A 70948-nucleotide genomic window follows, 5' to 3' on the forward strand; every position below is an offset into this window, starting at 1 on the left:
GGCGAGAAGATCCGAGCCTTCACCAGAGAAGAAGAGGAGTCAGGTTAATACGAGGTCAATTCGCGGGAGGGAATTCGGTCAGGTGGCGACGGGGAAGCCTAATATGGGTGCCGGCAGAGCCCGCCGCAACAACGGCGAGTCATCTGGCCGACGATCGAAGTCGCCGTCAACCAGGGCGGTTGATGCCACCAGTGGTCGGATCCAGGTCAAGCCACCGGCAAAAGCAGCGGAGAATAGTGGGAGTGAGAAAGCTGGGGAGAGAGACGACTGCGTTCCGCCGGCGCCGCCGGAGTCACTCGATAACCCGCTCGTTTCCTTGGAGTGCTTTATTTTTTTGTAGATTTTGAAGGGCACAAAGTTCCATTTTTTATTTGTTTCCACTTTCCAGAAGCAGTTTTGCATTGATCGGAAAGCTTATGAAGGGTTTGTTCAAGTCTTCATGCTGGCATTTGTTCCCTTGTACGTGTGTGTGTTTGAGGCTGATTGCTCATAATTTGCTTCTGTAAATAACCATCTAACTGCACAATTTCCTGAGGACAAGTCATTGTGAGTGAAGTGAATCAGAAAGAAGCTTTCTTTCGAAAGAATTTTTCTGTCTGTTATTCGTGGGGATGGGGAAAAGTGGAAAACACTGGCTGTTTTCCATCTGTCTTTAGCTTTGTGGGGCTAAAAGCATGAGAAAAAGTGCAGTACATGACACAGACAAGGCCAAGACATGACATGGAAGAGAACTTGAAAATATGTTGTTAATGCAGCATAACAGGATAGATTGAGCTGATATGAGATTTTATCCTTCTTTTTCTTTTTTGGTTAAACCTTGAAACTTGTTCTGAGATCCACATTATTTGGCAGCTTCTGTATTACGCAAGTCTAAATTCTTTTCAGATTTTTATTTTGCAATGATCCAAAACGCGTTGATTTTGCTTAAATCAGGAGCATCTACAGACAAAAGTTTTTGACATTGTTCTCTGACAGCATCACTTACTATGCATAAGCTTTATCTCACATGCAGGAGAAGACCCATCTTGAAAAAGATATCAACCACAAACCAAAAGTGAGGCCTCACCAGAAGAAGTGAAACCGGGATGAACGCAGTTTTCCTGGCCATTCTCTATAAACTATGAAGAACTTGATCGTTTTAGGGGTTGCAGGTGGCAATCATACGGGCGCTTCTTGCATTGAACTACAGTATAGAAGTACTAATAATGAATATAATAATTCACGAGTCCGGATTTCTCAGAAGAAGAAAAGTCTAAATAGCATCCTATAGTCCAAGAATCCTTATCAGCAGTTTTGTATTCAAGTACTCTCTGTCCAAATTCCTCACAAGAATTTCCAGTGGAGTCGCATGATCATCAAAATGCTCAAAATCTTCACTATGGAGTGGGAAACGGACCACAATCCCAAGTTCCCCAAGTGATGCCTAACAATTTATGAGCCATGTTGTGTGATTTGTGAGTGTTTTCCTTTCAATTTTTTTTCTCATTTTATATTTTTGCTGTTTTCAAATCTGAACGCCCAAAAAAGAAAGATAAAATTGCTATGAAATCCTAAACTATAAACTTAATTATTAAAAGGTTTCAATGACAACAAAACAATATTTAATAACAAGTTCCAGAATACTAAATCACAAATTATTCACTTGTTGTTGGGAGTTATTAGTAATTGTTTTTTTTTCCTTGAGACCTCATTATAATTCTCTCCAAAAAAATTGGAAAAAATTAGATGCAATGGTCACATTTTATTATCCAAATTTCAATGACAACAACATTTGGGACAGCTTAGGCAAGGTATTCGTTGGGTCAAATGAATGAAGAGAAGTTGAAAAGGCGTGGGCCTTAGGCTGATTCAAAGTCGGCCTAGAAACTAGAGAATATTCTTGGGCCCATTATATTTCCCAGACTAGACAAACCAGAAAAACAGAATGAGCAGAAACTGAAATGGATGCGAATCGGGCCAGGCCAGATCAAAGTTGAAGTTGAACACCGACTCAATGGTCCCTTCGATCTGAATTTTGAATATGAACCTAAATTATATCCCTTACTTAATATTGACTTACTTTTCATCAGCCTAATCTTTCTTAGTGGAATCCCTCCACTGATTGAATAAAAATAAACCAAATTAAGCTACTAAATAAAGCCTTTTAAAATATAATATAAGGGCCAACAAGATAAAATGCAGGTTGGGGAAAAGAAAAAATCCCTTTTTCATGCTTTCTGGGGAATAAAAGCATAATGTTGTGAGGGAAGCCACAGGTGGGCAGAGATTTTTTAGAGGTCCATTTGTGAGGGCGTGAATGTTTTATATCACGTTTTGTGTTCTGCACTAGGAACAATAAATGTAGGGCACATCACAGTATTGAACATCCTTGCAGCATAAGCTGTAAATAACGTATTTCCATTTTTTGATTAAAAAAATTATGGAGCCTCTGAAAATGATGAAGCAAATCCACAATGTAGTGGAGTGCAGAGGACCACGGCCCACTGATTTGGACCTGCATGCTTCCCTGATACATTATTTTTTTAAATTAAAAATATCAGAATTATAAGAAAGGCCAAAAAAAAGAGAGGAGGGAATATTACATCCAAGGACTCCAACATTAAAAAATTTATTCAAAGTACTTTTTTAAAATTTGTTTGTATATGAGACGGAAGGGAATTTGGAATTATATGAGGATGATAAATTATAGATGGGAAAGAACTGGGGAAACCTAAGTCCTTTTATAACCCCTCTTTTTTTTCCCCCCTTCTTAGAATCTCATCTCCACTCTTAAATTAAAAAAGTGCATATTTTACAAAACTATTATTATAAATACATGAAAAATGAGAGAAAGGCAGACATTTATTTTTTAAAATATTACAACTGAATTGCTCGCCTTTTTTGCCCCCGGGGGTGGAGATGTGATGCGAAGGGGGAAGGGGGCCTTCAGGAAGAAGTCGAATAAATGATAATTAAAGGGGTGAAAATCTGGGGAGAGAATCAAGCGGGGTGGCGGGATGAGGAAGGACGAGCACTAAACGACATATGTGTGGTGTAAACGACATGACATCTCTTCAGCCTTTAATTCTATGATTCTATCTTTGGAAACGGTCGGTTCCATCATTGACCCTCCACAGCATGTGACTTTAAAGGCCGCCATCTGTTATGGCTCGTTCTCCTCCCCTCCACCTGTCGGTTTTACTGGCTTTTGCACCTCCCCTTGCATTACATACATTACATGCACATATTTAGGTATTAAATTAAAAACAAAATCAATCTTATCTTTATTAATTTTTTTCTACGTTTATAAATCATTCTTATATATATATTTTTTTTTCAATAAGAATTAAATAAGGTTAGAATTAAAAAATAAATACTCCTCCGGTCCTTAATATAAGACCCATTTCACTAATTTGATTATATTAAACAAGTTAAGTAAATTAGGTAATTATAAGAAATGTGATACGTTTTTCCTAAAATACTACAATCATCTTTCTTAATACCTTCTCTTCCTCTTCTATTTGATTATGGTTGAGAGAGTATCCATATGGGTAATTTAGAGAAAATTGATAAATATGAAAAATGGGCTTTATATTTAGAATCAAAACTAACTCAATAATTAGGTCCTATATTAAGGACATGAGGAGTATTAAATATAAATAAAAGTAATTTTCATTTAGAACTGCACGTGTTTATAAACACTGAAAGGTAAGCATTCATATTGATATCTCGTCATCTTCCAGCCACCACAAATATGATTCACCTTGTGACTTTCAAGCTGCCTGCAGCGATTCGCACCACATATTCCCGCAGCATTCGCTCCACACATTAATATGTATTTGTACATATAACGTACCCCCTCCATATATACTTGTGCTTGATTCATAGTACTGCACATACTTCTTCACATCCTCTATATAAAAACTAAAAAACTATTTTGAAAATATTATTAAAAAATTAGTTATATGTAACAACTCCATCTTGATTTTCTTAAAATATCGTTTTTAATCATGTAAATCGTAATAAAAATTTTGCTTATTATATGCAATCAATTTGGAAGACAAGATGAAATGTTGCCGCTGCCTTAATTATTTTATTATTGATTTAGCTGTCGGCCACCGTGCATAATTAATTAAGAATAGCTTCATCATAAGTGGGATTTTGATTTCTGAAGGAACAATGGAAATTCATTCATGTGCGTTTAGGGGACAAAATAATGGTCGGCATTGGCAATATATGTAGTACAATATATGTGTACGTCGATGCTTTTGAACGCAGATTCTTTGAATTTCCTTAATTACCTTCTCATGGATTATTTATGGGTTAGACTGAATTTTGGCCTTCATCTCGTATTTTTTATATATATATGTTCCACAAACGCAAAAGTTAATGAGAGCAACCGGAGTTGTAGGAATTCATCATGAGAAAAAAGTGAGATTTACAACTTAGAAATCTCTTATATAAAGAGATTTATTAAGTGTCTACAAAAGAAGGTCTTGATATCGATCGTGAGACTTGAACCTATGCATTAATAAAATATTACATAAAAATATGTAATTCATAAAAATATACATTAATTATAGATCATAACTAATGCAATTCTAACACTATCTAATATATTTTTTTATATTCTAACTTTTTCTCGCATGTTAATTTGACTTAGTCCCATGCAATTTTGTTTTTATTCCTTCAATAATATCATATATTAACAATGATTGGGTTTACGCGTATATGAAAGAAGACGACACTTAAAAAGAAATTATAAAATGTTATCTTTTATATGCATCACACATAAAAAGAGATCTAATTTTTTACTAAAATGACAAAATGGTCCTTTATGTACATGGGAAAATTATGGCCTATCTTTGGAGTTTGGATGGAGACATGACCTTGAGCATCATTTCGATGCCTTTAAATTATTTATTTGTTTTAATTTAGTCTTTCGTTTTGTTAGATACTTAGATTTAATAACCTGATTTTATATTAGTTTTGTATTTATATATTATACAAAAAATTAATCATACAATCTATAAGATTTTGACTCAATTAAAATTAGAGATAAAAGCAGTTTAGCCAACCTTCAACTTGCCATAACTTGTTTAATTGTATATCGATAACTCAACCTTAATTATAGGCCTACTTTCGTAAGGTCTTATCATTGAAGGCCTTAGACTTGCTTGGAGCTTCTAAGGTTAGGGTTTTTGAACTTATTTAGAGGCTACCTCCTTAGGCTTTTCGGTCATACCTACCCTATTGCAAGCAGGTTTGAGTCTAAAATAAGACCCTATATTCATAAGCTTAGATAAGACTAAGGCCTAGGTTGACTCGGATTAAATTGATTATTATATCTCTATTACTTCATGCAATTGAATCTATAATATGGATTTGATTAAAATTCAATCTCTGAACTTTACTTCAATGCAATTCAATTGTTATGATTTTAATTATTTAAAATATCAATACCTACATGTCTTAAAATAAAACAATAAGGACTAAAATTACTTTATATTCCATAGGAATCAAGTTTTAAACATTTAAAATTATAAGAATTGAGTTATATTGGATTAAATTTCACGGATTGAGTTTTAATCAAGCCAAAACTATAAGAATTAAATTGCACTAAATTAAAATTTAGGGATTAAATTTCAACCGATCGAGTCAATTTGATTTCTCAAAATAAAATTACAAAATTAGAATAAAAGTGTTATGATTCGGAATACTCTAAAAGACAAAATGATTGATCAGCCAATTTATATGTCTCATGCGTCGGCTAGTTATTTGTGGCAATTCCAGAATCCACGTAATTCACAACTACCATATCCTCTAATTTCAACGCTTGCAATTGATTAATGGACTCTTTAGCCGTGTCCGTTTTGTATTCTTTTGACAATGGAAAAAAATCGCACCATATGTGGGGTTCAATGTTTTAAAATGCAAATTCGGGTTTAGAACAGTACTCTGCAGATTTTTACTTTTATAATTTTTATAAACCTTTAGAACAGTACATGTATTTAATATCGATCTCGACATTATCATGTGATTTCTAATATATAAGTGTGTTTGTGATTTCATGCCAGGTTTTCTTTTGTTGCACTTTGAGTTTCCTATAACGATGTTTGAAAGAAGTTTTAAATTATTAAACTTCAGATAAAAAATTTCTACGAAAATTTGATATTTGCAAGTCCATTACATTGTTATTAAACTTGATTTAATATTTAGTAATTTTAAGTTTTTTTTAAACATATTCTACCTCGAACCAATTTGACACACAAACACTTTTCAAAATAGCTAAAATACTTTATTAAATTCTATAAAGTTTCCAATATTAAGGACCTAGCAAAATTTCTAGAATGCGTCTCATATATTTAATCTTTATTGAAATAACTCAAAGTCACTCAAAACAATTATTCGCGGGTTCTCCCGTTATGAGATTATTCTGCAAACATCACGTCACTCTGTCGACTGTTAAGCAAAACGCTCACCAACCAAGGGTGCACTTGGGGGAGCGATTCATGGGCAGAAGTATTTGTTTTGCAGTAGAATTCCAATTTAAAAAATAAGCCTGTTTGGGAGAGTTTGGACAAGACTGCACTTATGGGTAAAAAAAATGGGGCCAAACACGTCATTCACCTTAAGTTGAGGGTGGTTTTTTCAAGTGACAATTGGGGTTTGGATCATTAGAAATTGTCAAAATAATAATTTTATCTTACTCCTCTGATTATTATCTCATTATTTAATAAAACTCATGTTTATTTTAGTAATTTTACAACTTAAATGTATTTTTATTTAATCATAATCCAAATAATTTTTTAATCAATATGATTTTTACAAACTAACTTTTATAAAATCCAATCCAAATACAATTTATATTACCCAATTTAACTTTTATCCAATCTATTTTTTCAAAAATCAGATTGTAAATAAGTTAATTTTTCTACTACGAATCCAAATGGGCTCTAAACTTAAAGGGCAATTAAGAATACCCTAATAAATTTAGTGCTTCTTTGAAATGGTAACATTATTTAAAAGCATCCTTTTAATTTTGATTTAAAGATGTGAAAGAAATTTTTGTTCCGAATCATGTGAATATTTGCTTTTGGATTATCCAATCATGATCCCAAACAAACACAGATTATATGAGTAATATGAGACCTTCCTTAATCCTCGCCAATTCAAACAAGAACTAGCTTGCTAACGGAACGATCAATTAACATACTTGCAAATTCAAAATACAACCTTAACAAGTGACACCAAATTTAAGCAGTTTCTTCTTATTCCTGCAAACCGTAAGCAGAGCTGCGAACGCTTTTCACGGTGCAAGTGTCAAGAATCTTGAGAAGCACCTGATTATTAGTGCATCTAGGAGTCTTGAACTGGCTCAAAGCAGCCCCATTGGCAACAAAATAATCTAGAATCTTCTTGAATGTTCCCCTTTCCACCAACCGAAGCTCAAGAGGTCCGATGGAATTGGTCTTCCTCGACACAATATACCCATGGTCCGCAAAAGCCCCGTCCATCTCCCTACAACATTGCTCAAGAACCTCGTCCTCAACCTCACCTTTGACTTCCCAGTATATAACGTAGTGTCCTGGTTGGTTTGACACGTCCGCATAGCTCGTGAAGTCCACTAGTTCGGCTTTCTTTTGAGCCGCGCTCAGAAGCTGGGAACCCCTCTCCACCACTAGTTGCAGGTCCTTCTCTGTGTTCTTGTCTATGTTCACTGTTAGAATCAGCTTCCTTCTGCATATGAAGTTCAGCTTCGGAGTTGTATTGTGAAACCCAGCTACTTCCACTACGTCCCCTAATCTGCACCTGTAGAGCCCTGAAAACGAATGAATGGACATTAGTTTTGTTTTGTTTCGATTCAAAGTCTCTCTGTTTATCTTGGTTTTGCGAATTAATGCATGATTAATTATGGGGTCAGGGATGTGAAAATGACAATTCCACAACAAGCCATTGCGATAATGGTCAGAAGAGACAATGAAATGACAACTACGTAACATCGTTAATGGAGGTAGTGAAATGGCACTAGTCACGACACATAAACAACTCGTGTGTTTTCTATGCCCAAATTATCGATGCCCCGACAAAATTTATTTCCAGTTTTTACGTGTCATATTAAGCTTTCTTTAATAACAAGATGGAAGCAAAAAGCCCCACATGGACAAGGAAAGAACAGATTAGATCTGGGCAAGATATTATTTAAATTTTGTCCTGCAAATAGAGCAGTAAAGGCCATCTATTATTTCGTGTTCAAGATGAAGAAGTTAAAAAAATTACCAGTGAAAGTTGTGAGGACTATTTCATACTTCTGTCCTCCTCGAACCTGGGACAATGGAATTGGCTTGCCTTCCACGAAATCATCACTAACGGAATTGCACTCTTGTGATTTCTGGGATCTGTGAAGCGGTATGAATTCAAAATAAGAGAAAGTGGGCACTACAGCAAATGTCACATTCTCAGGAGGCAGACTAGGATCCACATTAACCCCAATCCAGCTCTCTGTAGATCCGTAATCAGCACTCACTAATGGCAACCCGTTCGCATAATGCCTTAGCTTTTTCAAATATGGCTCCATGGATCCTGTCATTATGGAATACACATACTTGGCATTTGGCCACAGCTTAGGAATTAAACCAAACCAATTCACCTTTTCTAGTTCCTGGCATTTAGCTTCAATTTTTGAAGCCAGAGATGGGTTTGGATGGGAGAGAATCTCCAAAACAGAGTTTCTCATTCGGGATAATATGATTCTGGAGCTCAGAGTACCATTTCTGATGTCACAGCATATTTCTCTCCAGAGCTCCTCGAAGTTGCGAAAGGCTTGGACGATGCTGTAGACAAAAGCTGAGGTTATGAACTCTACCTGTTCAGAGTAAAAAAGGCCAAGGAGGAGGTGGCAGTAAGTGACTTGTTTGTAGTCTCCTCCTGAGATTACTTCATAGGGGCTGCAAGTAAATGACTTCGTCTTCTCTTGCTTGATCTTGAACTCTTGGCTTGCGTAATAGTGTGTTGTGGCTGTTCCTGCTGTCAAGCCTCCTTTTGTTTTGAACTGCTTGCTGCTGTATATGAATTCGAGAATCCTTCCTCCTTCTCTTGTGGGATAAACTCTGCAATTATTATTATTATAATCAGCAAAAAGACTGAGAACTTCCAAAAGAAAAACAAATTATAGAAAACAGTCTCCAGGGACTGAGGAAGATTGAGACAAACTTTGATCTGTAAGCTGCTGCTAAAGTGAAAATTTGGAGGGTAGTCTGGGCGCTATGGTGGGTGAAAGGTACGAACTTTTGCCTCCCCTCCGTGGTGCCAGAACTGCAGAACATACAATTCATCAGGGAAAAAAATGGAGTGTCAAAGAAAGATAACAGCTTGATGCTTCAACCCAACAAATTCTCTCAAAGACAAAACGTTGACCGTACAAGCCTCCAAAGGGGCATGTGTGGTCTCTATTTAATATTCTGATTCCTACCAACGTGACCATAAAAAGAAGAAGATCGGAGGAGGAGGAACTGTATACCTCAAGGAAAGGGTGGTCATGGCTTGCTGAGTGAGTAAAGGGGCTGTGTCCCCATCTGCAATCCTCAGGATAAAGGGCTCAAAATCTGCATGTGACGCCAGAGGAACCACTGAGGTGAAAAGCGATTCCAATGCAGAGTCATCCATGTCTTGAATATTATAATCTCCAAGCCATTTCTTGAGGTATTCAACCCCACAGTTCTGCTTCAGAATTTTGGATAACATCTGACTCTGAACAGAACCAGCGTTGTTGGTCACATCTTCAAACCAGCTTAAGATATCACAGTCATGGCCGGTGCCACCATTGCCGTAACTGAGAGTGAGAAGTACCGGTTCCATCAACGATGATGGTTGGTGTTGAGGCATCAAGAAGAAGAAGAAGAACAAGAACAAGAAGAAGAAGAACAAGAAGGAGGCGAGTAGTTCAGAGTAAAATTTATCTGCTCAGGTAAGAGGGGGCCCGTGTACTTTGTAGATGGGAAACAGAGACGAGCAAAGGGAGCCCCACTAATTGAAAGGTCTCTCTCTGGGTATATCCATCCATATACATATATATAATGGAGGGATTTGTCTTGAGTTTGAAAGGCTCAACAATTAAAAATGCTAAATGTTGCAGAAGCGCCATGGAGATGAAGATGGGGAAGATAGTTTATAGACCACAGGAAATGGGGTCACCATTTTTAATGGTGGGAGAGAAATGGACTTCCTTTTCTTGCCAAGATAGATATGGGTTGGGGCTTGGGGGCTACAAACACAAATGTGGCTAAGGACACTTTAACACTTTCCCTCCAATTTATTGCGTGAGCCACCTTTTGAAAATGAGACCCTGCTTTAGTTATACTTATGCCTTAATCACTCTGTGTAGATTAAAACAACCCATGTTCATTTAGTTTAAAAAAATGTTATGGTAATTTAAGCTTTATATTTTTAATATAAATTCAGATGAATATAAAAAATAATTTTAAAAAAAATTACGATCAATTAAAAATGGCAATACTTGAATCAGATTTAACAATACTAAATATTAAATAGTTATATTAAAAATACAAGTTAAAAATAAAACGGTTTTGTAAATCATTACAATTACGAATTATTTTCAATTCTTCAAATATATCTAGTATATCTAATTATCCAAAAGAAAATATAAACAAATAGGAATAATGTTGTTGTGGCCCGATTTCAATTTCATTTTGAAAAATTCTTGGGTGACTAATTAAATCCTCTCAACTCAATAAATGAAATTTTACGTGGCAAGCTATATGTTATTGTTTTAAATAATTATTCTAGAGTAATATTTTTACGATTTTCACATCACTCACCTCTCACAGACTCTCTCCCTTTCCCTTGTTCTTCGTGATTCATACGTTTCTACTATCATAATTCAGATTCTCTCTTCTCATCTTCTTCATTCAGCTTCTTGACAATGCCTTTTAATTTAGAGACTTTTTATTGGTGCTGGGTCTTGCTAATACTGGCCCCGTTACTTAATACTCTTCCCGTCCTAAATATAAGACATATGTTGCTGTGTAAATTGCATTATAAAATGGGTTTTATATTTAGGATTATAAGAGTATAAGAGCTAGTTGACTAATTTGAATAAATCAAAAAAGTTTGTTAAATTAATTATTTGTAATAAATATGTGTTGTTTTTTCTAAATTACTTTTACTAATCATGTGTATTAGTTAGAACTACTATTTGATGGAATTTTAACATGTGTAATTACTATAATAACTACTTTGAAAAAAATAAATAAATATGATAGATAAAATAGATTGGGATTATATATTTAGAGCTAAGTTAAAAGTCAATTTAGCTTTTATCTTAAGGGCCGGAAGTAGTATTTATTTTCATTTGTTATCCTTGCCCTCTCATGACTCAATAATTTTTCTCATTGTTTTTTTTATCCCCAAAGTTATGACTCAGAATATCCTGAAACCATTTGAACTTGAGACTCTCATTGCCTTTTTTTTTTTTTTTTGCCCCCCAACCTGCTTGAAGAAGACAAAAAAATAGTAGGTAAGAGAGACCCATAGAAGAAATTTCGCTTTTGACAGACAAAAGTTTCTAAGCGATTCCTCCTTATTAATAGCAGAAAGACGGTTGTGTCTTGCCGAAACTTCTTTGTCCACACCTTGAAGATGGGGGGTTTTGGGTATGGTAGACAAGCGAGAGAGGGAGAGAGAATTCGAGAGTACCAAACGTGTTGCCTGTTGAATTGGTTCAAGTCCTTCAAACCACACGATTTTTTCTTTTTACTTTCTTCCTCGTTTATCACATATGACACATTAACGTGATTCATGTTTTCATAAGCTATTATTATAAAAAGATCAATTTGACATAAAATTATTTGTATTATATATTGAAAAATCAGTTTTAAGTGATTTATAAATCTGAAGAAAAGTAAAAAATTTTAAAAATTTACTTTAGCTGTTAAATAATTTTTGGGTTGTATCTTAATTTACCGTTTTAACTGTTTTCTCATCCATTCTTTTCTCTGGCGTGTTTAATTTCACATTAAAAATCTACTACCTTTGGTCTTAATTATAAGAGCGAGTTGATTAATTTAAAGAGATTAAGGAAGTAAGTTGAGTTAGTTATTTGTCCTAAATAGGTGTTGTCTTTTTTAAAATATCCTTGCTAATCAAATGTATTAATTAGAACTATCATTGTTAGAAGGGCTACTTTGGAAAAAATATATATAAATATAAGAGACAAAGTAGATTGAGGTCTTATATTTATGACTAAAATAAAAGTCAAACAAAGTCTTATATTAAGGGCTGGAGGTAGTATTGTTTTTGGTGGAAGCAAATACATGGTTGGAGTTTTGAGAGTTTTCCTGGTGAAACCGAATAAGGTGCCATCACTTTGGACAAACAAATATTAAAAGGAAAAGTATTAAGTGTACTACTTTCGATCCTAATTATAAGAATTAGTTGACTAATTTGAGGAAATTAAAAAAATAAGTTAAGTTAGTTATTTATAATAAATAGGTGTTATCTTTTCTAAAATATCATTACTAATTAAGTTTATTAGTTAGAACTACTATTATTAGAGAGACTACCTTGAAAAAAAATATAAATATGAGAGACAAAGTGGATTAAGGTCAATAAAAAATCAAATGAGATCTTATATTAATAACCGGAGGTAGTAGTTTGAATAAAACGAGAAAATAACAATCAGTGATAGCATTGTGAGATATTTATGGATGGAACATGTTTTAGGGCCGATCGTAATGATAATTGATGAAGATCATGATATTCATTCATATAATTAGGATTGTATCGTTTAAATACGATTTCAATTATCTATATGTAAAATTCTTCATTAATACTCCTTCAGTCCTTAATATAAGACCTATTTAATCAATTTGATTAGATTAAAGAAGTTAGATAAGTTAGTTAATTATAAGAAATATGATATGTTTTTCCTGAAACACTATAATCATCTTTTTTAATATCTTATTTCTCTCTTCTACTTGATTATGATTGAGGGACATTTATATGGGTAATTTAGAAAAAATTGATAAATATGAGAAACAGGTATTATATTTAGAATCAAAATCAACTCAACAATTAGGTCCTGTATTAAAGACCGGAGGAGTAATTTTTAGATAAAAATTATTTTTTTTCAAAAGTTAATTAAAAAATTATCTTTATTTGGCATTGTACACACATTAAGATGATTTTTTTTAACAGAACAAAGGTAAAAAAAAAAAAAAAGCTCAGTTTAAACCATTTAAATTAATGACCCATCATGTGCTTAAGATTAAGTACGTCACTCGCCTATCTCATTCAACAATCAGCTGGTGAATATGCTAGCCCCGATTTCATATGAACACATCAAATTTTGAACCGTACTGAATGAGTAGTTTTTTTTTCAAAAATATTTTAAAAAGGATAATTTTCGTTTTATTTTGGCTGGAGAAATAGGAAAATAAAAATTCTCGCACGTGCATTTATGTCGGCCATTTGTGTCGGTCACATGAGAACCAATCAGAAGTTGGATTAGACAAGAACGAAGAGAGGAGTCTCGTCGGCGCAAAATTTCCAACTTGGTCAGGCCGTACGGTCCTTGAGCACAAAAACTGGTGCATAATTGTTTACGTTAAGGCTCTTAAACATTAGAATTTTTGTCTAAGTGTAGACTTCTATTTTTGTCCACTCTTTTATTCTCAGACTATTGGACCCATCTTCATAGATGAGATGTTTGAATGGAAATACCTTTTTTTTTAATAATATTTTTTTAAAATAAAAGACATGATGATAGTTAGGAACGATACAATGTATAAGGAAAGGAAATTTTTTTTTTTTGAAAGGAATTTGAAAGGACAATCAAGGACTGAATATCTTACAATTAATTTAAACACACAAATAAATTATCATCGGTTTAAATTTTGAAATCTCATCCAAACATAACAATACTATTCACAATGTGATAAATGCTTTTATGCAATTTGGTGTGTTTGAGCCTTTGAGGGGGCAAAGAGTCAAATAGACGGTGCTTTTATTCTGCATCACAGTGTGAGCGGGGAATTGGGACAGAAGCTGTTTGGCATTCTTCATGAATTGGACGCCAGAGTAATACATCACGTGCGGCATTACATTGGAGGGAGGTCAAATTATCACTTTGACTTTTTACCCTTCATTTTTTTTAATAAAGTCCATGGTATTACTAATGTGTTAATATTTGATTCCATGCTCATCATCTAATAATGTTCTTATTATTACTCTTGCGTAGAAATGGGTTAATCGGGAGGGCTGAGGGAAAGAAATTAGGGAGATCAGAGGAGTTCAAACATGCCCATCTATTTCTATTTCTTAGGGTGTGTTTGGATGAAACCAAACCGTGGTTTGGAAAAGTGATTCTGGAGAATAGATTCTGGGGAGAATAGATTCTGTGAAGAATAGATTTTGTAAAAAAATGATTCTGAGAAGTGAGAGTGTTTAGATAGTTGTTATCAGAAACACTTTTTATATATACAAATTACTAAAAAAAAGACATAAGTTAATATGATAATTACAGAAAAAATAAATTTTATGATATATTTTAATTTGAAGGAGTAAAATTGTTAATAATATATTTTTTACCAACATAATTAATAATACATAAGATAATATAATTAATGTGTATATATATTTATAAAATATAAGATTAAATATGTTTATCAAAAAATATGTTTATAAAAAAAAACAAGATACATATCATATAGGCTCTCACACTCTCCCTTTTTTCTTCAAAAACAAAAAAATTTTGCTTTTTCCAAAACCATGGTTTTGGTTTTTAGAGGGGGTGTTTGGGTGATTGACACCCCAAACCATGGTTTGGGGTGTCACCCAAACACACTCTTAATAATCCTTTTTCCTCATTTTTCTTGACGATTTTTGTTGGATGAATGTAATTATATTTTTCATTAGTGAATGAGTGGAGGGAAAATGGTGAAAAATCCTTATTTATAAATTTTATTGGTAAAAAAAAATGCCTAACATGTTTTCAAAAACATGATTTTCTCTTCAAAACCATATCCAAACGCACAGTTAGACACAATGGCCAACTACCGATGCTAATCTGATCTTACCTGTGCCCACAGTGCTCTGTAATTAAAAAATTCAGAGGATTCATGAAAAACAGAAAAAGTGAAAAAAGGACATAACCTGGCAAAGGCCCTGTAACGAAAACAAGGACACAGTGACAAAGCTAATATTGGATTGCCCAGTGCTGTGTAGGATAGGAACACGCTCAGCATCTATTCCATAATAAATGCCTGTCACATTCGACGCAGGGAGCTATATGCTCCACTACGTTGCTTCCTGTTCATGCATTCGTCGCCTTTTTTTTCATTTGTTTATTTCCTGAATAAAGTACAACTGAAAGGAGTGCTTTTATTGTTTATCAAATGAAACAGTTAAATGATAGGATGGCGTATGACTTTCTGTTTTGGGTTATAAGTAAATTTGATTTCTCATTTGTCGCCTGTAAACTCCAGACCCTAGAGATGGACTTTGGCAGCTAGGCTCAACCTCTTCCTATATTTCTTTCGGGGTAGCAACAGAGAGCCGGGCCCAAAACAAAACGCATAACAATGGTAGTGTGGGCGAGGCCCTGGTGGAGTTTTCCACAACCACGAGAGAGAGCCACGTCAATGATCACTGGGGCCTTACCCAAGTGGTAAAATCACCTTCTCTGTTGCTGGTAAAACAAACAAAAACAAAAAAATCACCTTCTCTGTTGCTGGTAAAACAAACAAAAAACAAAAATCACCTTCTCTGTTCTCTCCCAAGCTAACCCTATCTGCTCCTTCATCAGTGTCTTCAGAAATTATTGATGAATTCTTTGTTTTTCACTTTTTATATTTAATAGAAGGGGCAAGCTCAAGGCTTGAGATAAGCATTGCAAAAACAGAAAAATTAGGCCATATAAGGCTGCGGATCACATGTTGAATTAATGATATTGTTATTCTACCCTGTTTATACTCTTTAAACCCAGAGCGTTCTCAATTTGTTCAACATAATTTCATCTTTAATCTCTCCAGCAATCTAAGATATACCACTGAATACTTGCACTTCCACGTAAACAACAAAATGTATGTATCAGAGAGTTGGCAGTTGCCTTTAAAACACTATTTTACTCCACAAATTGAACAGTAATAAAAGGCACCAAAACAAGAGCTCTTTACTCAAAAGACATGACAGTCGATGAACCTTCATATTCATACACAACTTAAGCGACATCTAGCCGATGAAATCATCTGTCAACAAGGTTTTGGAACTTGACTCGTTTTTTAACACTACCCATTCGATCATACCCAATACCAATCTTGCTATGCATTAACTTTATGGCCAAATCAGCATTCCCAGCTTTCCTCAAGGCATTAATAAATACAGTACGAATCCTTCCAGGTATTTCCCTACCTCTATCCACAACCCCATCAGCTAATTTGCAGGCTTCCTTCACACGTCCGGATTTGCACAGCACATTGATCATATCTTCATAGGCCGTCTCAGGAATAATCCCCATAGGGGCCAGCTCATCCATGACCTTACATGCTCTTGCTACCTTACCCGAAAGGCAAAGTCCTATTGAGAGCGCCCTAAAGGAGGCTGCATTTGGTGTTATACCTTTGTCAATCATCATGTCCCACAGCCTCAATGCCTCCTCATTCCTATGCTCATTGAAAAGTCCACTGATGAGTATTGTGTATGTGTAAATTGTCTGCTCGCAACCTTCACCTTCCATTCGTTTAAAGAGTTCCAGTGCTTCATCCATTCTCCCACACTTAGACATGGCGTCGATAAGGGCATTATAGCAGTAAGAATCCCGAGAGCATCCCTTCGTGGCCATCTCTTCAAAGAGTTTCTCAGCTTCATCTACTCTGCCTGCCTTTCCTAAACCATCAATCAAACTGGAATAGAATACAGCATTAACTGGAATACCATTACCATTGCAATACCTAAAATAATCTATGGCCTCCTCTAACCTCCCACACTTGCACAATCCATTGACGATGGCTCCAAAAGTAACTTCATCTGGTTTGATCTCATCCAGATTCATCCTCTCAAACAGTTTCATTGCCCCCTCCATGTTTCCACTTTTCGCATAAGAATCAATTAACGCAGTATATATAGCCTTGTTTGCTTTATGACCCCTTCGAAACATAGTCTCAAACACAGCATATCCTTCCACATGTTTACCTTCTCTACAGAGCCCACAGATTACTAAGCTATAAGCATGAGGTGGAATTTCCAATCCCCTTTCTTCTAATTCTTGGTAAAGACTCAAACAAGAATCAAAATTCCCTTCAGAATAACACGCCTGAATCAGAGTCATATATGTAATCTTATCAGGCTCCACATTCCGATTTTCCATGGCTCGAAGCTTCTCCAGTGCTTTCTGTGTTTTACCTGCTTTACAATACCCTTTGATAATAGTGTTGTAAGTTACGATATCAGGTTGGATTTTCCCATCTTCCATTACCTCAAAAACCCGCTCAGCTGATTCTATAAACATGGAATTTACCAACCCGTTCATCAAAAAATTATAGGTATACAAACTCGGCTCTATGCCATTCTCTTTCATTTGACCCCACACCCACAGCAATTCCTCAACCAAACCAACACTACCAAAACTTTTAATCAAGCAATTAGCAGAAGAAGCTGTCATCAAGAAACCCATTTGTTGTAGCTCCGCAAAAACATATCGAAACCTATCCAAGTCGCCGGATGACAACAAAACATCAATTACAGATACATAGCAATCAAGAGTATGGGCGTACTTCTTTTGCTTACCAGCCCAATAGAAGAAACGCAAAGCAACATCAGGGTTTCTATGTAGCTCGATGGACCGCAGAACATGCGCAACGAAATTTGGGGTCAATTTGATGAAAAATTTGCGACAGTAAGCGTCCAAATTAGCTTCCATATTCCAAGAACCATCCAAAAGATTGATGATTTCTTTCACCCAGGGCGAAGGCTTTAACTTTTGAGGATCTGAGACTACGTCAGAGATATCGCTGAAGGGTTCTATCCATTCTGGAGGAGGAAGGGAGCTAGTGAACACAGACCTGTACTTCGCGAAGAAACTTGATGTGTAATCATAATATGACGAATTCGAGGTTGACTCGCCATCTTCACACAGAATTAGAGGTCGACGAGGAACAGGGATCCCTACTACAGGGAGGGGAGTTCGCCGTAGCAGAACAGGGATTCTTCTCATCAGGGTTTTGCCACACTGCAACTGCAACATTAGAGAGCAGAGTGGTCAGGTTTCTTCGGCACTCACTAAGTTCAAATTAACAGAAGAAATAATTACTCTCTAAAGTATATTTTAGTTGGAATGAGCTCTAAATTTCCAGGTTTTATCATTGGATCCCTCGCTTTGCTAGATAAAAAACCAAAGAGCATTATCATAATACCTTTTTAAGCACATATCCAATCCAAATGTCTAGTATCTGTATCGAATGACAGCGACGAAGACTGGAACCGTCACACTCCTCCACTGCGGTCTCGCCGTCTCGGTCGACGGCGATGAAGATGGGAGTCGTCTCACACCCTAGCCTTTCGATCTGACGTCGCACCTCAGCCGCTGCGGTGTCGTTTTTTAAAGTACCCACCATGCTGAGTCACACTATATTGATCGAGGTGTCAGCCATCTCAGAACAGCATTTGCCACCTAAGCAAGAGCTCAATGCAAAAAGTTTACAACTTTATGTCAAGCCTGGCCTGGCTTCGGGTAAAAAAAAAAAAGGGAAAATTACATACAGATCCCACATAAGGTAATTTATTACTCTGAGGTCTCATAAAATGTCAAAATCACTGACAAGTCCCAAGGGACCTCAGAGTAATATTTTTGATTTGTAAAATGACATTACTGCCCCTCATATTCCATATTCACATTTGCCCTGTCATTGCGATTTACAACCTCAGCAGCGACTATTAACAACCCAATGAGAGGGCGTTAACAACCCTAGCAGTATCCGTTAACAACTTACTTTATAGAATCATATAACCTCCACATAAGAGTAAATTATAACCAAATAGTATAATACAACAACTTTAACACTAAAAGGGGAAGCTTTTTGATATCATTAAGAATTTTAACTAGATCCAATAGGATTATAGTAATATTTTAATGCGAAGATCCATTTACAACCTCAATAGCGACTATTAACAACCTAAGCAGTATCTGTTAACAACTTACTTTATAGAATTATATAACCTCCGCATAAGAGTAAATTATAACCAAATAGTATAATACAACAACTTTAACACTAAAATGGGAAGCTTTTTGATATCATTAAGAATTTTAACTAGAGCCAATAGGATTATAGTAATATTTTAATACGAAGATCCATTTACAACCTCAACAACGACTATTAACAACCGAATGAGAAGGCATTAACAACCTAAGCAGTATCCGTTAACAACTTACTTTATAAAATCATATAACTTCCATATAAGCGTAAATTATAACCAAATAGTATAATACAACAACTTTAACACTAAAATGGGAAGCTTTTTGATATCATTAAGAATTTTAACTAAACTCAATAGGATTATAGCAACATTTTAATGCGAAGATCCATTTACAACCTCAATGGTGAGTATTAATAACCCAAAGAGAGCTGTTGACAATCTAGATAGTATCTGTTAACAACTGATTTTATAGGATAATATAACCTCTAACAACTATATAAGATTAACTTTAAGACTATTTAGTTATAATTTAGTTAGTTATAGTTAGAAGTTATATTATCCGATAAAGTTAGTTGTTAACAGACACTGCTGAGGTTGTTAACAGTTCTCCTTAGGTTATTAATACTTACTGTTGAGGTTGTAAATGAATTTTTGCATTAAAATGTTGCTATAATCCTATTGGGTGTAGTTAAAATTCTTAATGGTATAAAAAAGCTTCCCGTTTTAGTGTTAAAGTTGTTGTATTATACTATTTGGTTATAATTTACTCTTATGCGGAGGTTATATAATTCTATAAAATAAGTTGTTAACGGATACTGCTTAGGTTGTTAATGCCTTCTCATTCGGTTGTTAATAGTCGCTGTTGAGGTTGTAAATGGATCTTCGCATTAAAATATTACTATAATCCTATTGGATCTAGTTAAAATTCTTAATGATATCAAAAAGCTTCCCATTTTAGTGTTAAAGTTGTTGTATTATACTATTTGGTTATAATTTACTCTTATGTGGAGGTTATATGATTCTATAAAGTAAGTCGTTAACGGATACTGCTAGGGTTGTTAATAGTCGCTGCTGAGGTTGTAAATCGCAATGACAAGGCAAATGTGAATCTGGAATATGAGGGGCAGTAATGTCATTTTACAAATCAAAGATATTACTCTGAGGTCCCTTGGGACCTGTCAGTGATTTTGACATTTTGTGGGACTTCAGAGTAATAAATTATTTTCTGTGGGACCTATACGTAATTTTCCCAAAAAAAAAGCCTCGTAAGCATAACACCGCCTTGGATACTTGAGATAATAACTTTTAGAAATTAATAAGATACTTATATTGACAACTTTTTCATAAGTAGAAGGGTTAATTAATCTGGAAGTCTTTATAGTTTTAACCAATTTTGAATTAGGTCCTTAAAGTTTTTTTTCTTTTTATCAGGTTCTTATACTTTCATCTATTTTTAATTAGGTCCTCACATTTATTTTTCTTTTTATTAAGTCCTTATAATTTCACTAAAATTTTAATTAGGTCCATCTAGTTTTTATTTTTATTTATTAATTAAATATGAACTTAATTAAATAAATTAGTACTGAAATATAAAATATTAATAATTATATAATAAAAGATAAGTAATATAATTAATTAATTAAGGAAATTTTTTTAAAACAATTAATTTTTTTTGCTAAAAAAATAAAATTATTATAATAATTCATTATTTTTAGAATATTATTGTTTATAAACTAATATTACATAATATATACTATTTTATGTTTATAAAATAGTACTATTAGAATTTATAAAATAAAGAATAAAAAATTCAGGGACTTACTTAAAAATAAGGTGATCTTATAAGGACTTGATAAAAAGAAAAATAAATGCAAGGACCTAATTAAAAACAGGTGAAAGTATAAGGATCTGATAAAAAGAAAAAAAATTATAGGGACCTGATTCAAAATTAGTTGAAACTATAAGGATTTGCAGATTAATTATCCCTAAGTAGAAACTAAAATGCTAATAAGCCTTTCTCGAGGACTCCCTTATTCTCTAGAAAAATAACAGCCCGTACTTTTTCTTTTTCGTGTGCCAACGCTCTGCCATCTCTTCCGAATTTACAAGTTTCCTAGTTGGCTAGTTACGTGTGTGACTGTGTGACGCAGTAATCAACAAGCCACAAGTCCATAATATATATATTTATATATAAAACTAATATTACTGTACCATATATAAATTGTGTTTTTGAGGCACCTGGAGCAACGAGGATCAAGTAAATCACAAATTACGAGAAAAATTGTATGAATGTGAACTACGGTTTCCCACGGGGGACGAAGGACGGTAGGAGAAATAGGCACCAGAAAGCTGCAAGCAATCAAATTTTGACTCGCAATTTATGTTTTCTCTGGAAAGAGGAAACTTTGCGCTATGATCACCCCGCACAACCCCATCATCTGATCCAGTTTCAAGCATGGCTTCCTTCTGTAGCGTTTGCGCCCCAGGAGCTCTCGAGTTTTTGCCAGCTCCCACTCAATTCCCCAGACGAATATCTACCGCGATCAGCTCTTCTCAGTTCTTCCGCCAAATCTCCCTCTCAAAGAAAACCCACCTTCACAGCAGAACGCGAAATTGGGTCGTCGGCTCCGTCACAGAGGATCGGGAGGTAGTATCGGTGGATAATGGGCCAGAGGAAACCGAAAACCGTTTAACTCTAAAAGGGTCTGATGAACCTGAGGGCCTTTCAGCTTCTTCGTCATCGTTTTCATCCAAAATGGAGGCAGGAGGGGGTGGTGGTGGTGACGATTCTGATCGACTTACAAGCCGAGCAATCAATGCGATCATGGTGTTGGGATTTGGGTCATTTGCAGTTACTAAGTTACTAACAATCGACCATGATTACTGGCATGTGAGTATCTTGAATACGAAGTGAAATTTAATTTTTCCTTTTGAAGTGTTAATTTTCTCTTACAGCTAATTAGATAGTAGTTATTTCTGTATACAAAACTTATATGCCAATATAATTTCTATAGATACTGTCCATTGTCGCTTTACTCTGGGTTGGTGATGCACTGACCCGCTTAATAACCTTTATTTATGAACAGCAATGTGCTTCTCTGAAGTGTTGTCGGGATTTCTACCTGTTCTTATAATCGAGTATAGGCATAGAGACAGAGATTAGAACATTTTATTCAAGAGTATAAAACGTTCCAGAAGATCCTAATGGCCCTGAGACGGACTTTCACAAACAAAGCGGGGACCTTGGTTTAGTGCATCTTTAGAAGCTTAAGAACTATATTTTAATTGCACAAAGTCGTATTTTTTCTACAGAGAGATTGCTAATAGCTCAAACTTAGTATTTAAGAAAGTAAGCAACCAACAGTGTAATTTCTGTATAAGATATTTGAAGAACTGAGCAACTAACTAGCTTCTTGTTATTTAGGGTTGGACCTTTTATGAGATACTAAGATATGTACCTGAACACAATTGGATAGCTTATGAACAAGCTCTGCAACAAAATCCCGTTTTAGCCAAAATGGCAATCAGTGGGATTGTGTACTCCATAGGAGACTGGATAGCTCAGGTACGTTGCTGAGATATTGACCCAAGAAAGTCAGTGATGCTCATCACATACTCGTGTTATTAACTATTCAATGACTTCTTGGTTCTGAGTTCTAACTAAATGTGCAGTGCTATGAAGGAAGGCCTCTTTTTGAGTTTGATCGGACTAGATTGTTCAGATCAGGTCTTGCTGGGTTCACTCTCCATGGATCTCTTTCTCATTACTATTACCAACTTTGTGAGGTGATTACTGCGCTAATTTGGTTCAGACAAGAAAAGAGGATGATATGCTGTGTGACTGAAATTATTTAATTGTTTTACAGGCTATTTTCCCTTTCCATGGTTGGTGGGTTGTGCCTGCTAAGGTTGCTTTTGACCAAACCGTGTGGGCAGCAATTTGGAACAGTATCTACTTTGTGGTTTTGGGGCTGCTACGAGCAGAATCTATCAGTAACATATATGGTGAACTGAAGTCCACATTTTGGCCCATGCTGACTGTAAGAAACCATATCATTAATTTGTAATGCTAATAACGATGCTGATTCCGGATGTCATCTATGATTAACTATCAGTTTGTGAACTTGGTTTTGATGACATTGTAAGTTCATATGGATGTCAAATTTTACCAATCTGAAAATTTGGCTTTCTTTGATTGATGCGTATTCTATTCCCCTAGACTCAAAAATGTGTTGTAGCCTATGATGGATCTTGGGTATATACTACCTCTGATTCTTAATATAAGAGCTAGTTGACCAATTTGAGTAGATTAAGAAAGTTTGTTAAGTTAGTTATTTGTAATAAATAGATACCCTTGCTAATCATGTGTATTAGCTAGAAGTACTATTGAATAGAACGTTTAACATGTGCAACTACTACAAGAACTATTTTTAAAAAATGGATAAATATTATAGACAAAATGGATTTGGGTCTTCTATTTAGAACCAAATTGAATGTCAAGCTAACTCTTATATTAAAGATCGGAGGTAATATGTTTCTCCTAAAAGCTTGGAAGACAACTTCAGGTCATACTGTATCTTCAGGATCTCCCATGATGTAATTATGGCTGTTTACTATGTTGTGCCTGTTCTATAGCTTCAGGGTTTCTCATTAAGTGAACTGAAGCATGTAGCTGGCTGACTGATGACATCTTGGCTCTTGCCTTTTGTTCTGGGGTTTTATTGTATAGTTGCTTGTAATATTGAAGAACCTTTTATAAGCAAATAACTGTGGTTGTGACAGGTTAAGCATTCGGCTTAAAAAGTTAACGTTCTTCTTTTTTATGTCTGATTAATCCAAAATTTTGGACTTTCCAGTTAATTCTTCTGGCCAAAAAAATAAAAAATAAAAATCAAATAGTACTTTGTTTTTATCCCCCTGCCTAAGGACTTGAAAGAAGTAAGGGGAAAAGAGGGGAAAGAAGCAAGGAATGACCGTTAATTTAGTGTAATAAACATTTTAAAGGGCAAAAAGTTATTTGATGATGAACTAAACTGTTTGCTTTTGTAATTTTTCCAGTCCATATATGCTTAATTGATTAGAAATAATGATAAACTGTAAATCTCATCCCCCCTCAATTGATTTATTCGCTGATGATCTACATTCTCTCGACAGGCGGGGTGGAAGCTTTGGCCTTTTGCACATCTGATCACTTATGGTGTAATTCCTGTGGAACAAAGGCTTCTTTGGGTGGATTGCGTGGAGCTCATCTGGGTCACAATACTTTCAACGTAGGCACATGTTATTTTATGTTGAATTATTGCACATGAATCCATCTGCCATGAACAACACTAAGGCAGTATTGTAATGTTCATATTTTGTTTGGTTACTTGTTAATCCCATGCTGTCATTTCCATATCTGAGTGGTTGTTTGACTGCGAAACCCCATTAACAGGCCTGTTAAGCCCATTTTTTTTTTTTTTCCTTCCTGAAACGTATCTATCTTTATGAGTATCTTTTTGATCTGGCAACGATTTTTGTATGAGAACCATCAGACATCAGTAATTTGTTTGGTATGAATCTCAGCCATGCACTCTTCTTTCCATTTTCAGTTATTCGAACGAGAAATCAGAAGCTCGAATATCTGAAGCAGCTGAGGAAGCAACATTATCTAATTCTTCAGACCACCAGCCACCTGAGAATCAAAGGTATAAACACACCCGCATACTTCCTCTGAAGGCTTCCTGAATGAAAAGAGAAACTATTCAGTGCCTATTCACCTCTTCCTCCATTCATGCATTTTCTACACGTGTGCATGCATTAGCGATCTAATGCATTTGTTTACTGGTCAAGGTTTGCTAAATAACTTGGCCAATAAGAGACATGTAATAGACATATCATAAATTCGTTCTTGATCTTGTACCCAAAATGTTATGTGTTCCCAAAAAAACTCCCAATCTCTTACTGATCTAGTACATCTTGTTGAGTTAATGGCTGCTGCTGCTTGTTTACCTTGCCTACTACCAGGAAAAAATGAGTTGAAGAGATGGAATCTTGGGAAACCTTTATTGGAGGCAGTTACAAGAGTCATCAACCTTGCAAAAACTTATGATTCATTGTTCAAAGCTTGGAGGAAGATTGAGGGTTACTATCCACTGGTTTCAACCTGCTGTGGCGTAAAACTACTAGTCTGCAAGGGAGTTCACATCCTTCTGCCCGTGGTGTAATGCGCATGTTGCAGAACCAGATCGAGAGATGGATAGATGATTACATAAATACATAAACACAAATCATGTTTAGGCTTGTTCTTCTTCCTAACGATGCATTGTATTGACTTAATCTACCTGCATAAATAAAGAATGCCTCCTTGTATCAACTGGTGGGCGAAATCTAAAACCTCCATTAATAGCAACTGGTGTATATTTTTAGGTTGATAAGTCTGTTATAGTTGGTATCAAGACAAAAGCTTCTTGGGCATGAACAAGATTGGAAGCTATTGGCATCTACCTCGATTTGTGTAAAATTGATACCGTTCCGGAAGTATATGGTGAATTCACTTATTCATGTAGCCGGTATGCCTAGTTTAGGTGCTTTCTTTGTATCTCTATATGTAAACACACACCGATAAAATAAAATCCGCAATATGTAACACACTTCATAAATTATTAGTGATGTAACTCATTTTAATTCAGTGCAAAATAGAGGCCAATACTATAGTTTTATATAAATATAAATATGAGAATAAATTTAAAATGATATTAAATATGATTTTAACTAAATCGGTTCTCTTGCTTAAAAAACTAATCGTTTCAAGCATAAACCCGTTCCGGGTTTGAGCTCAACATTCGATTCCAAGACCAACGATTCAAATGTGCAAAACTGTTGGGAGGTTTTGCTGGCCAATGTGGTAACTGTTAAGACAGAGCTTGACTCGGACCTTAGAGGAAACGGGTTGGGTCGGAGGCCCAAACATTCGTCAGAGCTTCCCTCGTGCCCATTGTTTTTCCTTTTCGGCATCTTCCTTCGCTTACTGGACTTCTTCATCCTCTGCAGTTGTCGGATTTATCTAATTTTGAAAATAAAAATAGATAACAAATCGGTCGTATCCAAAGGCTTCAACTGTGCAATTCGAACTCATGGCGAAACTTGAAGAACTGGATGAATCCAAGTCCAAAATCAAGAAAAGGAATCATGGATCCACCCGATTCTTCGTCTTCGTTGACTATCTCTTCCTCTTGATCTTTTTCGCATTCTTAGTCTTCATCATTCTCAAGATGATCGGCATTTGAATTCTGATATATGCAGAAGCACGTTGATCTGATCTGAATCAGGTATCCACTATTTTCAATCATTTCTTTTCTTTTCTTTTTTCTTTTTAATTGCCGCACCACTATTTTCCTTTCCAAATTCGTGTTTCTCGTTATTGTTATGTGCCGGTGTAGAGATAAAGGGTACGTCTATCGATTACAATCTTGTAATGTTTGGTGAGCTCATGTTGTAATTTGCAACGCTAATTCTCACATTGTCATTTTCATTCAAATCATGAGTTCAATTAAAGAGTTTATTCTCGTTAATTTTTTCTTCCCATATGAGTGGACATGAGAGTTTTATTTGTGTGTTTACCATGTCAACCTGTATATCTATCATGTTGCTTGAGAACATTGCCATTCTCTATGTATTATGTTCATTATTTTGCTTGTAAGTTAATGAAAAAGAAAGGAACAATGCTTCCTAATTTTAGTTGTTCTGCAGTTGGTTGTGCGTGTGTAGCTGTGTGTTCATGAATTCTTTTTCTCCCTCGAAAGTTTTAACTTGAGAAGTTACAATGTTATAATAATTTCCTTTAGCTTGTAGATTTTCACCAACAGCATTTCTCATCTTGAGATTGTATTTGTGCGTTTGGTAATCTTGCTACTTTTCCTGAGCATGCTTTAACTTGTTTTGTTTACCTTCTCCATCTTTCTTTCTCCTGGCAGGATACTCGTGACATGCTAGGCTCCGATGTGTTGGATGTACTTGTAAGGCGAAAGGGGGTGGTAATTGTCAGTTTTATTACAGCCTAACATGTAATCTAAGTATTGAGAAATATTTGCTCTGTAAATCTGAAGCTTTGGGATTGTATTCCCCTTCTTTTTTGTCTTACATGTAATATTCGTATGTCTCAGATTTACAATTGATGGAATCCTTATTGATGTCTAATACCAATAAGATTATCTAAATTCTACTTGATTTACCTCGACAATGATGAAGAGCTATGGCAGCTGATATCCTGATCAAAATGCAGAGTATAGAACTATAGATTGCGTGGGGAGACACAAGGATCAAAACTGATGGTGACAGGATATACATTTTTCTTTCTCTTGGACATTGAAATGGGATTTCCTTCTGAAAACGATATTATCATTCTGATCCTTGTTTTTTTTTTTTGTGACAAAGGTATTCCTGATCCTTGTTTTTGAAATCAATACATTTTGCTGTATCAGGGATGTAACAGTAACACCTACGGCCTGGTTTTAATCATTACTTATTAATTGTGATATGCAGCGTTTTAATCATTCGCATAAAATTTCTTGCATGTAAAATTCATGAGTTAGCCTTATTTTCCTTTTTCTTGTTTCAATTTTTTTTCTGGTGGAGGAGGGGGACCAGGAAAGAGGTATTAAGATTATTTAGGAGCAGGTTTTAATCTCTCTCTTCTCGGGAGGGTTGTGAATGGGGGACACAGACGCAAAACTACTGTTTCGCATGTGATAGACTTTTGGTAGTTAGGTGATGTCACTTGCTTATACATGGCACTGGCACTCCCACCTGTAGCTTTCATTGTTTTCGTGAGCTGATGAAGAAAATTGAATGAGTCTGTTGATTCTAGCAATCTTTGTAATTGAGTCCATGTGGCTGATGTGGAAGTGTGCAACTGAAGGATTCTAACGTACAGAGATTCATTGATAAACTCAATGCCAGGCTCATATGATAAAGAGAAATCGAATGGGAGTGTGAAATCAAAGGGCTCTAAGTTCTAACGCTGAGAAATTATAGATGAGCTCAACACCGAGCTCTATAATATTGACAAGTCATGCAAGTATGTCGCGCACTAATGGTAGTGACAACATCCTTTCATTACTTGATTCTGAAATGAAAAACTGGATGAATTTACCCTGTTGATATTCCTCTTGTTTTTTGGTGGAGTACATTTAAAACTAAATCATAATTTTAAAAATAATTTTATAATATATAAAATAAGTATGTGAAAATAGTTATATCTGGGCCCGTTTAAAAATACTTTTAAAAAGTACTTCCAAGAAAACCAAACAACCAATATTCCCAGAAGTGATTGACGTACAGTAAGTAAGGTAGCGGACTGATGGTGAAGGATGTTTCCTTTATTTTGACTAATTCTGGGTAACCCATATTAGTAATACCAGAACAATTAATTTGTACAAGATGTTTTCATTTTAAATTTCTACTTTTTCTCGATGCAATTCATCTGCATGTGAAGATTTTTAACCCGAGTTGCTTATAAATCACTGGATGATGAAGAATTATGATTCAGGATGCATAACCGGCATCTGCTTTGAGAACACTACGAAATAGCATAAATCCGCAACTTAAGCATCCTTATACCTTATTCACCACAAACTGGAACAAACGACCTTAAAAACGAGAAGTTCCACTCCCTAGGGCACACTTTAATAAAGTAATAGCAGAATCGAGTTCATTCATTCATGCACGATAGCTTGCTAGTTGTAATTGAGTGATCTCAGGGAAGAACAGGTGCCGGAGCTCCACCACCAGGATACGGGACCTCATAACCTGGATTTGGGACAAACGTATCATCACCGCCAGGAACATATCTACGTCCGGTTGGCCCTGAACCCGGTTCGACGCCTCCACCAGTGCTTCCACCATTGTAGGGGAAGTGAGGAAGTTTAAACTTAGGCGGCAGCCCTAGCCGTCCAATGCCATGATCACCAGAGTGAAACAACCACTCTGGCTCTTTCTTGTCCTGGGTTTTGGATTTCTTGGGAACGTGACGTCCTGTAGTAACATTGGCAAGCACGACGTTGGAGATAAGAACAAGTGCAAGGAAAGTGGAAGTGTACTTGTAGGCCATTGTAGGAGAGGAAATCTGTGGAGATATGCTTTTGTGTTGAAGCCACGTTGAGAATGGCTTCAATTTATAGTCAGTGTTTGCGGTGGAGTTGGATGAAATACGTCGGCGAGTTAAGATGGTGTCATCGGAAATGCAATGGGGTCTCTTGGTGGGTGATAATTTGGAGCTTGGTGAAAACGGCATTGGTATCACTTTATAATACCTTCCAGTTTCGGTAATATTCACCAATGCCACAGCGGCCAGTTATGGAGATCCTAGTCGGCTGATTTATGAGCCGACACATTTCTGCATCGTTTGTTGATGTTATCTCCTCTACTTAGGTTTTTCTACTCAACACTTAACGGATTGCCTCTAGATAAACCTGTTTATGTATCTATTTCTCTCCATATGAATGAAAGAGAGCTTCGTATTTTAATTTGAATGAGATATTTCTAGTTTAATCTTCAACTAGTTTGTGGACAAAAATTTGTAGAGGATTACTTCACGTCCGCTTGCTATTATGATGTGGTCTTCGTGTTCACAGCTGAACCACATATATTTTCATTATTTACTTTGCCCCAACTTCTCTTGGGGCCTTTGCACAAAGTGAAAGAGAGGATTCGGTTCGTTTTTTTATTATGTTGGCAGTATTAGGCTATCAGCCTTCATTATATAAGCTCCTCCATTAATTACGCTGATCTCATTTGCCCATAACTTCTCTTAATTAAAAACTGCAAAATTCCAATCTTCATCTTAAAAACGCAGCATCTAAAATTTTCCATGCAGGCGTATAAAAGTGCTTAAAATCAAGATTTGAATAAAATTTGTCAGGTGTCTACTAACAAATTATTCAATTAAACATATAAACATGTCATACATTGATGGAAGAACGAACCATGTTACAAAATCAGCTAAATTTTCTCCGACAAAACAGTCGCGTCTTTCAATTCACATTTCACAGTATTGCTTGAAGTGTTTGCAGCAAAGCAATCTCAGTTCTTGCCCACAAGCCAACATCCAACAGGATTCAAGTGTTTGGCCTTTCCTCAGAAAATCGAGGAAGCTGAACCAGTGAATTTACACGGGTCACACCTTCCAAACCTGACCAGTTCTGATCTTCCACTGATGACATTGTTCCATCTTCCACGTCCACCGGCAGTCCTCCATACGTCTCGTTTTCATCGGCAGATCTCACGGTGAAGTTCCGGTGCAGAGAAGGCTCGGACTTCTGGCCGTCATCTGATTCAACCGGATTGCCAGAATGGTTGCTCTGGATGGTTGCTGAAGAAAAGCCGGGCTCATCATAATCAGATTCTGAGTCCATCTTCCCATCCAAAAACAGGCACACAACAGCACAGTCATCCATCTTTGACGTTGGATACTTAAGCTTCCACTCCCGAGCTGCAGAATCCACGAGAATCCTTGCAGCAGACGAACGAGTCGGTGCTGAAGCTACTATCTCAACCACCTCTTCATTGCTTAACACATCCCACACCTGAACAAGACAGAAGAATCACTTGTGTAAAGGTAAAAAGAATCAAATAAAAGCAGCATTCGTGTTAAATAGAACCAGTTTTATAGGTTAAATTAGTATTCTGATACCGTAAACTTACTGTTTGATCTGGTCTTTTAAGTTTGTTTCGTGAAACATTAAGGTTTCCGATTCTAACTAGATGTGAGTCATGTGCATCACACAAAGCGAGATGAGTTGCCATGTTTAAAACTCGAGAATAATACGGCTTCTTATAAGTCATATAGATATTGATACTGATCGATAATTCAATATGCAGGGCATCTACAGTAAAGTATTCAACTAAATCTGCCAAATTCACAAACATATATTGTGGTGCTGATATGAAACCCAGTGTGTCTGTTCTGTTACAGTTGAAGATCACTATCCAACTTAACTGGCAAGGAGCAAAAGTAATAAACAAATCAAATCAATAAATAAATTTGATGCCTAAAGTTATTATCATCCTCTATTTAATGATTATTTCGTAGGATATACTGAACTAATAGCTATTTAACTATTTGTTTGTCCACATTATACATGTCCTACTTCATACAGAGAAATGTCTACCTGCAGGGATTGATATTGTTGAGGAAACCATGACTGAATTGAATGAACGGATGAACAAATAAATTATTAGAATGAGACCGGGAATTTGTACCCCATCAGAGGCAAGAACGATGAACTGATCTTTGTCGGTAAGCAGCCTATAAGAAAACTCAGGTATGGAAATCACACCATACTCCTTCAAGCAGAAGTCTCCAAATGCCCGAGCCATGGCTAATCCGGGTGCGTCATCGAAAGGCAACCACACTCTGGGAACCTCAGGCTCATCCTGCAATGCAAATACTCTGCCTTTGCACCGTTTAATCCTTTCTGCTTCCCCTTTAAGATTCAACAGAATTAGAATAGATTAGCCTCAACAACAAAGCATAAACTGCACGGGGAAACAATGAATGAAGACAGCATATCACACACTTGGCAAATCAGGCTTCAAATCAACAGTTAACTGAATGGCCACCATGGAATCATTGGTGTCTTTGGATCCCATGATTGCTCGAGAATCCCCAATGTTTCCCATGAACAGATTTGAACCCTGTAAGTGCAACAACTTAGTAAAATAAGAAAAGGGGTAAGCGAAAAGAAGAAGAAGAAGAAGAAGAAGAATCATGTTCAGAGACTTCATCGTTCACACTGATCCATGTACTACCTGCTTCACTATAGTGACAGCCGTGCTCCCACTACAGAAGCAGTCCAAATTTGGATGGGACCTAAGTTCTTTGTCCATTGCCTTATAAGCCTTCATGAAAGCTTCTCTCCAGACAGAATTCACTACATCCTCGGCCGAACAATCCTTCTCACAGACTCCATCATCAGTATTCCCCTTGAAGCAAGCTTTGCCTGAGCCAGATCCATTTCTCTTTGATTCACAAGAGTGCAGAAATGAAAGTAGTTTTACTGGCAAGGTATCCCTCACATTGCGCGCAACAACATGACCATATGGACCATGGCCATCAAAGACACCACAAAAAATAGCATCCTCAGAGATAAAGTCCTACATAAACACAGATCCAAACAAAGATATCTGTATGAAAAACAAGGAAAAAAACTAAGTCATCCTTCAATGATTAAGAAAAAGAATATACTTACTTCCCATACAATCATGGCATCCTGATTGATACCCTTTTTGCCTTGTTGTGTGAATATGCAAGAAGTCCGGCTCTTTCCATTGGTGAAAATTCGATTCGGTAGGGACGGCAGATTCTGAAGAGCAATGACATGATCAGAGAACGTTCTCCTTGTTCTCTTTTGCCCGCAGAAACCTACTTCCAAACAAGATGGAGAGATCGTGTCGCCATTGCTCTTACTACTACAAGTACTTCGACTGCTTGTGGATACGCAACACCCCATTTGATCAACTCCACAAACAAGACATTTGATCCTATGAAATTGAAGTCAAGTTACTTCGATTCTTTTCCACTATGGATCTCACAAACCTCTGAGATGGCAAGCCAAGAATGGTCAAAATTCTGTGACCCTGTTCACACTTCAATGTCGAAAATGGAGTCTTTCTTGCTTGGTCAAATTCGATGATCTGCCGGAGGTTATACGAATGGATGATAAAAACCGCTCATAGAAGAAGACAGGTGAATCAGCGGATAACTTAAGATTTCGAAGATTCTAGCCTGCAGATAAAAAAAATTAAGAAACTCAATTAATCAGATACGGGTGAATTTAAAAATCCTAACATGAGATAAAGGATCGGAATATACTACCAAGGAAAGAAAAGACCGATTATTCGTCTTTCATCAGAATTCACATCGAAATTATCAAAATGGAAACTTCGAAATAATTTAATCGCGAAACTAAGCTTTAAAATTTTAATTTAAGCAGATGAAACCAGAAAGCAAAACTATATAACCCTGTCGTTTCTAGATTTTTGCAAACCTTACATTTCCCTGTCTTTCATTTTCTTTGAAATTAGATCTCTCAGTTCACATTAAGAAGGAGGAGGAGGAGGAAGAGGAAGAGCAATCTCACAAGAACCCACTTTTAAGTGGAACAATGAAAGGAAAACAAAATCAAATTGTAAGGTAGAGGTGAGAAAATCAGAACAAATAAACTAGAAACAAACCTACCTGAATGAGATCGTAATGGGAATGGGAGGAAATGCCCACGAACAAAAAGCACTTGATAAGAAACAGAGATATTCTCTGCCTTTTCGTCGTTTACTTCTGCAACAAAGAAGAGCATAAATTTGGTAAATGGACTCTTTTTGAAGAGAGGAAAAATAAAGTGAAGGCAAGCAAAAGAGCACAAACTCATATTTTCTCACTACAGGACGACAAGAGGAAAAGTGAAAAACGCAAAAGCAGAAAAGGACGAAGTAAAGTTATAATCTCGTCAACAAAGACTCCCGCGGAGAGCCAGAATGAAAATGCATTGGAGATCGGGTAAATATTACGTAATTATCTATCATAATGGCAAAAGACCGAAAAGTAGAAACAGTGAACCCAGAAATGTGAATAGCTGAATATGTAATTTTTTTTAATCCCCCCCTTTTTCTGTGAACACAGTGAGTGAGGGTTCAGACTCAGAACACAAACACCAACATAGCTGAACCAGAAGATTTCAATAAACTCTACCAACCCAAAGATTTAAAAGGCAGTAACCTCAACTTGGGAAAGAACAAAATTTCAGGAATTGTAAAATTACAAACATCTCGATAGAAACATGGCACATTGATCAAAACTTGCAGAAAAATAGAAGAAATGAACTGTGTTCTCTTCGGTCCTTTAGGCCCCAAAAGCACAAGCTTCTAACTATCAGCAGCGACCCACCAAGATCTAAATCAAAGCACGCTCATACCCGTTAAGATTTTCAGAGGGATGAAATTGAAATGAAGCATGCCTAAGTAAGAACGTAAGATGAGAAGCGTGATTACTCGAAAAGTGAAGAGAGGAGAGAGGTGAGGGGAAGGCTAGAGGAGATCCATCACCTTGGGAATAGAGAAATGAAGTTTGGAGATAAAAAGATAAAGAGCAGAGCAGCTGAGGAGAATGGAGGCAGGAGAGGGTTAGAGAATTAATAAGGCGTTGATGGTGAGGATGAGGGTGGTGGTGCATTAATTGCGAAAGAGGGCATACAGAAACCCAAGGAAGAAAGTGAGAGTTCAAGCACGGAAAGGGAAAAAGAGATAGAGTTGGGCTAATTAATTAGTATAATTGATTAATTTAAATAGATTAAAAAAATAAATTAAGTTAATTATTTATAATAAATGTATATTGTTTTTTTCTAAAAGATCCTTGTTAATCAAGTGGTTAGAAATATTATTATTAAATAATTATTTAAAAAAATATATATAAATATAAAAGACAAAATGAATTAAAAATTTGTATTTAAAATCAAAATAAAAATCAAATTATATTTTATATTAAGCAGTTGTATATATATGATAGTTCGTGAACGAAGCTGCTCATTGGTCATTACAAATTTCAATTTTTGAATCTATTTCATGCTGAGATATGCATATACCCAACACAGCGCGCCTGGCTCGATTTTCCTCATTATTTTGTTTCTTTTCTTTCGTTGACCTAAGATTTCATGAGGCCAAAAACAGCGGACAGAATCCTCTCTAAAAACACACAAAATTGCCACAAAGCTTTGCAATTGCGTTTCAACCTTCAAATTATGCAACATATAGAAAGTTTTGACTCAATTTATATAAAAAATTTTAAGGTTAATGTAAATTTTGGTCTCTCAAATTTGGATATAATTTAATATTAGTTCCTGAAATTTAAAATATGTGGTATTGGTCTTTAAAATTATGTCTATTTATATCCGTTTCAAACCGTTGATTCCTGATATCTTGACACTATTAAATTATGCTGATATGACATTAACACCATGATCCATGGAAAGAAGGCCTATTAACACAGCTAACTGTTGCCATGATGAATGATGATTCACAGTAGTTTTTTTAATTTGATGCGAAATTAAACAGCTGTTTTGTGTTCGGTCCCCTTTGGAATCCTGGCCTTTATATATAATCAATATTCTGTGTTTATATAAAAATTTAATACACTTTTTTCATTTCCCCCTCTAATTAATAAAAAGGTCTCTTTGAAAATAAATATGTATTTAAAAAATTATATTTTTTTACGTATTTATTATTTTTAATAATATCTTGATTTACATGATTTGATTAATTCTTACTTATTGCGTCACAAATTATCACATATTATCTATATTGTAGAAATATAATTTAGCCTAGGCTATATTTTATTATTAATGATAATGTTAAATACATAATTTCTGCCGAAGTTAATGTTAAATAATTCCATGCTTATACATGGACAAGTACTCTTGTTATTATCATCATTGTCGATATAATTAAAAACGCGAGGACATAATTGATATAAAAATGAAATGAAGACACTTGAGAACAGAAAAGGTAAATTATATGCTTATAAATTGAAAAACATAAAATAAATATTATTTAGTAATAATTAATAAATGTATAAACATAATTACGAAAATGATGAAATAAACAATTCACAAAAAAAAAATCAAATAAACAAGAAAAGTCAGATGGACGCGCTGTGGAAGGGCAGGGAAAAGTGGAGAAATGAAGAAAGACAGAAAAGCACGCGTCCACTGACAGATACATTGGGCCACGTGACGTGGCAGTGAAGCAATTTTTTAAAATATTACCACTTTCAATTTTAAATACTAATAAACAAGAACAATTAAAAATTATTCAACTAGTTTTTGGGAGTAAAAAAGTTAATTATGTTATTAAATTAAATTTAAAAATTAAATAAAATTTTATCTACATTATTCATTAATATTATAAAAAAATAAGATCATTTTTGCAGAAAAATAAAAAAAAAATCCTAAAAATCATACAGAATGACTTATACTCATTTAAAGTCATTTTTTGTTAAAGAAAGAAAGAAGCACCAATAATTAACAAATAGTCAAATTCACAAAAAAAAAAAAGGGATTTTTGTCGTTCTATAGTTGTTTTTATATTATGCTTGTCTGCACGGCAGTTTTCTTTGTTTAATTTCCTTTTCAGCATCGGATGCCTAAATTAGTACTCTATTATAAGAAATTGTGATGGAATATTTTTGAGTGTTTATGCTTCAAACGAATGAGTCGTATATGTTTCGTTAACTTGTAAAATGAAATATAGAAGAAACATTCAATGATTCTTAATACGAAACGGGCCCCAAAAAAAAAAGAACAACTGTTTTGTTTCCTTTGAATGTGAGTTAGTGCTTGTTTAAGATCATCATAGAAATTCTCTATAAGCACGTTTCATATAAGTCAAAACAAAACTCTTTTCACATACTTGTCTTGTATTTCATAAATTACTATTAAAAAGTTACTTATAAGGTATTCCAAACGGGTTCTTAATTAGCCTAGTTGCTCTTTGAATCCTTTCAATCTATATGATAGAATTCGCGGTATCTTTTTTTTTTTAAATGCATACATAGATATAAAAATAATATTGCCCCCTTTATCAATGCACATAGATATAAAAATAATATTGCTCCCTTTATCAATGCTACTCAGTCGTGTATATATTCATTTACCCAACTAATATGACTCATTAAAATTATTATATATTTTATCTTTTAAATAACAGCTACTCCTCCGGTCCTTAATATAAGACCCATTTACCTAATTTGATTAGATTAAGGAAGTTAGGTAAGTTAGTTAATTATAAGAAATATGACACGTTTTTCCTAAAATACCATAATCATATTTCTTAATACCTCATCTTTCTCTTCTACTTGATTATGGTTGAAAGGGTATCCATAGGGGTAATTTAGAGATAATTGATAAATATGATAAATGGGTCTTATATTTAGGACCAAAACTAACTCACCAATTGGGTCCTATATTAAGGACCGGAGGAGTATAAGTTAAGAGAAGTATGTGTGGTCTATTGTACGCGAAAAAAAATCACATGAGCCGAAATTGCCCTCTAATAATAGTTTACAGAGAGTACTTAGCAAGAAAATTGCTTAAAATAAGATAATATTTATTTGAAAAAATTAAGAATGCACTTAATAAAAATTAATGAGATGTTGTTAGGTAGGAACGTCAAAGAATGGAACATCAGAGCAGGGGTGGATGCCTGTATTTTGAAGTCAAGAGCGTGATGGAGAGTTGGCGTTGACGAGTAATGAAGGGAGAGGGGATGACGAAAGAAAAAGGGCTGTTTATTACAAAGTGGGGGAAGTCAACCAAACATTAGACCCATAATTGATGTCCTTAATTATTAATCATTAATTAATAATAAATGTGCATGTCTCGCTATATCCATCCATCTCTACTCAAACACGCCCCCATGCGTGCATGCTGCTCCTATACGCTAGCCTAATTAAGCTCACATCATCTCTCCTGTTTTATATGCACATAATTAAGTGGTATTTTTTTAAATAAATACGGATATTCTTTTATTCAAAATTAAATTCGTCACATTGTGAGAAATTAGCCAGTTTCATTAAAGTCGACCCTTATTAGTAACTAGGTTGTGTTTTTATATCAAACAGACCAAGACGCCCCAATTATGTTCACCACATGCCCCTTGGTCACCTAGCTTTGTTTGTGTATAAGGGAGTGTAATGATTTGTTATGGAAACATGGCATTAATAATTATCAAGAAAACCAGATTCAGACACTACATGGTTTTATGTGATTCGTAGAATTGCTCAAAGGATAGTATCGTACGTTAAGGAGGTATAAATACGGTCGGTGTGTATGGGGTACAATTTGTGCCAGTAAATGTGACAGCAATGAGAATTAATTAATCCAAACTTACAGATTATTTGTGGTCGTGGACTCAGAAATATGATCCCATTTATTTGGATGAGACGACGAACCTAAAAATCATGTATGGACGTCAAAAAGAAGAATTTCTTAAAAATTCCTATAATGTGTGTGCTTAAGAAATGTTGCCAACAAGAACAATTCAGCTCCCCTGAAACGATTTTAAACTACTCACAAAAATTACGATAGATCAATGAAGAAATTTTAGGGATACGTGGCACCGTGGCAGTTAAATTTATGAAAGAGAAGAGGAAGAGGGGGGTTTCCACACAGTAAGCAAAATCTATGTTCCACTTTGGAACAGGAATTGGAACAAATATTTAATACATGTTTGAAATAGTTTATAAATAATTTTTTAATTATGAATTACAGAATATAAAATAAATATATAACAAAATTTTTATTTCAATTTACTTATAAACATGGTTTATAAGTGATCTAAAAGCTTATTCAAACAGGATAATAATATTGTTATATACAAATGCATTATGATTATAACACTTTTTCATCTTGACTAAAACTCGAACCTCGTCAACTGAATTATCTTTTTTTTGAAAAAAAGAAGAAGACGAAGAGTTATATATATATATATATATATTTATTTATATTTGTATGGAAGGAGGGAGGAAGGAGGAGTGGGGGCTCAATGCATATGAAAACGTGGAGCCGTATGGTCATGTTCTTGACACATGAGCCCAGTGCTTGGACGTTAACATCATCAGTCTCTTCCTTAGGCCTTAGGAGGCGATTTTAGAATCGTTTAAAAATAAATGCTTATAGATAAGTTAAAAATAAAATTCTTCTAGTACATTTATTTATTTTATATACTACAAAATTATTTTCAAAACGTTAATATAAACATTCCCTTAGCCTCCTTTTGTTTTCATCCCAATTTATCGGAATGTTTCATCGTGATAAACTCCTCTACATGTTTATTTCATATACTGTAAAATTATTTTTAAAATTATAGTTTTGAATCTATCTAAACGTCCCGTACATCCTCTTCCTCTTATTTACTATTTTTTTCGTGTTAATCCTACTTGTATTTTTTTAAAAATTGAATTCCCACTTTATCATATTAATGAAACCAACTCATTTAGCTGCCTCAAAATTGAAATTTATGCAAGTGGCCTTTAAAAAGCGTCTCACACTTTGCACAATGAAAAACAAATAAAAAAAATTTAAAAAGTGGAGAAATCACGGATGCCCATCCTACCTGCTTTTTAAATGTTGTTGTGGGGTAAGGCAATAAATTTCCAAAAAAAAAAAAAGCTGCTTTTTAATTGTGGCTTTTAGCAGGTTTTCATTTATTTTGTATGGAAGTAGTATCTTGGTTTGCCAATAGGAATGGCTGAATGAATTCACCCATTATATTCTTCTACTCATCTGCATATATTTTTAGTATTTTGCAATTTGCAATTTACAATTACAATGCTGCATTTGGATGGCTGGCCAGAATCCATATATTTGCTTTCTTTTTATTAAAATAAATAAATAAAAATTAAAAGGAATTGGCATTTGGCAGGAGTTCTATGGAGTATTTGGATGAAAACCAAATCATAATTTTAAAAGTACTTTTACGATTTATAAAATAAATATACAGAGGAGTTTATTTTATTTTACAAAAAAACCCTTCTGGAAAATACTTTCGTGGATTGCCAGACCCTTCTTAGACTTTAGTTATGGTCTCTGGAACTTCACAACAAATTGGGGAAATTGTGGGGCCTCTAGATAAGCACTTTAATGTGAGTAGCTGTCTCGGTAGGTACATTTTGCCATCATAATCTACACCGTCACCCTCCTACTCCTTTTGGTCCTTCCTATTTCATGTTCCCTCTCTTCCTCCTCCTCCTCTATTCATTTATTATTTGTTCTAATTTTATACACCTGCAATAACCTGCAGTAAAATAATTAATTTTTGTATAAAAAAGTTTTTAAATTTCTCCGCAACACTACTTTTATTTATGTCAGATATATTAAAAATATCTTTTCTCATGATCAATAGAGCTATATAAATAAATTTGATACTACTTAGAACACAGATTTTATATTAATAATTGAACATAGTAAATATACTAGACCAAAAAAAAAGATTTTATATAAAAAAATTTTAAAAAAATAATGAACTTTTGTATTCAGAACAAGAATAGGTACTAAAAGATACAGGCGTATAGGCATACTGAGAGATTGAGAGATTGCTTGTGACAAGTTTTAGTACCTCCTCTGCAATAATTAGGAGGTTTTTTTTTTAAGTTTTTTTTTTGAAAAATTATTATAAAATGTTGTTTGCAGAATGATGTCAAGAGAAACCCCTACTACAAACATTTACAACAATTGACAGGATGGTTTAATATATCATCAAACCTTGCAAAAGGATGTAAAGAGGAATTTGTAGCAGCACCAATACAAATGGAAAAAGAGAGAGAAAAGATGGGGAAATTGCAATAGACAAATAAACATAAAGAGGACTGGAATATCAGAATTAAATCAAGGGGGCAAACGGCAACGAAAGGACTTGATTTGCTTTTTGCATTGTTTATTGAAAAAGGGGATCAACAGGGAAACTAGTACAAAACAGAATGATGGGGAATTTTAGGCTTAGCTTCTTTGTGAAGAATGTTTAATAGCTAATAATAAAATCTCTCAATCATGCTTGATTGGTGCTTGGTGGGAGCCGTGTGCGCCATTTTATATTAAATTTGAAGACGTGGACTCGCCCCAATCATGCCAATCATGAAACCCTGTTCTTATCATTTCTTTTCTTTCACCTCATTATGCTCCTCTTGGTTCCCTCCCCTTAATATGTTTTTTTTTCCCCCTTCGCACGTATATTTTTTTATTAGAAGTAATTCTATTTGAAATACTGATGAACACTAAATATGAATACTTCTCTTAACAGGAATTCAAATATTAATTCTTCATGTGATGAAAAACGAACTCCTTATACTGGACCTAATCTTTTTTGGTGTAATAATGAAAGTTAAGAGGGGAAGTTTAGTGCACCGCAACGATATTTGAGCCAGCAGGCCCACAATGGGCCCAACAAGTTTCAGGATGACGAAGAGCAGGCCCAAAGTCTTAACCCAGGGCTTATCCTTTTTGGGCCAACGTAGGTCCGGGAGGAGAATGGACCCCATGGCATTGAAATATAGTGAAGTTGTTGGAATTGTGTGTTTCCTTTTTTTTTTTTTTTAAGGGAATTCTTTATTCAAATTCAAATGTTATTACACATCAGACTGAGCCCTAAAGCCGTTTATTTTACAAAAAGATACCCCTTTTTTTTTGCTAGCCATATTGTTTGGCTGTAGAATTTAATTTTGCAACTGTGGCCCAAAAAAATATGAACCTGAGCTAAACTCTTATAGGCCCCGCAGATGCCAAAGGAGGTTTCTTAGAGGCTTTTAAAAAACGTTTTTTGATCATTCTGGAACCATTAAGCTTGGGATGACAAAAATTTACCCAGTAAGAGTTGTTTGTTTGCTTGGATTTCCATCCAGGTATTTTTGCATAGATTTATGTCAATTAAATTCAATCAGTAACTAAATCTGTAAGCATATTGTTAGATATACTGTTTTGCGTAACATTTGTCTATACTAATCCAATCAAATTCTTATACTCGGTTTACTTATTTATTTATTGATCAACATTTATCCACTCTTTTTATTTAATTGAGCCAAAAAGAGTTATAAATAGTTGACCAGCTTGGATGCATGAACGAGTTTGAATTCTCAAACAAGCTGCATCTGCCTCAAGAAATCTCACTGATTTTGCCAAACCCAAGCGGCAAGAAACTTTTTTAATAAGGTAAATACCCTCTTCAAAAGGCCAAAAAAAAAAAAGTCCAAAAAGAGGATAAATATGATGACGTATCTAGAAATTCTTCAAGGCTCGTTCCGTTCGTATACTTGACAGTTGGATTGATGAATTGAAAAAGGGGGAAAACACATTATCCCTGCCAGTTGTTTTTGGCCAGATTCAACGAGTTGGGTTATATACCTGAAAGCAAGGAAAATATGAAAGTCAACACAAAACTAAGACATTGCTTCAACTTTATTTATTACAAATTCAATGGCCAGCGCTATAGAAATTGCTTGGTGTCATTTTCTGCTTTTTCCAGTTGGCCATTAACAAAACGATATGTCGATCAAAGGCCCTTGACATGTCCCAGTCCTGCACTAGATCTTTTAATGTTTTATGATGAATTTCTCCCAAATTCGTGAGAGAAAAAAAAAATACTAACCTCACATCATTTTTTTTTATTTTTTTTGTGCGATTCTCCTTTTAAGATACTCCTCCGGTCCTAATTATAAGACCCAATTGACTTATTTGAGGAGATTAAGGAAGTAAGTTAAGTTGGTTATTTATAATAAATAAGTGTTGTCATTCCTAAAATATCCTTGCTAATTAAATATATTGGCTAAAACTATCATTATTAGAAGGATTATCTTGGAAAAAAATGTATAAATATAAGAGACAAAATGGATTAGGGTCTTATAATTAGGACCAAATAAAAAGTCAAATGAGGTCTTATAATAAAGACCGGAGAAGTACTATCTAATTTGTGCCTCGAGATTGAGAGTTGAGAGTATAGGCTTAAAAATAAGTGCTGTACTATTATCAGTCCTAAAATCTTAATTATGATCGAATACAAAACCAAACATGTAATATAATGTTAGTGCCATTTCCAAACATGCAAATTAAATTGGTTTCACGGGAAGCCTATTCAATTTCCCTTTCCCATTTCCAATATTTTTCCTATTCGCTTTCTTATATATGCTCTCACAAGCGTTTCCATTACAGCAGACACGACCAAAGTTAAAGAAGAGGAAAGAATCGAAAAGAGAATATTGACGTGTATATAAGAATAGAATTCAAATGTGATAAGATTACGACGCATGGCATTAACGTGGAACGAGCGAAACCAGAAAGAATTCAAATGTGCAAAGGACCACAAACGGAGAGATGGAGATGGAGAGTGGAACCAGAGGTTGATTGCATTTGGACTCGAAGCTTTCAGAGTATTGCAGGCTCTCTCTCTCTGTTTTTTTTTGGTACAGAAAATTTTTAGAAAGGGGTTGGGCTCACCCACGATTCAAGAGTAGGGCGAAATCTCCCTTCCTCTTAGGTCATACCAATGTTGGGCAGGACGAGCCGTCAATTACCCCCAGGCGTTTACCTAGACACCAATGTGCTAAGATACTTCTCCAAGCGTCGCGACTAGAACCACAACAAAGTAGTACTCCCCAGAGATTGAACACATGCCAACTTGGTCATATGTCTCACTCCTTGGCCAACTGAACCCACAGACCATGGGTTATTGCAGGCTCTCTCTGGATACATATAATTGAGACAAACATGAATATGATCAAAGCTCGTTTTTGTTATGCGTAGGGCTACGTTTGGCTTGGTCCCCCAATACTCTTCACCGTCACTTGCGTTGATGCCAAGCTTCCTACACGACAAAAGAACAACCAAACAAACAAAAGCTTCATACTTATCTCCAAAAACGTCCTCCTCTTCATTCCCTTTCTTTCACATCTAATCATCTCAATTATACACATCTATATTATTCATAATAAACACACAAACACGTGTATCTTGCCAACCACATGTGTGTGTATATACTACCTCCGATCTTAAATATAAGAGTTAGTTAACTAATTTGAGTAGATTAAGAAAATAAGTTAAGTCAGTCATTTGTAATAAATAGGTGTTGTTTTTCTTAAAAAATCCTCACTAACTAAGTTTATTGGCTAAAACTATCATTATTAGAAGGAATATTTTAGAAAAAAAAAAAAAGATAAATACGAGAGATAAAATGGATTGGAGTCTTATATTTAGGACCAAAATAAAAATTAAATGAGTTTTTATATTAAAGATAGGAGGTAGTATTATAGTAAGTGCCTTTAATTTGGCATATTGTTTCCACCAACCAACTGTATGTATAGCTAGATTGAGTGAAATAGATTTGGTGCTTAACCTGGTCATATATACATAATCATATTTATTACACAAATTGCAAACTGCAATAAATCACATTTTTGTGCATGCATGCGTGAACATGTACGGTGTCAACTTTGAGAAACTGTCAAAGGAATTCCTTGGTAGGACGAGTAGAAATTCAAACGATTTAACTTTCCTGATGTAGATGTAGCTTAGTTAGCTTTAAACAAGTCCTCTTGACCTGGGTAATTGAAGGAATACAAAAAATGGGAAAAAAAGAAAAAGATAATGGATAGACTTTAATCAAGGTATAACAAACTTATAGGGATGCCTTAATTGGGGGTATAATTAAAGCCTCAATCTCCGCCATTTAATTTGATCACCCTTTTCTTTCTTTCTTTCTTTCTTTCTTGCATACTGTCAAATATATGGACAGAGCTAGAATTATGAAACAAAGCCACCATTTCGATATACACAAAGCTGAAAAGCGACATATATCTGGCGAAGAAGAAGCAGCTGAAACTAACGAGAATTTAATAGTGCGACCCATGACCCCAAAAAAAAAAAAAGTGTTCAATTCGAGTATTAGGTAACAGTTAATCTTATGAGATTTTTACTTAAAAAAAAAAAAACCAACATCAGATTTCCTGAGCGATATTATAGTACATGTTGCTCCGCCTATATCGTCTATATTATATATCTCGACTTTAAGCTAAAAGATAGATAGATTTGATATGAGAGGCAAAATCCACGCCTTGTTACCAGGACACACCCTATTTCAGTTAAAGTATACTTTTGATCTTTTAATTTTATATAAAATTCATTATAGTCTTTTAACTTTAAAAAGTAAATTTTTAGTTCTTTAATTTCACCCTCGAATTGTTAACAAAAAATGATGATATTGAACTCTTGAATGTTGATAAAACGTTACTAAATGATATAATATTTAGTTTAATCTTCAAAACAATCATGATTGTTATAAAAAATCATCATTTAAGACTAATAATTTTATGATTAAATAATTAAAAGTATACTTTTTAAAGTTAAGGGACCAAACCAAATCCTTACATAAAGTTAAAGGATCAAATGTATATTTTAGTCTTGAGTTTATTAAGGGGTTGTTCCACCTAATAAGTTTATTTTTTAGGATGAGTTCTCCCCTTAAATTGTACTTGTAATATTGATGCTTTCATTGAAAAGCTAATATTTATGAACAGAGCGAGCTGTAGTAAAAGGTTTTGAATGGCAAAAAACTGAGTGAAACGAGATAAAAGAGAGTCCTTCTATAAATATAAAAGTTCATTTTTTCATACAGGTTATCACTTTGGGGTATGTTTGTGCGAAAATAAAATTATAGTTTCTTTAAGGTATATAAAATAAGTATGTAAAAAAAAATTATCTCAAGGGGTGTGAAAGCACTTTTAAAAAGTGTTTTTTTTTTAATAACCAAACGCTTCCTTACACTCGTAACTAACACCTTTCTTTTTCGTCTATTTATTTTTATAATTTGCATTTGGATGCTTATACACTGTTTTGGGGGGGAAAAATCTTCCCAGATGCATTTATTTGTCTTATTGGTCTTTTTGTTAAAAAAAAAATTCTTGTAAATCCTAAGGGGAGGAGTAATGATTCATTTTGGAAAACAAAATGAAAAAATGATTCATTTTGGAATAGTAAAAATGGAAGAAAAAAATTGCATCACGCTGACGAAACAAAATCCCTCTTAAATCAACAAGACACGAGTCATATAACAAATTAAGCAATGAGGGCCAGGCCTCTATGAAAAAGAACAAACAAACAAACAAGAAGCTCTTGCACGTGTTGGAGTATTATTTCTGGACAAAGCATGCCGATGCTGTATTTTAATGTACCGATTTTTTGTTAAAATACGCTTATTTTGAATATGAAATATAAAAACGTGATATGTCATGTTCAGGTTAAATATATATTCGTTTTACCTCACAGGCTAGGTGTATTTTATTCCACGGAAGTTAATAAATTTTTCTGTTGGCTATATATATTTTTCGTTTTCCTTTTATAAAAACAACTTTTTTGTCAATGACAAAACCGAAATATCTCTCAACCCAAACTCATCTCTAGTTGACTGTGAATATGTCCGAACATGGTGGGATATATCACACACACACACATATAATATGAGTGGTTTGCATAATTTAAATCTTAAAAAAATATAATAGTCATATTATAACAGGTAAAGCGAACTATTAAAATTTTTTCCAATATATATTATGTTATACGTAAATATAGAAAATTTACCATTTTTAATTATGATTAGTGTAACTTAAATTTTTAAGCTCTTCAACCTAGTTATAATTTTGTTTCAAATGCCCACAAAAAAAAAAAACTTTATAACATATATGAAGAAAATCATTAAATCAAAGTCATTCTGTTAATTTACTAGAATGCCCTTGACTTATTTTTCCAATTGAAGTCCGTCCATGAAAAATGTTCATCGGGATGAATAATCAATCATTAAACAGTTTCCCGAGAGAAATATCAATGAAGGGCAAAATAATAAAATCACAGTTTCCCCAGAAAACAAAAAATAACTCTTAAGGCGAATGGGAGTGGGCAATCTATAATCTATTCTCTGTCCTCTCTTTCCTCCACGCGGTTTCCCTCAGCTTCATCCTACCTAACCAATCATATTTCTCCTACACTCAACTTGGCGCCTGCGATTCTTCCTTTTTTTTTTCTGGGGCCTCTTTTTACCTTTTTTTTAATACCAGAATTTAATACTACTACCTTTTTTTGACCAGGGAATTTAATACTACTACCTGAAGCTGCAAAATAAATTATCAGAGTAATCCGTCTCTTATTATAAAATCTTTTTAATTAAATTGTGCAGTTTAAGAAAACAGTTAAAATTGGTTAAAAGCAATTAAGATATAGCAAATACATTTTTTTTCAAATATACCCCTATATATAAATGTAGAAATGTGAGAGAGTAATAGTGAGATAAATGAAGAAAGAGAATATATAAACACATTAAATTAGGGTTAAAATAAGTAATATTGTATTAAATATTTAGACAAATTCAAAGAGAATCTTATAAAAAGGAATAAACTTATTCAAAAATTAGATCTTATAATAAGGGATGGAGGGAGTATTACACTTCTACACAAACTTATATTTTATGTGATATATATATATTTTTTCTACAGGGCAAAATATACTTTCATTTAATTTTAATTTCTTAATAAAACTATTCTTAAATTTAAAGGGACTGTTTTCAGTTTTAAAAATAATTACATTTGTTTGAAAATCAACAATAAGTAGTAATTAAAGTGATCATTTATATTCCGAATATTATTTAAAGACATTTTATATCATGTGAATGCAAGTCAAGCACTCAATAGTCAATACATTTGTTAAAAAATAAAATAAAATATTTTTTTTACACTCTAAACTAGATCTAAGTTAAATTTCTTTCAACATTTTACCTTCTTTTAATATAAAATTCAACATTTTACCTAACAAAAATAGACTCAGATTTGTTTCTTTATCTGACGTATGTTTTTAAGGCATTTTTATACAATTGCAAACTCAGCCACGGGCCATAGCTTAGAAATAAAATGATTTTTTTAATATTACCTTGATATAAATAAAGTGATTATTTTATAGTAGTATTTTATATTTATGCTGTTACCACTTGCCATGGACTCAAGAACCGTTCGGCACCAAAGTTACGGATTCCCTGTCTCTGTAATACTTCGCCGGAAGATACGTGTAATGAGCTGTTTTCATACAGGGAGAAGTACAACAATGTCCAAAAAATTAATTTAATTATTTCAAAGTTAAAGAGTTAATCATGACAAATTTCAAAACAAGAAAATAATTGGGTTTGGTTATTTGTTATTAGAATTTTTTAGTAATTAATTTTTTTTATTAGGACCTCTTGGTAGTTCTCTCTTTTATATGCTAAAAAAAATTCAGTATCTATGTTGATTTTTAATGTACAGTTCTAAAATTAAATTAATTTTCTTTAAAAATATTTTTCTTATCTATGTAAATTCTTTTGATCATCAAGAATGGCTTTTTTTTTTTGGCAAAATCAATAATCACTTAATTATGAGAACTTACAATTGTACTGTAATTATCAAATTTTTGTTAAGATGCATTTAAAATTTAGAACGTGCCTAGATCATCAATATTAATAAAACTATCAATGAATGTCAAATATCACATATAATAAGAATGACTCAATTTTTGAGATTTTTTGCTTTAATATTTGAGAATAATCTTTTTTTTTTTAAAAAAAATAGACTAATAATTAGAAAACGAGCCGAGGTTCATCTTTCAGATCTGCACGGTCCAGAATTAATATATAAATTTCATAGGGAGCATCGGGGGAGAGTTGGAGATAGGACTAGGAGGATGAATGATGAACCTCATGAATATATAAATCTGTAGTTACTGCCTCTTCTCTCCGTCGATCCAGTCCCCTGTTTCTTGCTTCTAGAATCCCAGACCCAGAGCTCTTCTCCGTTTCCATTATTTTATTTCTCGTTGTGACCTCGTCTCAGTCTCGTCGGTTTGCTCATTGCTTGGTCAGCTTTTTTTCTTCCCGGCAAAATCGGTTGCTTTTCGGTCTTCCTCAAGTAACAACACATCGTCTCGCTGTAACCTTCAAACGCTTTCTGCTCAACTCCTCCAAAACAGGGCTTTCTGTTGAAAAACATAGGAAATTTTCCCTCATTTTTCTTTTTCGGTTTCTTTCCTTTCAAGTTTTTGTCTTCTTTTACTTTTATTTTTATTCCCGCACGAATCCGCGTGTGGTTCCGTGATCCTTCCGGGGGGTGCTTTGCTTGGTCCATTTTGATTTGGTCCCAAGATTCATTCAAGGGCAAAGCGTCGGCTCGTTTTTCCTGAGAGGAGCGTTCCTTAAATATTGAACAAAGCAGAGTAAGATTGAGTTTTCTTCAAGGTTTAGTAAAATAGCGAAACAGAGAGAAGGTCGTCGTCATTGTATTTGTATACATAAAATTTTGCAGGAGGCACAACATTGCCGGCAAAGTCACTGTCCGTGGAAACAAAGAGAGAGAGAGAGAGAGAGAGAAGCTGAAAGCACGATTGAGTTTTAGCGGAAAAACTTGGCTTCCAAAAGTCAAAAGCCACCTCTGTTCGTGGGAGTGATTCGCATTTCGATTCTATTTCCCTCTCTCTTCTTTTTTCCTCCCCCATTAAATTTTCTGGTTACATTTCTTTCTCTCTCTTCGCTCCCATTTTCGTTTATTGTTCTCTGAGATTCCGGGCGGGGAGAGATTCTGAAACTCCCCCCTTCCCTCCATCCTCCATTTTCATCCTCTCTGTTTCTCTCTCTCTCTCAATCACCATGATTTTCGATAAGGTCTCAACGCAATCTAACCTTGACTGCTTCCTGCGGTGTATCACCCCCGTGGTTCAATCCCAATCCCTACCCAAGGTAAGTTTTTATTTTGCGTCTGCCTTTGATTGCCAAGATTATCAGAAAATCTTAACATAGATACATTTATGTGACTCTGTTTGTTGTCACGACACAGTCGGAGATTAGAAAGCTGAATCGTTTATGGCATCCATGGGAGAGAGAAACAGTAGAATACTTGAGGCTGGGTGATCTCTGGAATCGCTACGACGAATGGAGTGCGTACGGTGCCGGAGTTCCCATCGCCTTAAACAATGGCGAGACCCTTGTCCAGTATTACGTCCCTTACCTCTCCGCTATTCAGATTTTCACCAGCAACAGATTCAGGTACTTCCATGCGACCCAATCCAGATCAAACAACATGAATGTTGTCATGTTCTGATTGAATTATTGATGATTCATTGGGTATGGATTTTCCAGGGGGGAGGCAGAATCCGGGGAGTGTGAGACGAGGGATTCTTGCAGTGATTGTTACAGCGAGGAGAGTGAGACTGATAAGTTATGGAGGTGCGATGGTTCCTCGTCGTCTGAAGAAGCAGGATTTGAGCAAGACAGTCTCTGGCATCTGAATGACAGATTGGGTCATCTCTATTTCCAGTATTTTGAAAGATCCACTCCATATGGCAGAGTTCCTCTCATGGATAAGGTCCGTTAATCTTTTTTCCTTTTTTCTGGTCTGATTTTCTTTCCTCTTATTCAACGCTATCGATTAGGCACAGTAGCAAAAAGACGAACTTTACGATCACCACATTGATTCGTAGACCATTCTGAAAAGTTGAACTGTAACTTTTGACTTTTCAATACAAATCAACAGACTCATTTATGATTCCTTTTCGTCCTTTTTCATCTTGTCAAAGCTCTCTCTTTCAAAGAACTGTTGTTGCCTTTTGTTGGATGATACCATACCCTTCATTGGATGGTTCGGATTTCAAATTCCTCAAGAGAAAGGAGATTCGATTAGTGATGGGTTAATTTCTCTCCTTTCAGATCAGAGGTTTTGCTGAGAGATACCCTGGCTTGATGTCATTAAGAAGCGTAGATCTCTCTCCGGCCAGTTGGATGGCGGTTGCCTGGTAATTTGTTACACACACACACACGAAGAGTCTTAGAAGCGGTTCATGAATCCATATGAGCATTTTATTAATTTGGTCGAATAATGTGTACCAATTCCCACTGTTTCAGGTATCCGATATATCACATTCCAATGGGAAGGACAATCAAAGATCTATCCACGTGCTTCCTCACTTACCACACACTTTCTTCTTCTTTTCAAGGTATTCCTTTCCCATTGGATTGCTCACATCCATCAAGTTTATGCCTTTTGTTTACAGAATATTTTACGATAAAGTTCTTAGTACTCCCCACAACATCAATGCCATTGCTAATCGTAATTGTCATTTAAAAGAAAAAGAAGTGAATTGGGATGTTATGAATTCGTCGTACTTGTTGACGAGTTACCCAAACCAAAAGGATTAACATAAAATTGCTAAATGCTTTTGTGCAAGGGGTTATAGATTTTCACGTTTCAGTCACAATTCTATTATCTCAGATGATATTGAAATGAAAAGTCGAAACTTTTTTAAAGATATGACATTTTAGGGAAAGTGAAAGAAAATGCAGTAAATAACGGTGGGTGAGTTGTATTATGCAGATATGGACATAGAGGATGACATAGAAGGAGGGCGAGTGAAGAGGAAAGAAGGGGAAGGAATGTCTCTGCCACCATTTGGGCTGGCAACCTACAAAATGCAAGGCAATGTGTGGGTGTCTGGCAATAATGGGAGGGACCAACAGAGGCTTCTCTCGCTCTTGAGCGTCGCAGATTCATGGCTGAAGCAACTCAGAGTCCAGCATCACGACTTCAATTACTTCATGGGCATTCGCCATTCCTGAAAGAACATATATATATATATGTCTATATATATGCCTCTTGGAAATCACATGACAACTAAAGACGCCACCTTCTAGGACATGCATGGTTTTACGTTGTCCTTGAATGCACTAATCGAGCTTTTGCTTTCTTCTTTTTCGCCATTAGAGGCACAGAGGGAGAGAGAGCGTGTGTGTGAGAGGAATGAGGATTTGTAGTCTAATGGTTTAACATTGGAGAGTTCAATTTAGGTTAGATTTTGATGAAACGACCCTCTTGGACAACATACAGCCTCTGTTCCAAGAGGTCTGGTTTGTAGAGATGCTGATTGTGTAATTGATGTTGATCTGAACGAGATAAGAGAGAGAAAAAAAAGAAAAGAAAGTTACATATCTGTTTGAAATTATTTATAATGCAATATTTGATCTAAGTAACAATTCCACACGGAAATTTATATATGTATAATTTATGTGACGTGTGATTGACAGTTGTGATGAGGAAACAAGTACATCCATGAAAAAGGAAAAAATAATAAAAGAAGGAAGACGAACTTGGGATTGGCGGTGGTGGGTTGTAATGAATGACATTGTTTGAAATAACATTTGGATTGGGATTGCGTGTGGACCAATGGATCCACAAAGTGGGGTCATGCAAGCCTAATGGATGACATTACTCTTTTAAGTTTTTTTCTTTTTTTGTGATAACCATTACTCTAAAGTCTTAACTCGTGCTAATATTTAGGGGGAAAAAAATCTGTCTGACATCCTTAAAAAAGAATATAATCATAAAAAATAAGAAACTTTAAGGAAGGAATATAACCATAAAAGGTCTCGTAATAATAAGTGAGTATTATACAATAATAAGTTTTGATGCTGGCAATAATAATATGTTTATGCTACGTTTGAGATGCGTGATTTTTCCTAATATCTGGTTATGAAATAATGGCCATATAGATATATCTTGAAGAGGGTCATTGAAATCCTTTTGATAGGTAAAATTAGACATAAATAGGAAAAAGAAAAATTAGAGTCCACTTCTACATGCAAAGGCGGTACTCACCCTACTTTATTCTTATCTCCCTTCGAGTCTATAGATCAATATAGAAGTCATCTAATTACACCTTCGTTCTTCCTTAATGCTGATTTTGTCATTACTCATTACCCATCTTTCTCTCGCCTTTATAAATCATATCATGTGGTCGGTTGGCACATTTATAATCACTTTTTGTTTTTGGTAAGACTTTTGTGGTAATCACTTCCTAATCCTTCACTTCCAACATTTGACCTTTTTTTTGTCCGATTTTGACATTTTCTCTGTAACTCAGAAGCTTCATGGAAAACAAAGATGCCGGTGGCGTGTGGCTACAATGGCGTTTAAATCCTCATCCAAGTCCTCATGTGTGTGTGCGGTGTATTTACAATTTAGTTATCTTAGTAAAACACTACCTCTTGGGTAAAATGGATAAAGATTGAAAATAAAATTAATTGGGTTTTAGATTTAGAACCAAGTTAAATCTCTAACTAACATTATAATAAGGATTGGAGGCAGTGAAAAAACAAAGAACAAACATCAATTTTACCATGAAATTATTATTTGAATTAGCATTTTGAAAGTGATTTTACAGTATATGAAATAAATATGTAAAAAGAATTTTGTCTCTGGAAAAGTTAATCCAAACATCTTATAGACTCCCCAAAAAAAAAATGTCACCTACTTGACCTGCAATATTGTGATGTGGTTCAGGATACGCCACTTTAACATGGGAGGGGTCTTAATAATGCTTATTATTAAATACCCACAAGGTATGACCATGGCCATCAGTTCACACACTGAGATTGAATAAAACCGTCCATTTGAGCTGCCATTGAATTGAATCACAGCGACAACCTGCATTAAAATGGAAATGGAGTGTTTAGAGGAATAAATGAGAAGTGGAGAGGCACGAGGTTTGGTGGAAGAGGCAGAGACATCCATCAAAGAAGTTGTCGTCACTTGGCACATGCACGGTCCCTCTTCTGCTCCTCCAAGTCAATGCTGCAATAAGATATCATCCCCAGCTGGGTCCGACTTCACTTCACTTCTGCTTTCCTCAGTTTCATATCTCTTGTACTTTTCTAAACTCGTATCTTTCAACCTTGAATGCACGCCTCAAGTGTTTTTATTGGCCTCTCGCGTTTCTCTTGACTTTAATTTTATTTCTTATGCGACTTTACATTTGCATTTCCCATTTGTAAAAAGATTTGAGAGAATTTTACCTTGATTGTCGACAATCTAACGCAACCTTCGGGTTTAAGACTGGTTATAAAACAGCAGTGGAATGTCATCTATTGACAAAACACTCGTTCACTTGCTTTGATATATGACGTTGCCTTCAGTTTTTCAGTTTTCTCTTTGCTTAAATGAAATTTCAGGAAAATTTGTAGTTGGTAACTTCTAAACTAACCTCTCTGTTGACATGGGCATATCTTTGCTGTAATTTGAAATAGAGGAAGAGCCGAGATTTGAAAAAAAAAAAAAAAAAAACTAGAACAATATGTTGTTTCCCAAAGAATGAAAAGGACTGGGGAAAACAGAGATGTTGGGCACATGATTGAGTGTTATGTTGAGATGTAACAGTGTGAAAGCGTGAAATGGTGAGAAATGGATATAAATAGGGGTTTGAATGATGGGGTGGGGATAAGGTGGATACGGGAATGAATGAGGTAGCTTGCAGGGCAAGTAAAGCTTCCAATTTTTCCAACAACATGGTTTCACTTTTTTACTTGTACCTTACAGTCTTACACTGCTTTATTAATCCTGTCAAATTTCCCCCCCTACATATAGGTATCTTTTTAATAAAAATAATTCTCCTAATAAATATTCGAGCTTTACTTCGTCATATTATGAAAAACTAATTTATTCTAGTAGATCTAACTCCGTTGGTTAATCTTCTCAAACTCCACTAGTTATAGTCGCTCTTCTTCATCTATCGTGCCTCTCACTAAAGAGGTTTTTTTTTTTTTAAAACCAGGGCTCACTAAAGAGTTTTTGGCCCATTAATTCCTAAGGATGTTTATGACCACTTCATCATCGTACATTTTTCAACCCTCCAATTTTATTTGGAGTTTATAGTTCTTTTTTTTAATTTTTTTTTTAAAAGTGACAATTCAAACATTAGTTTTATTTTAGGTTCTATATATAATAATAATAATAATAATAATAATAATATTTGTAGCCAATTATTAAAAATACAAGAGAATAAAACAAGATTAAAACTAGATAATTGAAATTTGTGATGAGAACCTATCCTCATCAAATAAAAAACAGGGGAATTGTGTGCCATAAATAGCTATAGCTAATTATTATTAATACTTCATGAAAATTTTTTAAATTCTAATACTTTCTCCATATCTATTTATTTGACTTGACTTAGATTTCTATCTTGTCCCTGCATATATGACATGTTCAAAAATTTTAAGGTGTAACTATTGTTTGTTTCAAATGATACCCTTATTCAATGCCCAAAAAAAATACCCTTATTAGATAAATAGGATTGCATGAAAGTAGTTAAAATTTAAACTAGTATGATATTTAATGGATGAAAAAACTCGAAAAGAAAAAAACAGTTCATAAATAGTGTATAAAAACATATTTACAAGTTACAATGATGTTATTTATTATTAATGAAGATGAGGAGTGTGTTTTATCTTCTTATTAGAAGTTAGCTACTTCTGTTGTATATACCCAACTCTTGTTGGTAGGAGTAAAACTGATCCTGGTTCACGTTTTTTTTTTGTTGATATCTTCAGGTTTGTTAAAAATTAAGTTTTGTTTTTACAAAAGTTGGGCTCGGACGTGGGTTAGTGTCGACCCTTTGTCATTTTGTCTTTTTGGTTAAAACTTAGCACAGGATGCGCCAAAAATGAGTAAAGCCATTGAGCAGGTCCAAATTTTATGGGTGACAACTAAGAGCAGAAATTGACTTGAGGCCCAATAAAAATCACTGGGATGGGTAATTATATACTACATCCATTTTTTAATATAAATTTTTTTTTAATTTTAATTTTGATTTTAAATATAAGATCTTAATTTATTTTATTTTTCATATTCATCTTTTTTTTAAATAGTCCTTATAATAATATTAATTTTAACCAATACACTTGATTAGTAAGAATATTTTAGAAAAGACAATACTTTTTTTTATTACAAATAACTAAATTAACTAATTTTTTATCTATTCAAATTAGTCGAATAAATTTTATATTAAACACTATATTACTAGGATTTATTTAATGCTTCATGTGTTTAGAACATTTTTTTTTAATCAATCGATTACTATACATACCTTCTTTTATGTAAACTCGGCCACTTTTTGGCCGCCCCTGATTGTATATGTACACGCGCTTCAATCAATCTTCAAAGCGTTGACTTAAGTATCAGTGGCGGGGCAGCGGCGTTTTCAGCGGCTTTCTAATTTTTTGAGGTCCACAATAAATTTCAGAGATACAACACACAAGTTCATTTTTTGCTTTTTTTATTTAATTAAGGGTTTCTCCTTTTGACACTTAAAATGCCAAAAATTTTTTGCCTCTCTCAATAAGTGCAGTTCCTGAAAGCTGAAATTTAAATTTGTATTAACCTCCTTTCAAGAAAGAGACTACTTATCATCTTAACCAATAGCTTGTTGGTTATAACACAAAATTTATTAAGAGTGTTGAGCATTGAAATTTGAACTATGCATTTTTCTATTTTTAAAAATTATTTTAATATCTATAAAATTTAAAATAAAATTTTTTAACTGTAGGTTTTTGAAAAAATGATTTCCTATTAAAAATTTAAAAAATTTAAATATAGAATGTTAAATTTGTATATAATTGATTGATATAGATTTTATTGCAACGATAAGTATTATAATATCCATACTTATGATAAGCATTGAAACTCATTTTCCACCACAAAAAAAAGTAGGAAATTAGTGATAGATTTTTTTTTGGTTTCTAATCAAGGAAATTATGTCATTAATTAATTCAACAGAGGAAATTGATCGCTAATTTTGTACTTTTTATTTGTTGTAATAATCAATATCCTTATCCTTAATGGTCGTTGTGATTGAACACGTTGCCGAGGCACATCCTATAGGCCCATCTTGGATAAGAATATGGTGTGGGGTCAGTGGGGAGCACCAGCCCAAATCATTGGGCCCACTTTCTTTCGTCTCACCTGGTGATGCCGTTTGTTTATTCTAGCACCCAAAAAAAAAAAAAAGATACCGTTGATTGCAACTAATTAAGGTTTTGTTTGATTTTCTATTTCTAGAACAATTTTTTGTTTGAAAAAAATTAAAAATGACTTATTTGATAATTAGTTTTTAATTAATTTTTTTATTAAGAAAATAAGAATCTGTTTGGAAAAAAAATCAAAACAACTTCTCTATAAAACTGCTCTAAAAACATATTAAAAAAAGGAACCAGAATCAAACAATGCTCAAGTATTTTTTGAATGAAAAATCGAAGTTTTGTGGATGAAAAAAATCCGAAACTTTGATCCAATTAATGACGGCTGTGCAATTAATGACAATCAATCACACACATGCAGGGCCATGGAGTTCACAAATCCAAAAAGTCCGCCTCCCATATTAATTGCTTGGCTACTCAGAGAGAGAGGGGGGCCATGGATTGCGCTTGGCTTTGTGTTCCATTATTGAAGCAGTGGATTTGCAACTGCGCAGGATAGTAATAATACTCTCCTCCCATCCCAATTAGGAGCCTTCATGAGACCCGGCCACTTGTTCATCCTCTATCCTATCTTGATCTGATCTGGATGGGACATAACTAAAATAGGAAAGAAACGACCTGTTTACTTTTTGTAATTTTCTTTAAATGGGACCCAACTACTCATTTTCAAATCTCTTCGTCGGTCATGCTCCAAGATCAACCCAAAGTGCCGCGATTACGACCACAGTTGCTCACTTAAAAACACTTAGGTCCGTTTCAAAGTACTAAAAATGAGAGATACGCGTTAAGATTGTAATTTAAAAAATATTTAACATGAGTAATTACTTGTTATATAGAATTAAATAAACATATGAAAGTAGAATTAAGGAATACCACTTTTTCCCGTTGTATTTTCTAATCTCACATACATAAGTTTGTCCAATTTCATATAATAAATAATCTCTTATACTAATAACTATTTTCTCAATCTCAATCACAATCTTTATTTCTCATTTTTAAAGCAATGGCTGAAGTAGTGCGGGGGTAGTGTAGGTTGAAAAGGCCTTCTCTCACGCAGTGGCTGAAGTGGTGCCACGAAGTTCGGGTGTTTTCCCGAGAGAAACACGGGTGCCAGGTTGAGTTTGGAGTCACGTAGCAGCCAGCGCAAAGAGTAGGTGAGGCCATACAGGATGGATGTCTCCCCTGTCGGAGGGGTGGTGGGCTGAGGAGGAGCCTCATGATGCGGCCGAGGTAGGTGGGGTCGGGAAAGGGTGCGTCGGGAAGAGAGGCGGTGATCTGGGACAAGGTGATTGGTCCACCGTGGCGGCATATGATATCGGGTATGCGGAGCTCCATATATCAGCCTGGCCTTGTAGTATCAGTAGTGCTTGAAATGAAACACACACATGTATATATACGTGTTTATCTATGAGGAACTTCACGAGATTTTGAACTCACATCTAGAAAATTCTTGATTAAAAGAGGTACAATACTCTTTTTTTTTTTGGGGGCAGAGGGAATACAAGACTGATAATTATAAGGAAAAGTTCAACATGTATATCTCTTAATTAATCTGATAAACAATCTTAATAGTATTTCATATGCGTTTATTTGATTAAACTAATTCATAAAGATGATAAGTAAGATCAGATGCATGTTATTTAGATTGACATGAGTAGCAACCAGAATTGTTACTTAAGTAGGTAGTTGAGAGTCTAAGTTCTCGCGTGTATTATGCTACAACCTAACAGAGTGCACTTTTTTTATACCTTTTTAAAAAGGGAAAGCCTCAATAACGGATGGTATAGTAGGGATTTTGATGATGTTGTAACGACCAAAACCGGCTTCCTTCAATAAGGTGCACCATTCAGCTTCACTTCTCTCCTTTCCCCCCGTTGTGTGCGCCATCATGAGCAGGTCATATGCCATCTTTGTGTTGCCAAACACGCCACAGTCATCTTCTTCCTCCAACACTATCTCCACTATTACGATCTTCCCCTTCTTCTCCGCCACCGCCCTTTTGCAGTTCTGAAGAATCTTCATGCAGTGCTCATCGCTCCAATCATGCAGAACGCACTACGTCACAAGTTAACATGCAATTTCTCAGACACAATACAAAATTTCCTCTCCTGTGATGAAGTGAATCAATCAGAAAAACAGAATTTGCAATATATCAACTTAATCACCTTAAGGAGAATGGCATCAGCTGCAGGAATGGACTGGAACATGTCACCGCCGACATGGGTGACTCCAGGGTACTCATCGGCTGCGGCGATGACATGTGGCAGATCGAAGTTGATTCCTTTGATGTGTGGGTGTGACTTCACGATCTCCGCCATGGCGCCACCGGTCCCACCACCGACGTCCACCAATGTTTCTATGTTGGTGAACCCCTCTCTGTACTCGCGCAGCAACGCTTCCGTGATGAACTCACTCGTGCATGCCAATGCATCGTTGAATATCTTGTTAAACGCTGCGTTTTTGGAGGCGAAGTCCCACATCTCGCACCCGTGAGCCTTCTCGAAGGCGATCCCACCTTCTCTGACGCACGCACTCAAATAATGCCACGGGGCAAGCTGCCATGGATGGTTTTCCATCATCACCATCGGAGCCAAGCTGAACTGAGAACCATGGAGGAGCCACTTGGACGCCTCCGTCAAGCCATAGAGAGCGTCACCGCCGTCGGATGGATGGTGGAGGGTAAAGATCTCCTTGCGGACGAGTGATCTCATGATGCGGAAGAGGTAAGGAATATCTGGGGAGGTAGGAGATTCCAAGGAGGCTGCCAGCTGGGACAGGGTGATTGGGCGGCCATGAGAGTGTATGACGTCGGCTATGCGGAGCTCCACGGCAGATTTGAGCGCCATGGAGTCCACGAACCCGAAGAGGCCGTCCCAGATAACTGCTTGGCTCTTCAGGGATTCCTGAGACAGCGTTTGTGTGTGTTCCATTATGGAAGTAATGTGTGTGCAAACGAGAAAGAGAAGAAGATATATTTATAGCAACGAATGGACCAAGAAAGTGGAAAAGAAATCTCCATTCCATAATGCTTTCCCCATTCTGCGCTTGAAATGCATTGATGATGAGCATCTATTGGATTATACAGTAGTGAAGTTGACTGTCAAAATTATACGAGAGTAATATAAACCACATGGCACGACCACAAGCTGTTTAATAAATTATTACAAACAATGGTATTAAATCCAATCCAGAGTCGTCATCTTAGAAAATTGGGGGTTCTTTGGCTGGTTCGTCGTGTTGAATTTTACTGTTCTTTTCTTTCATTGCTGGATTTGAAATGATATTATCTTAAATTAAAAATTAAAAAATAGTTCCATCATAATTATACTTTAATAACTTTGTTTTGTTAAATTATAGTTGGTTCATCCTTGAATGTTTTATTTACCTGCTGTGAATTAATGTTTTTTTATTTAATTAAATAGTACTTTTTTAAGGTGATATATAAATATTTTTGTATATTTAAATTACGTTATATTACTTTAATCATAATTGGATTGATTTGATTGAAGCAGGATTAAATCAATGATTCTTGAACCATTGCGAGTTTAATCACCAGTTCAGATTTTAGAATAATGTTGGTACAAACCAAGCAAACTCGATAATGCATTCCAGGGTCATGATTGAACCCATCTCAGACAAGGGTTATTTTGATCCGCCTACCTCCGTAGATCATTCTTAATGGTCGATCAAGATCATCACTTTTCTTTTTTAAAACTTTTTTAAAAACTTAAAAGAAAGCAAATAAAATTTGAAAATAAGCCAGAAAATTAAAGGAATCGAAGCGGAAAGGATGTTGTATAACTATCATGAGATGTATGATTTTCTTTTTGTGGTTTCTATATTTGTGTTCCGAAGATGTTTTTTTCCCCGGGGGCATGTGCAGCTAAACTAACTCATATGGCAGGTTTTCTTCTCTACTTTTTTTCCCCCGAATTTATGGGTATATATTTAGATATATGTATGAGAATGATGAAATTTGATTATTATAAAAATAGGAAAAAAGTATTAGAGTGTGTTTTGGTTGGAATTGGGTGATTGTTTAGTTAAGAATGTAGTTTGAAATTAGAGGGGAGATGAAGACCGGGGGAAAGCAGAGCTAAGAATTTGTAGGAGGGGGAGCCCCGTATTAATTCCGGAACGGAGGGGAGGGCGGCGCCTCCCCTTAGGGAGGGGGCCACTGGCATTAAACATGGTTTATAATTGGGTGGCATAGCACAAAATTATTATTATTTATTTATTTAATGTACAATTAAAATAATAATATTAGTTTTTTCCTTGTCCTTGATATAAGTCACTTATAATATATTGCCACATATCAAGAAATATATTAAATTAAAAAAAATTAGTTTTACCTTTCTTAAAGTTTTTTCCTCTCTATTTCCACTTACAAATAATTCTCATTAAGGGTGTTCAAAATAGGCCCATCCTGATCCCAACTATATTGGGATAGGACAGACCCGCCCCAAAATTTTTTAGGACAAGACAAAAATGGGACTGGGATGAGATGAGATATAGGATGGGTCATCCCTCCCAGTAGTAATATTTTTTTTATCATGTTATAATTATTAAATGTTAAAAATACAAAATGTTTAGGGCATGTGTAATACAAAATGTTTTACTCTCTGATTCTATTTCTAGGGTAGAAAAAAAAGATAACTTTAGCCCTATTTATAAGTTACTTTATTAAATTTTTAGCATAAATGTATTATTTCATCTTATTTATTATAGTATAGATAGTTATCTTTTTTGAAAGGTTTGTATATTAAATACAGGTAAAGTTAGAAAGTTGTTATGTTTAATGGAGAATCAATACATTTTAAGATTTTTTTAATCTGTGTAAGATAGACTGAAAATGCCTCATCAATAAAACCATAGGAGTATATTTGTAGCTTTTAGCACATACGTAGTTGAAAAGTTGAATGATTATTATTTATTTAGAACATTTATAGTTGCTTATGATTTTTAGAATGGTGAAAGTGAATTTTAGAACTATTATATTACTGATTATTATTTATGTGAGGTTTTGTTTAAGAAGGCTAAGCCCAAAACAATAAAAAAATAAATAAAAAAAATGCTTTTAGAAGGACTAAATCTAAATTAAAGAACTAAAAATATTTTACGGAAAAAAAAAGACATCCCAGGCCTATCCCCATCCTATTCCAATTAAGACCAGACAACACTGAAATGGGACAGGATGTAAGATATATTTTGGATGAGTCTATCCCAGTCCCATCTCATCTATGAATAGTCCTAATTCTCTCGTCTCTGTTTTTTTCCTCTTTCTAAGGAGAATTAGATAAGAGTAAAAATAAAAATAAATGGGCATTAAATATACTATAAGTAACTTATATTTAGAACGAAAGTGGTATCAATTTATTGAGAGAGCTAAAGTATACTTTTAGTCCTTTAACTTTACACAATGTTTTATTTTGGTCTCTTAACTTTAAAAAGTAAACTTTTAGTCCCCTAACCCTAAAACTATTAACAAAAAATAATGATATTGAGCTCTTGAATACTAATAAAATATTACTAAATGCTAATATATTAACTTTAATATTCAAAACAACTATGATTGTTACAAAAAAACTATTGTTTAACACTAACAATTTTGAGGTCAAAGGACTAAAAGTATAATTTTTAAAGTTAAGGAACCAAACTAAAACCTTACATAAAGTTAAATGACCAAATTTATATTTTAATCTATTGAGAATTAATCACAACCTTACAATTAAGAAAAATTTAAATGAGGTGTTTGGTGTTAATTGGATTGTAAGACTCCCACTCACAAAGTTAGCCAAAAGTCATCTACATGCTCTCTTTATTTTTTTCAAATGTCAATGAGCAAGGGCGGTTTGGTTTGGATCTCCTTTGAACCTTCGAACTTCTGAGCATGGTTTTACTAACTTGACGGGATGGTTGTATCATGTTTTAATGGATCTGCTTCTTCAATCTCAGGTTCTAATGTACACTATTTTGTATAGCCTTTGGTACTTTAGGAATTTAAAGGTATTTGGGAATAGATCATGCTGCCCAGAGCAAGTTTTAAATCATGTTAAATGGCTGATGTATCAGAGCAGTATTATTCAAGATCATAGCATGAGGCTGAATGACACAAAGGAAAGAAGCATGGTCTCAGTCCCTTCCGGTTTTTACCATGGTTGGGTTTTGCTGCTCAAGTTGGGTCGGTTAAGACAATTTGGACGTACTATTCACCAAGTTTGGGTTCAAATTTTCTTTCAGAAAAGTCTACTATGGTCTAAAGTTAGTATGGTTCCCAAAAATAAAAGTCCCACTCAAACAGTGTTAGAGGACTTGCGCAAGAGGCTCTACTTTGTATGTTATCAGTCTCTCATGTTGGCTCCCTGTGCCTATAATCTATCAATAATAATGAATAGACCAAGCATGGTAAGACTGTTGACTGGACAGACTTCATATCATCAGGAATGCAAGGTCATCGTGCAGGATATTAGGTGTTTATGTGCTAGGTTTTCTAATGTATCCTTCTTTTCTTGTTAGATTGTACATGTTATTATCAAAAAAAAAATCTATATGCTCTCTTGCCTTATATATACACCCGCGCGCGTACACACAAATAATGTTCCTACCTAAGACAAGCAGGAGTTAGCTAGATAGAGCTATGTATCCCCAACTTGACAAACACTATTCCTCTTGTTCTAAATATAAAACCTTTATATACACTATATAAAGGTTTTATATTTAGAACCGGAGCAGTAGTATTTTTCTTAAGAGTATTATAACTATTTTGGGCCCTACCTAAAAGAAAATTGTTAATTCTGTATATTATAGTCCTTACCTAAATTGGAAAGAAACCTTCAAATGAATTAGCGACGGGTCGGTGTTTTTTTTAAGACTTAGCTTGAGGGTGCACCACATAATTACTTGTGCGCAGGAGTGACTATTTGGTATATATCTTAGATTTTACGTTTATTTATATACAATAATATAAGCATCGTTTCTCATCATATTTATTTTTTTAACTTACATATGTTTCATTTTAAAAAATTTGCATGCTATATGTATTTAGTTGACAAAAAATGAGATCAAGGATATAAATAAACGCGTAAAAGTGATGCAAAGCGGTCATGGCAAAATACTGTAAAAAATCTATATCAAACTTAAATAAAGAATATTATATCTAACTGAGATAAGAGTTGATATATGCAAGAAATTGTAGTTAACAAGATACAAATTTGTGACCTCTTTTTTAGCATTTATGCATAGTTAGCAATTGTAAACTACTAATATAAATAACAAATACTTTATTCTGCTAGGTTTAGCTGACTCTACATGAATTATATGATGTTTTTGTATTCTATTAATAATCAAATTCTTAGATAGGTATTAATAAAAAGTCCCATTTAATAACCTCATGGAGCATTCACTTTAGTCTTCTCAAACGATTTTCAATTATTTTCTTTTTAATAGACACCACACCTAATCACCTCTGATAGATGAAAAGTAATTTCAAAACTAGTGTAGTTATTTTTCACGCTCAATATGTGTATATTTATTAAGATAAGAATATTGCGTCAACCAATTAACATAGAATATAGTGTAAAGAGAGCAGGTATGAAAGTTCACACGGATTTGTCTGGTTTTGCTCCCACATATGTTCATTAATAACTTTGAACCTCCCCACCTGTTAGACCTTAATTAGAACACCATTTTCCAACTTTAAAAATAGAGTACTCCGATCCTCACTCAGAAGAATATGATCTTTAAGAGTTACTTCATTCTTGATTTCTATCCCTTTGACGAAACACATTGCCTGACAAAGACCTTTAGAATTAGAAGAATAAGAATGCTCAAACAAACTCTCTCAACCAATATATACATAAGATGAAGCTGTACGTAAGAAGTCAAATGACAAAAATTTTGCAAGATTAGACTCTAGAGTGATGCTTATATATGAATCCAGAAGCAACAATTCATTCATATCACTCATCAAGTGTACTTAAAACATAATGTTGATAGCCTAATATTGAGATATACGGCCATTCCAGATCAAAAGTAGCCATGATTAGCTTTCAAAAAAGTTGTCAGACATATAAAAATCACCTGTCATGGACGCAACCGGCGAATGCTCCTCAAAATATGACATTTGCGGTGAATTTTTATAGTTGATGGACGACTATTCAAAGTACAGCGCAGCCATCGATGCGTTCACACGGAGTAATTAATATGAGAAACTAAAGTCAACCAAAATAATTGAAAATAAGATAATTTAACCAAAAAAAAGTTTGCACAAACAAATTTTAGACACAATAATCATATTTTTTGGGATCAATATTCAAACTTCCGGGGAAACTTGCATCAGTAGCTAAGCCGGATAAGCCTCGATGATGGACACGAAAGAAGGTATGTTGATGACTTGATAGCGAGGGAAGCCTGCTTGATTCAGTAGATTCTTCCATTCCAACTCAGTCCTCTCCCTCCCAGACGTGTGTGCAATCATAAGCAAATCAAAGACCAAGCCTGTGTCATCGAACAACCCTTTCCCGTCTGGCTTCAGAACAAATTCTGCTATGATCACCTTCCCTTTATCCTTTGGCACCGATTTCTTGCAGTTCTTCAGTATCTTTATGCAATCTTCGTCGCTCCAATCGTGCAGTATCCACTGCATTATTATATTCATAAATCCAATCAGTTTGGAACCCAAAAGTATTCAGAACTCAGATTTATCCCGAAGAATCCATTCGCCCAACCAAGTACTTCATTCTTTGTTTATTGATGCACCCAAAAACATCAAAAATCAAATCAATATGCATGGACTTCGTAGATAAATTTTGAGATTAAAATTGGTAATTCAAGTATCAACCAGTTAGTTGTCGGGTACTCCTCCAGTCTTTAATATAAGACTCATTTAACTAATTTTATTAGATTAAGGAAGTTAGGTAAGTTAGTTAATTATAAGAAAAGTGACACATTTTTTCTAAAACACCATAATCATCTTTTTTAATACCCTCTCTCCCTCTTCTTATAGTTGAGGGAGTATCCATACGGGTAATTTAAAGAAAATTGATAAATATGAGAAATGGGTTTTATATTTAGGACCAAAACCAACTCAAGAATTGGGTCCCATATTAAGAACTGGAGGAGTAATATATACACACCTTCATGAAAACGGCATCTGCATTAGGCACGGAGAGGAACATGTCTCCTCCGACGTGGGTGACTCCGTCATGTTCAGGCGCGGTGGAAACCACATGAGGAAGATCGAAGTTGATGCACTTTATGTGGGGATACGCTTTCACTATCTCCGACACAGTCCCTCCGGTGCCACCCCCAACATCCACCAACGACGAAATGCTCTCGAACCCTTCCTTATACGCAGAGACGATCGCCTTCGTCACGATCCTCGCCGTGCACGCCATCCCTTCGTTGAACAGCTTGTTGAATTCTGGGCTCTCCGATGCCAAATCCCAAATCTCTCGGCCGTGAGCCTTCTTGAAGGCCTCGCCGCCTTCTCTCACGCAGTCGCTGAAGCAGTGCCAGGGAGCCATAAGGTCGGGGTGATTCTCCATGAGAAGCATGGGTGCCAGGTTAAGGTCGGAGTCACTTAGCAGCCACCGAGAAGAGTGGGTGAGGCCGTAGAGCGTGTCTCCTCCGTCGGAGGGGTGGTGGGCGGCGAAGATGTTGCGGCGGACGAGGAGCCTCATGATGCGGTAGAGGTAGGTGGGGTGGGGACAGGATGCGTCGGGAAGAGAGGCGGTGATCTGGGACAAAGTGATCGGTCCACCGTGGCGGTGTATAATATCGGGTATGCGGAGCTGCACGGCAGATTTGAGGGCCATGGAATCGGCGAAGCCGAACATGTACTTCCAGATATCAGCTTGGCCTTGTAGCATCAAATCTTTCTCTTCCATTGCATTTTCTCCCATCTCTCTCTTGAAAATAGTAATTTACAACCTCTCCTCTTGAATCATGTAAATGATTTATAATATATACACGAATTTAGTAGGAATAGTTCAATGCATATCTCTTAATCTGACACTAAATAATTTTAATAGCATTTCATGCGCACGCGTATATATATTGACGACTAAGTTGGATGCATGTATTCACATTGATTAAGTTAATAAATATGATAAGTGAGGTGCATTATTATTTAATGAACAAAAGCATCTCTTGACGGTTAATGAACAAAAAATTAGTTTTATTTGTTAATCATAATGAATCATTAATCATTATTACATCCACGTGTTATCACGACAGCCTCCAAAGTCCAACCAAACAAACAAATGAAACCATCCACATCCAAATCATAATTAATTACGATATTCAGCCTGAATCACAAGACCGAACAAATTAAAGAAACCCAGAGTAACCAAAAACAAACACAGGCAACCTGACGACCGGCCTATTAAAACCGGAAAAAAAGGGGGGGCCTCACAAGTAACAAAACGAACAAACTCGAAAATAATAGATGTAACAAATAATAATACTACCCCGATCTTATTTTATAAGATCTAGTTTATAAACTACAAATGAGATTTTATAATTAAAACCAGAGATAGTAATAATAAAAGATGAGGAGGAGGATCTTTTCTCTATCTTTCCTATCCTCTACCCTCTTTTCCTTCACCTACTGGATCAACATTTCAATGTGTTTGGCTCTTCTTTGCAATAATTATATTACTTCTGGTCCTTAATATAAAAACTCATTTGACTTTTATTTTGGTTTTAAATATAAGACTCTAATATACTTTTTTTTCTCATTTTTATTCATTTTTTTCAAGTTAGTCTAATACATTTTATTAGCAAAGATTTTTTAAGAAAGACAACACTTATTTATTACAAATAATTAATTTAATTAGTTTTCTTAATCTATTTAAATTAGTCAACTAGTTCTTATATTAAGAACAGAAAGAACTAATAATGTAGTATTTAATTTGAAATAAGCTAGACATCGATGATTAACATATAAATAGCCCCGTGTCAATGCCAACAAGTAGATTGACGTCAGTAATAGGGACTATTATGAAAGTGAATAAGGGTAAAGGGTGACTGCGTATGATCACTAAACGATCAAATGTGTTTGCTTCTTCTTTGCAATACATCTAATTTGTTTTTTGTTTTATGTGAAACTATGATGGATGCGCTGTTCTTTGTAGTAAAAATAAAATTCGCATAAGCAGGTTCAAATTTCAATCAAAAGAACCACACATTAGACAGAGATTGAAGTTTTATTAGGTCATAATAACATGGAGCGTTAATTAAAAAGCAGACAATAATAATCAACCACCACCACTCAACTTATCGCTATATATTTATTAGTCCCCCACACATTTTGCAAAATAATAAACCCATTCAACGAGCTAGTAAGCAAATATTGGAAATTGCACATTATACTTTCCAATTCTGCCCATAACATGCTATGCATTCAAAAAGGGGAAACCTCAATAATGGAAGGTATGGTGGGGATTTTGATGATTTTATAACGACCACAACCGGCTTCGTTCAATAAATTGCACCATTCAGCTTCACTTCTCTCCTTTCCCCCCGTTGTGTGCGCCATCATGAGCAGGTCATATGTCATCTTTGTGTTGCCAAACACGCCACAGTCATCTTCTTCCTCCAACACTATCTCCACTATTACGATCTTCCCCTTCTTCTCCGTCACCGCCTTTTTGCAGTTCTGAAGAATCTTCTTGCAGTGCTCATCGCTCCAATCATGCAGAACCCACTACTTTACCAGATAACATGCAACAATTTCTTAGACACGGTACAAAATGCCCTCTTGTGATGATATGAATCAATCAGAATTTGGGATATATCAATTAAATCACCTTAAGGAGAATGGCATCAGCTGCAGGAATGGACTGAAACATGTCACCGCCGACATGGGTGACTCCGGGGTGATCATCGGCTGCGGCGATGACATGTGGCAGATCGAAGTTGATTCCTTTGATGTGTGGGTATGACTTCACGATCTCCGCCATGGCGCCACCGGTCCCACCACCGACGTCCACCAATGTTTCTATGTTGCTGAACCCATCTCTGTACTCGCGTAGCAACGCTTCCGTGATGAACTTACTGGTGCATGCCAATGCATCGTTGAATATCTTGTTAAACGCTGCGTTTTTGGAGGCGAAGTCCCACATCTCGCAACCGTGAGCCTTCTCGAAGGCGATCCCACCTTCTCTGGCGCACGCGCTCAAATAATGCCACGGAGCAAGCTGCCATGGATGGTTTTCCATTATGACCATCGGGGCCAAGCTGAACTGAGAACCATGGAGGAGCCACTTTGACGCCTCTGTCAATCCGTAAAAGTCTCACTGCCGTCGGATGGACGGAGGATGGTAAAGATCTTCTTGCGGACCAGTGATCTCATGATGCGGAAGAGGTAAGGGATATCTGGGGAGGTAGGAGATTCCTGCCAGCTGGGACAGGGTGATTGGGCGGCCATGAGAGTGTATGATGTCGGCTATGCGGAGCTCCACGGCAGATTTGAGAGCCATGGAGTCTACAAAGCCGAAGAGGCCGTCCCAGATAACTGCTTGGCTCTTTAGGGATTCCTGAGACAGCATCTGTGTGTGTTCCATTGAAGCAATATATGTGTGCAACTGTACGTGAAAGTGGGAATGACATCTTCATATAAACAAAGATGGTATCTTTATAGGAATGTAACAAATATCATGACAAATACCTTGCGGATCTCGGGGATTTGGCAGATAAAATTTAAAAGCCCTGCTTACCTATATATTCTTCTTTTTTTCAAGGATATCGTTTTTATGTCTGTTTTGATATTGGTGGAGATCGCGCATCAGTTTATTTAACATGTCTATTGTCTTTATAAAAGATTGATACATAAATTAACAAGAGACATAAACGGGGAACCATTTTTAGTGTTCATCACAATAATGAGTATCATGATATTCATCAAATTTCAACCATTCAACTTTACTATGAATGGCCAGAATTTAATATTTAATATTTTTATTTTTAAAAATATTTTTCTTTAATATATATATAATCCAAAATAAATGTAATATCTTAACTGTAAGTTTTTTTAAAAAATAATTTTTAATTTAAAATAAATTAAAAATTTAAATTCAGACCTCCGTCATTATTACATTTTTATTTAACTCTTATTTTTGATTTCTATTTATATACATGGGAGTGGTTGAAACAGTGGAAACTATTGCATGATTGAGGAATAAAAACTAATTTTATTCGTCGATAGTTGAAAGACAGAATATATATGATGACTGGAGGAGTGGCATTACGTTTTTGTCCATTTCCTCGATACATATTAAAAGGTAGCACACTCATTCTGGGTAGAGTACTATAATTTCATTTTTATATTTTTAATAATTTAATAATTTAATGTTTACAGGATGTAAAATAAAAAATATCTCTTAACAGTCTATTTTTCAAAAATTGATTGTTTATATTTAAAATTTTTAAATAGGAACTATTGAAATGTATAAACCCACAACGCCAAGAGAGGAAAGAAGCAACGACAAGGAATCAAAAGGGGCCCTTAGTACGTAATGATCACGTAAGTGTATTATGACAAACTGATTATGGAATAGTCAAACTTGTACTGAATACTTCATCATCACTGGCCATAACTTTGTTTTTTGAAGAACAAGTAAAGAGAGAAGCATTAAATGCGTGGTTGAAACAGAGGTAGGTTGGAGGATGGGGAGCATTATCAGATAGGATAAGCCTCGATGATAGATAAGAAAGAGGGTGTGTTGATGATTTGATAGCGAGGGAAGCCAGCTTGATTTAGCAGATTCTTCCACTCCGACTCAGTCCTCTCTCTTCCACCGGAGGAATGAGCAATCATGAGCAAGTCGAAGAGCAATCCAATGTCATCGAACAGGCCATTGCCCTCTGGCTTCAGCACAAACTCTGCTATTATCACCTTCCCTTTATCCTCTGCCACCGCTTTCTTGCAGTTCTTCAGTATCTTTATACAGTCTTCGTCGCTCCAGTCATGCAGCAGCCACTGCACTTGCATTTCAATTATTCATCAACCACAGTATAATAAAAGTTCATATTATTGTTGGCCAATCATGGTTTTGCAAAGAAAGCTATATTACATCGATGTTTTGGACATAAATGACAGAGATTGGGTGGAAATTTTAGTCAAAGCGGGGGGATGAACTGGCTTGTATATCATCTCCGCGTGGACGTAATGATTTTAATTTCTTTTAATCCATATATATATTATTTATATACATGCGCAAGGGTAGGGGTGCACATGGGCAGGGCTGGGCAGGGCAGAACCCCTGCCCGATGCCCAGCCCGAACATGAACCCAACGGGCTGCATTTTGCAGCCCGCTGCCCGGCCCTACCCCATAGAAGCCCTAACCATTTTGGGCTGGGCATGGGCGGGCTGGGCAGGGCGGG

The 70948-nt window shown here is 35.1% G+C and overlaps 8 protein-coding genes and 2 pseudogenes across 8 annotated transcripts; 2 read left to right on the plus strand and 8 right to left on the minus strand.

The window, feature by feature from the left end:
- Nucleotides 1-7091: 7091 nt before the first annotated feature.
- On the minus strand, nucleotides 7092-10186 carry LOC114763067 (indole-3-acetic acid-amido synthetase GH3.10). The gene is made up of 4 exons (XM_028952668.1): nucleotides 9500-10186; nucleotides 9193-9294; nucleotides 8260-9089; nucleotides 7092-7801 (listed from the first exon to the last, which is right to left on the minus strand). The coding sequence occupies exons 1-4, from the start codon at nucleotides 9862-9864 to the stop codon at nucleotides 7251-7253; spliced, it is 1848 nt and encodes a 615-aa protein (XP_028808501.1). The 5' UTR covers nucleotides 9865-10186; the 3' UTR covers nucleotides 7092-7250.
- A 5873-nt stretch (nucleotides 10187-16059) lies between these two features.
- LOC114763066 (pentatricopeptide repeat-containing protein At1g03560, mitochondrial-like) lies at nucleotides 16060-18547 on the minus strand. The gene is made up of 2 exons (XM_028952667.1): nucleotides 18408-18547; nucleotides 16060-18229 (listed from the first exon to the last, which is right to left on the minus strand). The coding sequence occupies exon 2, from the start codon at nucleotides 18206-18208 to the stop codon at nucleotides 16241-16243; it is 1968 nt and encodes a 655-aa protein (XP_028808500.1). The 5' UTR covers nucleotides 18209-18229; nucleotides 18408-18547; the 3' UTR covers nucleotides 16060-16240.
- Nucleotides 18548-21433: 2886 nt separating this feature from the next.
- Nucleotides 21434-25731, plus strand: LOC114763069 (mpv17-like protein). The gene is made up of 7 exons (XM_028952670.1): nucleotides 21434-22078; nucleotides 22613-22753; nucleotides 22861-22974; nucleotides 23055-23228; nucleotides 24343-24458; nucleotides 24780-24875; nucleotides 25195-25731. Exons 1-7 carry the CDS (start codon nucleotides 21644-21646, stop codon nucleotides 25202-25204), a joined length of 1086 nt encoding a protein of 361 aa, XP_028808503.1. The 5' UTR covers nucleotides 21434-21643; the 3' UTR covers nucleotides 25205-25731.
- Nucleotides 25732-28898: 3167 nt separating this feature from the next.
- LOC114763070 (putative cell wall protein) lies at nucleotides 28899-29450 on the minus strand. Its single transcript, XM_028952671.1, has one exon. It carries the CDS (start codon nucleotides 29276-29278, stop codon nucleotides 28925-28927), a length of 354 nt encoding a protein of 117 aa, XP_028808504.1. The 5' UTR covers nucleotides 29279-29450; the 3' UTR covers nucleotides 28899-28924.
- An 834-nt stretch (nucleotides 29451-30284) lies between these two features.
- On the minus strand, nucleotides 30285-33479 carry LOC114763068 (probable protein phosphatase 2C 52). Its single transcript, XM_028952669.1, has 6 exons — nucleotides 33407-33479; nucleotides 32418-32953; nucleotides 31978-32322; nucleotides 31746-31863; nucleotides 31429-31652; nucleotides 30285-30752 (listed from the first exon to the last, which is right to left on the minus strand). The coding sequence occupies exons 2-6, from the start codon at nucleotides 32676-32678 to the stop codon at nucleotides 30285-30287; spliced, it is 1416 nt and encodes a 471-aa protein (XP_028808502.1). The 5' UTR covers nucleotides 32679-32953; nucleotides 33407-33479.
- A 15115-nt stretch (nucleotides 33480-48594) lies between these two features.
- LOC114763017 (uncharacterized) lies at nucleotides 48595-51755 on the plus strand. Its single transcript, XM_028952613.1, has 6 exons — nucleotides 48595-49500; nucleotides 49598-49806; nucleotides 49900-50125; nucleotides 50467-50552; nucleotides 50662-50753; nucleotides 51131-51755. The coding sequence occupies exons 1-6, from the start codon at nucleotides 49411-49413 to the stop codon at nucleotides 51370-51372; spliced, it is 945 nt and encodes a 314-aa protein (XP_028808446.1). The 5' UTR covers nucleotides 48595-49410; the 3' UTR covers nucleotides 51373-51755.
- A 6544-nt stretch (nucleotides 51756-58299) lies between these two features.
- LOC114763038 ((R,S)-reticuline 7-O-methyltransferase) lies at nucleotides 58300-59615 on the minus strand. The gene is made up of 2 exons (XM_028952637.1): nucleotides 58728-59615; nucleotides 58300-58617 (listed from the first exon to the last, which is right to left on the minus strand). Exons 1-2 carry the CDS (start codon nucleotides 59490-59492, stop codon nucleotides 58315-58317), a joined length of 1068 nt encoding a protein of 355 aa, XP_028808470.1. The 5' UTR covers nucleotides 59493-59615; the 3' UTR covers nucleotides 58300-58314.
- A 5032-nt stretch (nucleotides 59616-64647) lies between these two features.
- LOC114763039 (xanthohumol 4-O-methyltransferase-like) lies at nucleotides 64648-66536 on the minus strand. The gene is made up of 2 exons (XM_028952639.1): nucleotides 65697-66536; nucleotides 64648-65200 (listed from the first exon to the last, which is right to left on the minus strand). Exons 1-2 carry the CDS (start codon nucleotides 66462-66464, stop codon nucleotides 64904-64906), a joined length of 1065 nt encoding a protein of 354 aa, XP_028808472.1. The 5' UTR covers nucleotides 66465-66536; the 3' UTR covers nucleotides 64648-64903.
- A 1214-nt stretch (nucleotides 66537-67750) lies between these two features.
- LOC114763040 ((R,S)-reticuline 7-O-methyltransferase-like) lies at nucleotides 67751-69266 on the minus strand (annotated as a pseudogene).
- An 803-nt stretch (nucleotides 69267-70069) lies between these two features.
- The window catches only part of LOC114763037 ((R,S)-reticuline 7-O-methyltransferase-like), a 3674-nt pseudogene continuing 2795 nt past the window's right edge, over nucleotides 70070-70948 (minus strand).

This window comes from Neltuma alba, unplaced genomic scaffold (assembly GCF_004799145.2).
Source record: "Neltuma alba isolate B1F8T4 unplaced genomic scaffold, ASM479914v2 tig00011251_pilon, whole genome shotgun sequence".
Taxonomy (NCBI): Eukaryota; Viridiplantae; Streptophyta; class Magnoliopsida; order Fabales; family Fabaceae; genus Neltuma; species Neltuma alba.

Excerpts from the sequence above, each read along its gene's own strand:
- LOC114763066 (XM_028952667.1), bottom strand. The coding sequence starts at position 18,208 with ATGAGAAGAATCCCTGTTCTGCTACGGCGAACTCCCCTCCCTGTAGTA.
- LOC114763039 (XM_028952639.1), bottom strand. The coding sequence starts at position 66,464 with ATGGGAGAAAATGCAATGGAAGAGAAAGATTTGATGCTACAAGGCCAA. Across the intron at positions 65,201-65,696 it reads CAGATGCCGTTTTCATGAAG|TGGATACTGCACGATTGGAG; the intron begins GTGTGTATATAT and ends ATAATAATGCAG.
- LOC114763067 (XM_028952668.1), bottom strand. The coding sequence starts at position 9,864 with ATGCCTCAACACCAACCATCATCGTTGATGGAACCGGTACTTCTCACT. Across the intron at positions 9,295-9,499 it reads ATGACCACCCTTTCCTTGAG|TTCTGGCACCACGGAGGGGA; the intron begins GTATACAGTTCC and ends TATGTTCTGCAG. Across the intron at positions 7,802-8,259 it reads AGTCCTCACAACTTTCACTG|GGCTCTACAGGTGCAGATTA; the intron begins GTAATTTTTTTA and ends ATTCGTTTTCAG.
- LOC114763069 (XM_028952670.1), top strand. The coding sequence starts at position 21,644 with ATGGCTTCCTTCTGTAGCGTTTGCGCCCCAGGAGCTCTCGAGTTTTTG. Across the intron at positions 22,079-22,612 it reads TCGACCATGATTACTGGCAT|GGTTGGACCTTTTATGAGAT; the intron begins GTGAGTATCTTG and ends CTTGTTATTTAG. Across the intron at positions 23,229-24,342 it reads CATTTTGGCCCATGCTGACT|GCGGGGTGGAAGCTTTGGCC; the intron begins GTAAGAAACCAT and ends TTCTCTCGACAG.
- LOC114763017 (XM_028952613.1), top strand. The coding sequence starts at position 49,411 with ATGATTTTCGATAAGGTCTCAACGCAATCTAACCTTGACTGCTTCCTG. Across the intron at positions 49,501-49,597 it reads AATCCCAATCCCTACCCAAG|TCGGAGATTAGAAAGCTGAA; the intron begins GTAAGTTTTTAT and ends GTCACGACACAG. Across the intron at positions 50,754-51,130 it reads ACTTTCTTCTTCTTTTCAAG|ATATGGACATAGAGGATGAC; the intron begins GTATTCCTTTCC and ends TGTATTATGCAG.
- LOC114763038 (XM_028952637.1), bottom strand. The coding sequence starts at position 59,492 with ATGGAACACACACAAACGCTGTCTCAGGAATCCCTGAAGAGCCAAGCA. Across the intron at positions 58,618-58,727 it reads CTGATGCCATTCTCCTTAAG|TGCGTTCTGCATGATTGGAG; the intron begins GTGATTAAGTTG and ends CTTGTGACGTAG.
- LOC114763068 (XM_028952669.1), bottom strand. The coding sequence starts at position 32,678 with ATGGGGTGTTGCGTATCCACAAGCAGTCGAAGTACTTGTAGTAGTAAG. Across the intron at positions 32,323-32,417 it reads ATGCCATGATTGTATGGGAA|GACTTTATCTCTGAGGATGC; the intron begins GTAAGTATATTC and ends GTGTTTATGTAG. Across the intron at positions 31,653-31,745 it reads TTTGAAGCCTGATTTGCCAA|GGGAAGCAGAAAGGATTAAA; the intron begins GTGTGTGATATG and ends TGAATCTTAAAG.
- LOC114763070 (XM_028952671.1), bottom strand. The coding sequence starts at position 29,278 with ATGGCCTACAAGTACACTTCCACTTTCCTTGCACTTGTTCTTATCTCC.